This window comes from Meles meles, chromosome 3, assembly GCF_922984935.1.
Source record: "Meles meles chromosome 3, mMelMel3.1 paternal haplotype, whole genome shotgun sequence".
NCBI lineage: Eukaryota > Metazoa > Chordata > Mammalia > Carnivora > Mustelidae > Meles > Meles meles.
Window position 1 is genome coordinate 67,729,874 of NC_060068.1, and position 72,089 is coordinate 67,801,962.

The 72,089-nt window shown below is 36.7% G+C and overlaps 1 pseudogene; it reads left to right on the forward strand.

The window, feature by feature from the left end:
• The first annotated feature begins 20,563 nt into the window (after positions 1 to 20,563).
• Positions 20,564 to 28,739, forward strand: LOC123939235 (annotated as a pseudogene).
• Positions 28,740 to 72,089: the final 43,350 nt, after the last annotated feature.

Genomic DNA, 72,089 nt, shown 5'->3' on the forward strand with positions numbered 1-72,089 from the left:
CCCATTTTCTTACATTTGAAATATAGCCTCAGCTCCTGAGGCAAAATCTAAAAAGGCTGACAGTTCTTTACTTTGGATATGTACTAGTTGCTTATATAGTCCAAACAGAAGCAATTAAAAATAATATGCTTGAAAAAAATATATACCAAGCTTGGACTCCCAGTCAATGACTCTTTTGGACCCATCAAGGAAATCAAATTGTAGGGAAAACTGCCGTTCCAAAATCCAGAAAGAGAGGAGAATCCAGAGAGTTATAAAAGATCTGTGTCCTTGTGACAGAACTACTGGAGGATGAACTGGTGAGGACACTCAAATGATAATTTCAACTAAGGACTGGAGCCCAAGTGTGGACCAGCATAAAAGTGAGAAACTCCTAGGGGTCCTCAGGCTGAAGGGAGCCCCCAGAGTCTCGTGACTTTTGTGTACCCAATAGGTTCTTATGGTGAAAATCCAAGAAAAATCTTCCCATAGTCGTGGCAGAGAGAGACTATGGACTATGCCCAAAGCATTTTATATAACAAAGACCTCTTCCCAAGAGCAGAGACTTCGCTTGAACTTATCTCAGCAGAGTGGAAGGCTATTTGTCCCATTTCAGCCTCCTCTAGTGTTCCTGTCTCACCCATGAGGGTAACAAAAAGTTATTCACCTCATGATAAAAACCCTCAGCAAACTAGGAAGAAAGGGAACTTCTTCCAACTTAATAAAGAGTAACTCTAATTAACCTACAGCTAACATCATATTTAATGGTAACAAATGAGATGTTTCCTTTTTTTTTTTTTACCTTTGGAGTCTATGCTATTATTATTCTTATTTTTTTTTCATTTTATTTATTTTTTTCAGCGTAACAGTATTCATTGTTTTTGCACAACACCCAGTGCTCCATGCAAAACGTGCCCTCCCTATTACGCACCACCTGTTCCCCCAACCTCCCACCCCTGACCCTTCAAAACCCTCAGGTTGTTTTTCAGAGTCCATAGTCTCTTATGGTTCCTTTTAAGATCAGAAGCAAGGCAAGGATGCTACTAACACCACTTCCATTTAATATTGTATTGGAAATCCTAGCTAATGCAGTAAGACTGAGGGAAAAAAAAGGAAATAGAAGATATGTAGATTGGAAAGGAACAAAGATCTGTGTCTTTGTTCACAGATGATATGACTGTATACGTAGAAAATCCCAAAGAATCAACAGAAAAACCCCTGGAACTAATAAATCATTATAGAAAGGTTGCAGGATACAAAGTTAATATACAAAAGATAAGTGCTTTTTTATATACCAGCAATAAACAATTGGAACCTAAAATGTAAAACACAATGCCATTACACTAGCACCAAAACAAAGAAAGAAAGAAAACATTTATGTGTAAATCTAACAAAATATGACAAGATCTAAAGAAGGAAAACTACAAAGTGCTATGAATGGAACCAAATAAGATCTTAATAAATGCAGAGATAGTCCATGTCCATACATAGGAAAATTTATTATTAATATGTCAATTCTTTCCAACTGATATATAGGCTCAACACAATTCCATGCAAAGTCCAATAAAGGGATCCTTGAAAAAAATGACTATTTCTAGAACTGAGACAAGAAATACACAAGATAAACCTAGCATCCCCAATGGTCAAGCCAGAACAGTTAAGCACCATAAGTAAAATTGGATATAAGACAAAGAATTTTAAAATATCCATATAAATAAATGATTCAATTAATAAATAGGGGCGAATAGATGAAGTACCAATGCAGAAAATTCCAAATAATTTATGGAGATACTTCACTCTCAAAAAAGGTGGAGCACTACTTTCTGCTACTTAAGCACGGTTTGTGCATAGTAGCTTCTTTCTAAAGGAGAGGAAAAATAGTTGACAATGGAGAATTCTAACCGTCACACCTTAGCTGAGGGACTGGTTAACTTCAACCATAGTAACTCATTTTTAGTAGTATGTACTCTTTATAAGATGTGATGAAAACAGATCATCTTCCTTCCCAAAATTCATATTACCAGTCTGATCATGAGAGAAAAAGAAAACTTTCAGTTGTAGAGCACCTGGGGTGGCTCGGTCAGGTAAACCTCTGATTTGATTTCAGCTCAGGTCATGTTCTAAGTGTCCTGAGATGGAGCCCCAAGTCAGGCTCCATGCTGGATGTGGAGCCTACTCAAGATTCTCTTTCACTCTCTCCTTCTGCCTCTCCCCTCCCCACTCACTTGCTCTTTCTGTCTCTCAAGAAAAGAAAGAAAAAAGAAAACTATCAGTTGAGAGACATTTCACAAAAGTTTCTAACTAGCACTCCTCAAAGTTGTCAACGTCATAAAGACTAGGAAAGTCTGAGAAACTATCATAGTCAAGAGGGAAAGAGACTAGGAAACATGGGGATTAAGGAGAGTGGTGGTGTCCCAGATGAGATCCTCAAAACAAAGGAAATCTGAATGGAGTATGCACTTTAATTAATAATAATGTATCAATATTAGCTTATTAACTTTAACAAATATATCATGCTCAAGTAAGAAGTTAATAATAGGGAAACCTGGGTACTAGTTATAGGAGAATTCTCTGCACTGCTTTCATAATTTCTCAATGAATCTTAAAGTGTTCTAAAATAAAAGGATTGTTCAAAAGAATGGTAGGCTTGGAAATAGATAAGGTTATGTCATAAACTTTGTCAAGCAGTATATTTCCTTAAGAGAGTTCTGTGGAATAATGGAACCAAAGGCCTTGCCCCAGCATCCTATCATTCCAACTAGCTTTAAGGTTGCTGCCCTTAATAGGAGGAAAGTTCAGAACATGGAGGCCCGCTCCAAGAGTCAATATTATCAGGTTTAAGATTCCATCTAGGCAAGATCTTTAGAGGTGTATTTTCACAGGTAAAAACAGCCTGAATTTCTACTACAGTTTGTAGGGAACTGAACAATTAATCAAACAAGCAAGCAGAGAACTGCCCATCACCACGCACTCTGCAGTGGAACCCGTAGGCCTCCACATGTACGCCATAGACTGTGGGAGGAGAAGTGTACAGCTACCAATGAAGCACATTTTCCAGAGCCCAGATCAGATGTGGCCATCATGACATGGGGCATGAAGGCTCCTCACAGAGAAAAAAGCAACATCAGGAGTTCTTAGGACAGGAAGCCCCACTGTTCCATCCACTGGGACTCAGTCATTGCTATAAACCATGTGACAAGCAGTATGTGTCCCTTCTTCCCTTTCCAAATGAGACTTTTTCATTGTAGTTATTGTGAGCTGACCTAAACCAACATGGTTATCTGCAACTGTGAGATTCTTTTTCCTAAAGGTTGGCCTCCAAGAGTTATAGGTAAATATAACTTAAATGTTCACTTCCTACAAATTTGCAACACTGAAACCAAATTCTGCCACATGTGCCTTTTATTATGTGACTATACAACATTTTCTATAAATGCAACAAAGTTTAAGTTTCTGTTCCTTCTGGTCACTCTAACCACACCATGTATGGAAGAAGAGTCATTGGAGACTAGCCTCAGTATTTGGCTTATAGAGTTGGATTAACTCAAAGAGCCTCTCCATGCATGTCTCATTACACACCTAGACAAAATTCCAGGCGTAGAGTACCATTCCATAGAGAAACGGAAACAAATAGAAAGGAAAGGCTACAGAAGTCATTAGATTCTCAGACCCTGTTCATGCAAGGGCAGAGATGAGTGTGTAACATTTCTAGACAGTACACATATCTTGAACATCACTTATTCTACGGATGAGTAATCATTTCTAAAGTTGATTATCTTAATTAATAAATCCTTTGTTGGTGGTGAGATAAAGATAATTGAAGCTCTGCTTGTAGCCGCAAGGGTGGGCTGAGCTCTAGCAGATGTGGTACCAACTCAAGTGCTTCAAATATTAACCACTCAACAGGATATATACACTAAAGCTGACACACACACACATTTGGCACTCTTCTTTAAAGTATTTTCAATCAAATTTCAGATCTGCTTTTCCTCTGTCCTTGTGCACTGTATATACTGGGAGCAGATAAGTTTTGGCTTTTAGTAAGTAGTTCAATAATTGAAAACCTTATAGTGATCGATGAAGAGAACTGCTCATGAGCTGGAAATTTTAGACTTTTAGTTGCTTGCTGTAAGGAGATGATATTCAAGGATTGTCTCCCATGGAGAAAAGGGGGGTTCTCTACTCCTGGCATTTTGCATTTCTTTAATAGGAAAATAAAGCTACAGCACAGATTCTGTCTTTCACAGCAAAAATCTGCAGCCAGCCAGTTGAATGACATAGATACAACTTTTTAAAAAATAATAATAATAATAATAACCAATTACCTCTAAATTCTCTGGGCATTTCGCAGTGAAAGGACAAACAAGGGGGCACCTGGGTGGCTCAGTGGGTTAAAGCCTCTGCCTTCGGCTGAGGTCATGATCCCAGGGTCCTGGGATCGAGCCCCACATCGGGCTCTCTGCTCCACAGGGAGCCTGCTTCCTCCTCTCTCTCTGCCTGCCTCTCTGCCTAGTTGTGATTTCTCTCTGTCAAATAAATAAAAGAAAAAAAAAAAGAAAAAAAAAAAAAAGAAAGGACAAACAAGCCCAAAAGAACACACACACATATGAAAGTACAGTTAAAAATTATTAGAATTTGGGGTGGGAGGTTGGGGCAACCTGAGGGTTTTGAAGGGTCAGGGGTGGGAGGTTGGGGGAACAGGTGGTGGGTAATGGGGAGGGCACGTTTTGCATGGAGCACTGGGTGTTGTGCAAAAAGAATGAATACTGTTACGCTGAAAAAATAAATAAAATGGGGAAAAAAAAAAAAAAGAGTCTCACCCCCCACTTCTGAAAGACAGACCCAGAGCCAGATTTCAGGTTCACTGAGCTCCTCACCGCCACGGACACAACTTTTTACATTTACCCCAATGCTGGTCCTTGAGGGCTATCTGCTTGATTTCCAGTTTTTCCTCCCTTTGGACATGAGTGAAAGATTCTAAGCAGAAGAGCCCTAGGGGTACAAAACAAGGAAAAATGTAAAGGGTACTGATACACTTCAAGTCCTGAGTCAAATTTCTTCAAATTGCCCCCAGATTTTTCTTTCTCCTCATAAAGCAATTGGAATTGTTAAATGCTTTTAGAACTGCAGTTCAGAAGATGCCACGCTCCCGCTCACACAAATGGCCTGAGGTCTCTTCCAGGAAGACAGGAAATGCAGTGAATAGATACTCATTATTTCCTCCTGATCATTAGTTATATACATTCCAAAGCTATACACCTTTCTGGACCAAGGACATTGGGTAACTAACCCCTCTGAGGATACTCCTGTTAACAACTTTGCTAAATTTCTCTCTCTCGTTTCACTTCCTGGGATGGTTTCTGTGGAGCCAAAATTAAAAAGGGTTGTCTTCTGCAGAGAAAACCTTCCACTTCTCTGTCTCATATTCCCAGACCCTGAACACATGCTCAAGAGAAGGAAATTTTGCCAAAATCTGAGTAACCCTTCTGAAAAACGGAGAATCCATAAGTGGCCTGCACATGCCAGACATTATCCAGACACTCTAAGACACTCTACATTCTCATGAGTTGAATATTTTTTGTTGACAAGGAGAAGTGTTTCCTGGATGCGATCACTGCGTGAGACGACCTTGTGAGTGTTCACTCTACATGATCCTAAAACCACAATATCCCAGAAAAGATGAACATTTTGACAAAAATACGCTGCCCCATGGTTTTGTTGAGACTGAAATCAGTTCAAGAAATGTGTGTTGAGTGTGTGTCACATGACAGCACAACCGCCATGTGTTAATATCACCACAGGAGAGAGAAAGAAGATGGCGGAGGGACATCTTCCTGACCATGTGTTTTGTACCCACTAAGTACTTTAATTCGTATGGTCATCAAGTAAGTTTGAATGGTCAACTTTCATTTTCTGTTTTAAAGATGGGAAAACAAAAGATCCAGTGGATTAAGCAAATTTCCAAATATCTCACACCTACACCATGACAGAACAGGACTCAATGCCAGTTCTAATCCAACTGGAATATCTCATTCCCCTTTTTCTGGAAAACATTCCTGGAACCTCCAAATTCTGGGGAACATGTTTCTACTGTTTATTCCTATGGTACGTTGTATGTCTCCTGTCAGTATAATTATCATGTTGCATTTTAACTGCTTAGCTGTCTGTAACTGCCTGGTAAGTTTCTTATGGTGAACGACTTTGGGAGTCCTGTTTGCCTCCATGCTTAGCACAGTGATTGACACACTGTATGTCCCTAGTTAGTAATAGTGACTAAAAATATCATCTCATATTCCCTCAAAATAAAAGCTATGTGAGCCATAAAAAAAAAAAAATTATTAGAATTTGGCTGATAGCAAGACACTCAAACACTGATATCCGTATAACAGTTACACAATGCCAAGAAAACAACAAACCGCCTATGTTAACTTATAAAATACATTCTATAGAAATCATTTTAAAATTTTATTTTCTAGCTAACCTCTTTCCAGTCTTTACTCAAATGACACCATCTCACTGAGGCCTTCCCTGGTTACTATATCTAAAACTGACTATCCCAAATATTCCCCCACCCCCTTTCCTTCATGATTTCTTTAGCTCTCTTTCTGTATATCATACTATCTATTTTACTTATCAGCATTACTTTATGTCATATAAATTTTCTTTTTTTTTTTTTAAGATTTTATTTATTTATTTGACAGACAGAGATCACAAGTAGACAGAGAGGCAGGCAGAGAGAGAGAGAGAGGGAAGCAGACTCGCTGCTGAGCAGAGAGCCCGATGTGGGACTCGATCCCAGGACCCTGAGATCATGACCTGAGCCAAAGGCAGCGGCTTAACCCACTGAGCCACCCAGGCGCCCCTCATATAAATTTTCTTGAGAGCATGACTCTCTTTGGTTCACAGTTATATTCTCAGCACCGGATCCATACCTAAAACATAGTAGTAACTGCTCAGTTGTTGAATAATTAAAATTAACCATTTACTGTTGTGGGTGATATAACCAATCATTGTCGTGATATGTTGTTTGTTTCTTTAGGTGGTAAAATTAGAAAAAAAAAGCAATAATGTTTTTTAATTGAAAAAATCAATACTTTGAAAATCTATCTAAAGAACAAATGATAACAGACAATAAATGAGATCTAAGCACGTATACTCAGGTATAAAAGTACTAGTTTTCACTATAGATCCATTACTTTTCCTACCTTATCTTGAAAGTATATATCATTACTCAAATCAAATTAGTTCACTAGTAACCTTTTAGTAATCATTTTAATTTTTTTAAGAAAACCAAAATAAATGTCAAATGTATTGGCATTCTGTAATGCAATTTCTCCCATTATTTGGAAGTACACTATCAAAAAGCCACTAATGATTACGCATTTAGCTACTCTCTAATAAGATACAGACTGAAAGCTGAGAGTGACATAGAAAGAACATTTCTAATAAAATTAGAAAAGATAAACTGCAGTCATGACCAAAAACCTAAGTAAGCAAATAAGTTCCAAAGTGAGAAATGGATAAGTTCTTCAACCCTATTTCTCAGTAACCTTTTCACTGCTAGACAGAGAATTAGAAAACATAAAGGATAAACATAAATTCTTGGTATGAAATGAACATTCATCTGGATCATACAAAGTGAAGAGAAGTATTGTGTGCCTAAGACTGCAATTATTCTAAAATTCTATGCTGGGTTTTCCACTTATTAACTTTGGGTTCTTGGGAAAGTTGCTTAACATTTTTTTTAAAGATTGTATTTATTTATTTGACAGAGAGAGAGAGATCACAAGTAGGCAGGGAAGCAGGCAGAGAGAGGAGGAAGCAGGCTCTCCGCGGAGAAGAGAACCGGATGTGGGGCTCAATCCCAGGACCCTGGGATCGTGACCGAGCCAAAGGCAGAGGCTTCAACCCACTGAGCCACCCAGGTGCCCCGGTTAACATTTTTGAGCTAAAACCTTAGTCTGTCCTTCTGCAAATGGAGGTAATACTTTCCTCTCCAGGTTGTTGTAAAGATGAATGGTATCATTTGCATTGAGGCTCGATATACTGTCCGCATACATTAACAGCCTGTGGCTTAACTTAACCAATCTGCAACTGGATCACAAACCCCACATCAATGCATATCCTTTGCTGTCCTGAAGGCATGAGTTAATTAGGAAGCACTAGAGTTGCAATCAAAAGACTCCCCTATTTTTTTATGAAATTATTTATGAAAACTTGTTTTAAGATTTCTATAATGATTCGGGATAATCCATTAATAGCCTGTGGTACATTCTCAAGGGGAAAAAAAAAGTTCATTCTAAAGAAGATATAAACGAAAACACAGAATACAATAACATATAAATTGCATAGAAAACAGATGATAAAATGTTAATACCATCAAACAGAAACAGGCATATTAAACATGGGTCAAAGTACAAATACCAGGATGAAGTACTAGAGTAAATTCATTTTCTTAAAGGTAGATCTATATAAAGATGTCCTATAAGTTATCTGATCCTTCACATGCAATCTAGATTTCTACATCAAATTTTTTATTTGTATTTTTTCACTCTGTTTTTCAAAAATTAATACTAGACAGTGTGCTTGATATTAGAATTTCATCCTAGATTTAACCCCCAGCTAAATAATCTATTTTGCAGGTGGAACCCAAAGGCAAATGATGTAATGATGCTTGGTCATATAAGACTGAGGTAATTAGAATGAAGTTTTCCTTTGTTTTGAAAGCTTACAAATACAGAGCCCTGTCTACACTATTCTCTAAGTAGTAAACCTATAAAATAGGGGTGTTTCTGCCTCTTTTTGTTTTCCAGCCTTTACTTATCCAGCAAAATTTGCTGATTAGAGATTTACACCTCTCTAGCTCCAAATCCTTTATGTTCCTTCTTACAGAGAGAAAAGTGTTTCTTTTGCTAGTTATCACGGGCAAAAAGGAAAACAAGGGATTCTGAGATCAAAAGCTATTGATCACAATTCCAAAGTCACTGTCACATTTCTCATCCCATACACCAAAGAACACTGCAAGCAGACCAGACCTGGGGCCAAGTCATGATCACCACTGAAACAGGTTTTTATTTTTTTTTTAATTTTTTTTAAGATTTTTATTTATTTATTTGACAGAGATCACAAGTAGATAGAGAGGCAGGCAGAGAGAGAGAGGGAAGCAGGCTCCCCGCCGAGCAGAGAGCCCGATGCGGGACTCGATCCCAGGACCCTGAGATCATGACCTGAGCCGAAGGCAGCGGCTTAACCCACTAAGCCACCCAGGCGCCCCTGAAACAGGTTTTTAGCATCAACAATAATTCACCAAGGATCCATTACTACTGATGAACAATTAGCTCACCCCGGAAAACACCAAAACTATACTTATGACAATTTCCACTAGAGGCACCTTTATTTTTAACCTATGTTTTGTTTTTTGTTAGTAGTAAGCTATTATTCCTACCATGAGTATCTTTACAAAGAGACTTTACTTGACTGAGACTCTTAATACTGACTCTGGGATTCTTGATAAAACTAGCTCAGAATAATGAAGGTATTTTTAAAAGAAAAATCTCGGGGCACCTAGGTGGTTCAGTGGGTTAAAGCCTCTGCTTTCGGCTCAGGTCATGATCCCAGGGTCCTGCTCAGCAGGGAGCCTGCTTCCTCCTCTCTGCCCACTTGTGATCTCTGTCTGTCAAATAAATAAATAAAAATCTTTAAAAAAAAAAAAGAAAGAAAGAAAAATCTCAATGTCTTGCTGCACATTTAAAATAGGTTTAATGCTCTGGGGCTCCCTTTGCCTAATTTGTTTGAAGTTTCAGGGCCTCTTCAGAAATGCTGAGATATATACAAACATTCAGTTTCAGAGAATGGAATTCAAATATACTGATGGACATACTCCTCTTTCCTCTCATGGAGTGAGAGCCTAGTGGGAGAGATGGAAACCAGTTAGAATCAAGGGTAGGGTTCCTCTCAGTGGATACAATAGTACTCAAGTAGATGAAAATGCCATTTGAAAGTGAAGTTAAATTTCTATCCAACAAATGGACTGCCCAAACACATCTTGAAGGTGGTCTCTCACACAAAATCCCAAGACTTTTTTTTTCTACTTAAGGGTTTGTTTGTTTTTTTAACATGTTGTTAAGCATCAGATATTTCTTTGCATTGAGTATCTTGTAGTACTTTCTTTGCCAGGAACTGTTTCACATTGCTTATCACTTATACTCATCACAATAATATATCCCAGAAGTATTTTCTGGAATAGATACTATAAATTAGGAAGGACATTACACCACATTAATTCTAAATACATAATGTTACTGCCTAATTTAATAATATTTGGTAACTTGATTTGAGAATCATGACCATTCTAAAAAGCCATAAAAGAAATCTTTTTACTGAACCAGAAAATAAATGGAATCAAACAACATTAAATGGAGTAGTTTGAACACTGGAGGAATGGAATAGTTCTTTGCTATCATCAGTCACCAGTTCTTCCATCAGGAAAGACCTTAAAAGTTTTCTTTTCATTCTCCTCTAGCTATCAGAGATCATTCCTTACATTATGAGATAACACTTTTTCCCTTAACAAGATCTACAGTTAATTATTGTACAATCTGTTCTGTTCTTAAAAATCCTATTAGAACCACTGTTTTGATTCCTGTATGATCATGAACCTTGCTAAACTCACCTGGAGATAATGGTGAAGATACTCATCAGCCTTTAGTTGCAGCCAACTAGACCATTTTTATACCCAACCAGACAGTATTTTTTTATGACAACCCTTATAATAAAATTGGACGAAAAAAGAGACTAGAGAAAATATGAAATAAACCAAGATTTTTTACAAATATTTGCTTATTTAGCCACCCTTTTTCGTTATTGCTAATTTTAGATTAGGATAAAATGTGAAAGGAACCCACGATTGGAAACATTAATTCTTAAAACAGAGCTATACTGTTGAATTAAAGCTGTGTGTGTGTGTGTGTGTGTGTGTGTGTGTGTGTTCACATAAAAATGTGCAATGTGAAAAATGGAAGGTATTTCATAGTGTTGCTGCCTAGATGAATGTGCTAATAATCCAGGTCAGCACACATGCCCCTATTCAGCAGCCCTGGGCGCACTGTGATGATTAGGAACGCTATTTTGAAAGGTGGAGCAAGAGGTCTGCCCTTGCATACACCAAAGTACAGTCCTAAGCAACTAGATGATAATTACCCACTCCCATTACCATTCTTTATAAAAGAATAAGCATTAGTTGTAGAGAAATTACATGCATGCATGCATGGAATGTACTGGGAGAAATGACTGAAGACCATAAATATTACTAAATACTTAGACTACCCTAGTGTCATGAAATTACAAATGTACATAATGAAAACTTAGCATCTGAAATCAACTCTTCCCACATAAAAGACACTTAAAACGGCTTATATTTTTATGCCTTTTGGTATCTTACTACCTATTGTTGTGTGTAAATCTTAAGTTCATATACCAAGTCCATAGATCCTAAGCGACTTGGGAGGGATCGGAATGGAGAGCAGCACTGATGACATCCTATACCAGATCTCATGCCCATACCATCCTGGTGTTTTCCTTCTTTCTTCCAACCAGTTTTTCACCTCCTGTGGCCCCTTGTTTTCTATCCCTATGCTAGTTCTTCACCTACCACAGCTCTGTATCTCAGGCAGGGAGCGTCATCTGCCAGTTATCCAGGAAATGAATAAAGGGACTCTCAATTAATATGTGTGTAGCTTAAGTGAAAAACTACATCAATGAATTAAAATCTACCCTTGTGAAGTTTATTTTTTTAATAAATTTGGAATAAATCAATGTGAGGGGAGAAAAGAGAAAAGCCTTTTCGAGCTGTGAAGACATTCTAAAAAGTTTCCCTAAAGGTCATCATTGACAACATGGTGCACACCGTCATTATTTTCTTTTATCTCGCTCTATAGTGGTTGAGGGGACACATTTTTCTTTTCTTCTTTTAAAGACATTAAAAAGCAGTATTCCAGTTTCACAGCCAGCATCTTCCCACCATTCGAAAGACATACAGTCAATCATAAGCCCAAAGAGGAAGCAGAGGGTTAGTTTTCACTTAAGTAAAGTTTAGTGAAAAGCCAACAGATCAGTGTGATTATGGCTAGATCAATGATGCATAGTTCTGAAAGGTTTTACACAAGCAGCAGTCTTAGAATGCAGCTCTAAGGAGCAGGTAGGTCAGAAAAAACATAACGCAATGCCCAGCACATGTACCTCCCTTTGGGTCCATAAAGAATCTGACCAGATTGTCTAACAGGAAGCCATTCTCGCCACAGGGGCAGGGTTGAAGTGCTTCCATTTCCGATGACTGCATTTCAGCCTTGAGTATGTCAGCTAAGGTTTTCTGCTGGTCAAAGTCACAAAAATTCCGGTCGATATCTTTTATGAGGAATGACAAACGTAAAAAGATAAACTCGACTGTGTCAGATAAACTATATGGGCTTTTACTAGATCCCAAGCAAAGATTTAACAATGTGTAGTCAATTTCAAAGTCTTCTCCTAATTCAAGGAAACAAAAGACTCTCACTGAAAAGATTTCAACCGGGCTGGAGACTATTACGTTCAGGCTATGGAAACCTTGAGAGCTGTCCTTTTTGGATAGGAACTGTTACAGAGACCTTTTTTTTTTTTTTTTAAAGTTTCTTGTGACTGATCAGATAAATGGGAACCACGTCAAAGTTTTTCTTCAGAAGAGATCAATTTTGAATAATTTATGTGTGGCAGAATGCTTCTGGAGTTCTACTACCTCAACTTTTCAAAAGCCACAAAAAACAAGGGAGTTGTCTTTAACGTAAAAACAATACATTTCACGAGTAACCATCCTTGATCTTTCCTCTAAACAATAGATTCATTTTTCACTTTTACCTATGTGTGTTCTCAACTATCTCTAGATTATCTCTAAAAACAGGGATGGGGGATTTCATCTGGCAGAAATTTGAAGAGCCTACTTACTTTTTTGAGCTTTAAAATATTACAAACTCCCGGGGCGCCTGGGTGGCTCAGTGGGTTTAAGCCTCTGCTTTCGGCTCAGGTCATGATCCCAGGGTCCTGGAATCGAGCCCCACATCGGGCTTTCTGCTCTGCAGGGAGCCTGCTTCCTCCTCTCTCTCTGCCTGCCTCTCTGCCTAGTTGTGATTTCTCTCTGTCAAATAAATAAAATATTAAAAAAATATAAAAATAATATATATATAAATATAAAAAAAAATTACAAACTCCCTACCCCCATTAACATAAGCATGTGAGGTTCCTATCCCATCATGTTTTTTAATCTGTAGGGCTGTACTAGGAATGTTTTCCTCTTTTTCTTCTTCTCCTTCCTCTCCTTCTCTTTTTCTCTCCGTCTCCCTTCTTCTTCCAATTCTGAATATGGAATTCCAATATCTGTCATATTAAATTGTAACTATCATTTTATTCTGTTTCACAACCTCATTTTAAATAATCTCCATCGGGAAGTCGCACACAGACACCAAAGAGATCACGAAAGGGCCTGCAGTACGTGCTGCATGGATTCTAATCCCAGCTCTATCACCACCTGCCAGGGGACCCTGGCACAGCCACAGCTGATGGTGTCTAAAATGTCACAAAATTATCTCATTCACTAGCTGCACAGCAGAATAAAAAAATAAAATCTCTATTTGGTACTCCAAAGCAACAAATTCTAGTTCAATGTTTTCATTCACTATAACCTTAAAAATGTCAGTATTTATAAACAATTACCTTTATATGCTTTGGCATGCAAACGAGAAGTTGGTACTGCATTATTACAGTCAAATAAATTGTACCTAGGTACCCCCAAGTGTCAGAGTAAATGCCAAGGTCCTTGGATGTCAGTGTTCCAGATAATAGTGAAATAAGTGACTTCTATACAGATGTCCTTAGTAATGAAGAAAAAGGAATATATAATACATAACCAAAATAGTGTTTAAATTCAATGTTGTTCACATTTTTCTGAGCTTCAGTAGCTTTTAAAGAAATATTCTAGAGGCTGCCTATCCCATAGAAAGCATCAAATCAAAAGGATTGACCATTAAGTTTAGCAGCATGATTCATTTTATCAACTTCCCGCAGCCTTCTAATACTCCTTTTCAAAAATTGTGCAAACTGTGTGAGACTGTGCGTGTATTAAATTACACCATTATGTCCTTAGAGGAAGTATTTTCTATAATTCAGGCAAGGAAGGATCTTTGCTCAACTATGACAGGTTCACAGCTAGCTGATCTAGAATTTCTGGTTGGTGCTCCACACAAGCCACTCAAACCCTTAGCGATGAAAACAATTATTCTAAGGAGTTTTACTTGTCCAAAAATCCTTGGTCCAAAATAATGTGAAATTGTAGAGAAGAATGACCTTCTCTAAGGTAGCTGTTTATGTTGCTTCCTCCAGTAAGATAATTCCAGTTATAGAAGCTCACAAAAATGATTTACAATTAAAATAAAAATGTTTTTCTCATTTGTGGCTAAAATTTTTTAAATTTAATTCTAGTTCCATGAATTAAATTGACTTATCAGTCAATGATACATGTTCTCTTTCTGGGTAAAGTAGATCTACATGGGAGCTGTCCAACTATTGTCAATAGTATAGGCACATGCAATGGTTCAGAAGACAATTAGCTTAAGACTTCTTGCAAAAATATCTTGCATTATTTTCTTTATGCTCATACATATTGCTACACTCTCTTCCAAAGATTTTGCTTTCATGTGAGAAATTTATTTATATAGTATATCTCTTTCCCCAATAAACTGTAAATCCTAAGGATGTCCTTTTATCATGATTTCTTCAAATGCTGAGGTCCAGAAAATTCCACATCTGCAAAAACAGTGATAAATCCAAAGAATCTTAGAAAAATTGTGTATTGTACTAATGCAGACAAATCAATTGCCTAAACAATGATTCCTAAGGCCAGAAATAAAATAAAACAAATTGCTCTTTCAAACAGATACTGAAGTCAGGAAACAATTCATGCTTAGACCTGAAATATTAGTCACAGCACTGTGACCTCTCACCTTCAGTGATAAAATACACAGGTCAGAATTGACAATACATACTCATGGCTGATCATGGCTGCTAGTTATTGATCAAAGGAGAAAAAAAGTACTTTGTAGGAAAAACATTGCTCTGAATTACAAACATCCATTCTCTTGAGACTCAGCAACTCTCTGGGCTTCTCCCTTTGGAACTGGAAGCAAGAAGTGAGTTCAGCCAGTATTTAATATCAAGTGAATGTGGTGTTTAATCAATAGTCTTCTGCTTTGTTCCTCGATGTGGAAAGCAGTGTCTATTCATTCAGCAAAGGTTAATGCCAAGGGTCAAGTGATTTCACACTCTCGGTAGGATCCACAACATTGCAGTAGTTCAGATGCCCTAGACAATGATGACTCAGTTGGACTGATTTATTGCCACTCGAAGGCCCTGCTTAATACTAAAGTGCTCTCTTATGATAATACCTCAGAAAATAGCACTGATAAAAGAGGAGGCAATAATTACCTACATTTTGAGGTAATGTCTTCATTTCTAACGTCCTATAAAGATGTAAGGTCCATTTTAAATGATCTGCTTCTGGTATTAGCAAGCCATTTAAAAGGGATCTTATCAGCATCTTCTCTTTTATGAAATACACCACAGAAGAAATTCAGTAACCCTATGATACAAATGTAAATTATAAGTAATACATGATTTAACATATGTTTTAGGTAACCCTTTTAAAATATTAACTTATTGTTGTATTTTTTCATATTCGATAAGAAGAAAGAAAAAATATTTGCTGAGGGAAGGAAAAATATAACTGAATATAGTTAATTCCATTAAACAAGGGAGACACAGTTTGCAATTTGATTTCATTCTTTTTGACCAATTCTACCACATGACAGGCAGGCTAAAAAGACCTGTCTGTATATGCTTTCTAAATGTGGTTCACTTAAAACAGCATTAGTTGAGGTCACTGTTTTAAACCAGAACACATTTGACTATGTCAGGGGTCCAATCTTTAACATGTTAGCATCCATGATTATTATTCAGCAATGTCTCATTCCAGATGTGTTTTATATAATGAAAGAAGTTCAAATGTCACCAGGAAAACAGTGTGAGAAGAATTAATTGGAAAGCTTATCATAGGAAAGTGATTTAGAACCCAGCTTTCACTAATATATCTCTGGATGATGAATATACCAATCAATTAGTAAAATAAAATAAATTCTGTAAAATTATCTAAAGACATCCTATCATTACAAGTGGAAGAACATTTGAAATAGTTTATTATATCCCATTCCAGATGATTAGTATGTAAAGCACTCTAATATAAATGTTCTGCCTTCTACTCCTTTTTTTTTCACAGGAAATCTGGGATTTAAAACTCTAATCCAAACTACTTAAAACAATGATTAATTCAGAAATCCTACTTCAAACTATTTTAAACTATTTAAAAATATATGTGAAGTGTTATAGATGAGTTAAAAATACATGTTTTATTCGTTTAATTCAAGAACACATTTTTAATTCTCAATGACAGTTTGCCTTAAAAACACACAAAATGGGTAACAATCAGTACTTCTGATGTGAACAACAATTTCATTGTGTAGTGATTACTTGTATGAGGTCCAGAGGGCTAAATTTACCTTTTAATTGAACTTATCCTCAAAGGATGATGACTTGTCTCTAATTCTTTCCCAATGAGAATGATTTTATAGGTTGTATATTCCAAGACCTGAGTAGGGAAAGAGGGAAGAATAATTTAATAAAGCTTTTGAAAATAAGAAGAACAATGAAAGAAACTAAATCATTGGGTTTTTCTTGTCAAAAATAGCATTAGTGACCTAAATACCCTATAGAAAAGATTGTGAGTCAACAAGATTGAATATTTTAAGGATATTCCAAAAGTGTTTTTCCACAATAACTTTCCCATACTCTAGGCTTCAGGCTAAAGATATTTACTGGGAAATATATTTCAGTTAATTTGGATGGGAATAAAATAAGTAGCCTACACAGAATGTGCATGTCTAATTTGTACTTCAAATACTACTAAATAAATAATATCATCATTTTTGAATGGCCAATAAAAATATTTGCATTCTTTGAGTTTTGCACTTGTATCTAACCTAAATATAATGGCCAGAATAAAATGTGTTATGTTACTATTTTGCCTATAGTCATAATAAGTATGAAATATAAATAGTTGCTCATGTTTCTGTCAGAGAAAATACATTTCCCAGAGTGTACTTTTTATTTCAACAGTAATTATTTCTTCAGATCCTGCCAAAGTATTTTTTAAAAAGTACTTGTAGCCATTCTTTTGTATTCTTCTTTTATATGTATATATGTGTAAAAAAAAAAGAGAGAGAGAGATGAATCTCTGTTAAAGCAGCTCTTCTCTTAGAAATTTAAACACTATTTAGAACTTTAAAAAGTACTGATGCACATTCATCAGTAATATGAAAACCCTTTAATGCTGATTTTGGTGCCTTATGTGGGAATTATCTTGAGGACCATACTTCTCTCAATTAAAAACATCGCTTAGGTCAGGACAGCAAGCTTAATAGACTGATGTTTTCATGATTATTGTGCAACATATCTGTAGCTAACTCCCTTCAAAATATCAATTTCAAAATACCTAAGTAGGAAAAAGGGAAAAAACATCATTTCCTTCATGTTTGCAAAATCATTACTTAAAAGTTTTAATGATAGCTTTATTCAAAGGTTTATAATATTATTGTAATAAAGTTGTCAGATAGTCTAATGAAATAAATTTTCTTTAACAGTCTTCTCTGATAGGTCACAAAATCACAAAACATATTTCCTTTTACCCAATACAAAGACAACACACTGTTCATCTTACAAAATTAAGAAAATTCAATACAGCATGATGACTCTGGTAAACAAGACTGTATTACATACTTGGATGTTATGAGGAGAATAGGCCTTACATGTTCTCACCACAAAGAAGTGGTAATTATGTAAGGTTGTAAAGGTATTAACTAACACTACTGTGATAATCATTTAGCAATATATGTGTATCAAATCATATTGTACATCTTAAACTTACACAATATGTCTATTATAGCTCAGTAAAGCTGGAAAAATATTTTTAAATTCAAAAAAGGAAATTCAAATAACCAAGAAATAAAATGAAAATATCTTTAGTCTCATCTCCTATTTATTCATGCATCCAGTCTTTTGTACATGCATGTACCTAGATATAGACATGCACATACCATATGTATGCATATGTTAAAAAACTAACATAAAAGGATCAGAGTCATCCATACTATTTTAAACTTAATTTTTACTAGCAATATACTGTGAATACCTTTGCATATCCTTATGTATACTATTGTATCATGTTAATGATTACATCAAATTTCACTTACCACAATAATCTAATTAGCCATTTTTCCTGTTAGCATTAAAATTATTTTCCTCTTATTACTATTATAGATGAGGATTACCAAATCTATTTTTAACAAAATTCATTTAGTAAAAATATCTTAAAATTATTTCAAGAAAAAGGAAAAAAGAAAACATCTCTTAGAAAAAATCAGAGACTCAAAGCATATAAAAATTCATAAAACTTTGAACAGGTTAGAAGAATAATCACCCAAAATATGGAAATTTCACTGTTAGCTTTATGGAGCAAATAGAGAATGGAAACATTTTTGACCATTTTAACCACATAACTCCCCAGATACTGTAATACAGTTCATAGTAGGCTTCATATGTTCTAACACTTTTAAGTTCATAACTGTTAAGTTTCCACTCAGTTTTTGCTCAAAAAGTTATTTTTAATGGACAATACTGTCTATATAAATCCACAACCACATAATGGGAATTTATGAGAGCTTCGTTAGTTTTAAGAGGTTGAATATATAGTGTAACAAACATAACCTTATAGAATGTTCTAGATTCTTATTTTGGTAGCCATTTTAAAGATAGTTTGACTTTATTATTGAGATCATGTTTTGTTCAGTTGTACAATATAGGGTAATAAAATGAATAAGCACCAAACCACAAATCTGATTAAGATGTATCAAAGTTAGCCTGGTTAAATATTTCAACACAAAAAAAACTCATTATTCTCAAATCCCAATATAAACCAAACCCCAATTAAAGGTTTTTTGCTATAATTTACTTTCCAAACGATTGTCCACTATGACATTTAATGAACAAATTTAAATATCTATATATTGCCCTTTGCTTGGTCTTATTCATTAATTAAAAATTTTTATTGTTTTATATGTGCAGATTAAAGTCCTTTATTCCAAAGATATTTAAAAAAAAATAAGAACTCAAATATTCTCACATGGACCCATCAGTTGTTAGCTAACATTTATTATTCATTTTCTACATTTTTACAGATGACAGGTTTAAAAATAATTGTGTTAAACTAATATTTAAAAATCAGTGACAAAACTAAGAGGCTAGTCATTTTTAGATATCACTACTCCTGAGAAATTTTATTTAGAATTGTTAATATCAATAAATACTATATAGCGAAAGTATGAAATGGTTAAAGTTGACAGAATTTACTGTGAAGTAAACTTTATTTTTATCTCAACAAAGTGTTGTTCATGAGTTGTATTTTTAGGTCAATAGTTGTTTTTAGATCAGTAATTACTTAAATTATCAAGTATATCAACAATTCTATTAAATAGACCAATGGAAAAAAACGAGATTTGTCATTCTGTTCTTTGACCCAGTGTTACAAATGAGACATGTCATTCACACAATTAGACAAATTACAGTCTTAGTGAGGCTTAGGAAGAGTTATAAGCTTTTAAGGTACCCTTTTGTTGGTTAGTTAAAAATAAAAAATTGTCACAGCAGAACAAAAACTTTAGTCCATAGGCTACTATTTTTATATATAAACTTAAAAATCGTGAAAAATTAGGATTCTTTACCAAATTTTGTTCTATAAAGCCAAAATGGTTTTGAATATATCTTTTAAAAATGTTTTTTTCTTTTAGTTTACTTTTCAGGTATTGCATCCAAGAAGAAAACATATTTATAATAATTTACAGAGTAGGATAGGCAAGATTATATGGTGGAAGTGAACAATACCCAAATATTAGTACCCAAATTTCCTTTCTAACTTACCACCTGGTCAACAGGTGGATAAGAGGTTCTACTTACTGTAGAAACCCAGGAACTCAAGCTGATGATTATCTCAACACAGGTTCCATGGCCGGAGTGCCAGACGGAAGACAATGTAACATATCACACACTTCTCAAAAGCCATTTGCCAAATCTATACTTTATATACCTAACTTTAAGGAGGCAGAACTGGAAGTACTGGTGACCGGCTCTAATTCTAACACAAAAGCTTAACAAGTTTAGCAGGTAATGAAAATACATTTTAATTGATAAATACAGTAACTAAAAAAAGAAGTGTATACTATTAAAAGGGAAATGATAAAAAAAAAATCTTCCAATATATTTGTGTGTTATTGAGTTATTGGCATAAAATAACCCTGATTAAATGTTGGAGAACTAATGAATGAGTGAATCAATAAATGAGTTTGTTAGTGAATAAATAATCACAAAACTTTCTCACTGAGAAAAGGACAACGACGTCATGAAGGTAGTTCTGCTACTATTTGAGAAATTGGCCAGGCAAGAAATTTTAATGAAGATCCAAAGTTATATATTTACTAGCACAATAAATTAATTTTTGGGGCATTATGTGGATTGAGTGTGAGGAAATAAAATATTTTGCTTACTTTCCTTTTAAGATAATTACCCATTAATTAAAAAAGTTTTCCCCATTTGAGTACCACCCAAATGCACTATACATTTTTTATTGTGCCAAAATAATAAAAAATTAAAAGTATGATGCCATATTTAGACATGCCCCAGCACTGGAGGACTTTTCAGTCAAGACAGGAGACAAACATGGAAACATCTGACTATAATATAAGCCTGAATAAGGTAAATGCAATAACACAGATCTGAACTGGTCCCAAAACATTAGTATTAAAATGCCACAGAAATTTTAATTCATCATTCTTCAGTACAAAATATTCACAACTCAAATATTTCTGCTAATTACAGAAGAAAAAATAATCCCAAGTGGTATCCTTTAACAATAATACAGCCTTAATATTCCCTATGTAAACCTGTAGAAAGTTTTCTCAGTTTATAAGAAAAAAAATCAGAGATATTACCATAGTTTTGTGATTATGTTTGGTGGTCTTTTTTAAGAGTCCTCAAGGTACCTTTCATATATGTGTGTGTACACACAAACACACATATACACATAATTAACTTCTTTGATAGTTAATAATTCACATAGGGACTAACTTCACTCATTTAAATGTGATGGACATTGGCAAATGCAGTAATTTTTCCACAGGGCAAATGGCTCTCATCAACAGTTCAAACAAATTACTCCCCTTCTTGAAGTCATTTCACATTCAGATTTTTAGTTTTCCTGTCTGCATTAACAAAAAAAAAAGGGTGGGGGGATGCATTTAATGTTGTCATTTGTGCACATAAGATGTGATGATATTTACTCTAAAGAATGCATCAGTTAATCGCCTCTCAACTATGAACAACCAGTTCACAAAACTGTGAATAATCCTTAATCTTTTTTAGAAAAGAGATGAGGTTGGTGCTGTTTTAAATATCCAACGCTTTGCGTGATACTCAGGCCAAGACAAGACTTTGTGCCCTTCCAGCCATCTTGGCAGGATAGCTGAAATCTCATTCTGTGGGATTTCGTAAGGCTCATTCCTACTACAGTTCCCTGATACAATGCTGAATACCACTGCGAAGAAAAAGTTATTCTCCGCCTTAGGCAATGGCAGGCACAAGGATTATATCAAAAAGAAAGGAAGCAGAGAATGCTGCAAACACAATGCAATATTTAATTCTAGGGGAGGGGACTGGCTGAACTTTAAGACATATATACGGAAACTCATTTCTGAGACCACGCTGAAACATCCCGTTTAAATCCATATGCATGTTTGAATCAGGCTCAAATTCAGTAATGAAGCTATTATTGATTCTGTGGAACATGACTTCAAATCTGAGCAAATACTGAACAAACTATGAGGAGCTCTTAAACTCTGGACGTATGTACCTAGACATTTCAATTTAACAACCAGACATACATTAAACAGCATTAATAGCCAGGCACTTAATGGATCAATTCCCACTGTTTGTGTAATGTGGAAATAAAAAAGGCTTATTAAATGACAAGCTTTCCCTGGTTTGTGCTAATTAATTATACACCGCATCTGACTGCTAATTTAGTGGGAAAATGCAGCCCCAAACCACGGTTTCAGCTTGAACTTTGCCTCAGCATCACCCAGTTCAGCACAGAGTGCTGCTGCAGCCCGCCTCTGAACGACACCAGTATTAAATTAGAGCACAAGGCCATCAATTTAATAAGTGCTGTAGCAGGTAATTTGAATAAGGACATATTAGTATTCTACCAGTGCACAACTAAAAGCAGCTGACCTTTCAGACCAAAGAAGATCCTTGAACACATTCAGCTGAATCTGAGAACACAGTAATAATCTGACAGTAGTAAGAGTGCCAAGAGAGACGTTTATGATCGTGGACCCATTACTATACATCAGGCTCTCTGTGGTATTACACGAACAGTTTATATACCTCTGCCTCTCATTTTGCTCTCACTCCCTGCCACAAAAGAAAAGAATGGGACTAGAACTTAGAAGAAAAAAAAAAATCTTATTTTCAATGGCATGTTTGAAACTCTTATTTTTTGGATATGTGGTACAAAAAACACAAAACTAATCACTGTACATGTAAATCAGAGCTGAGAAGACACATAAGAAATCATCAGTCTCCTAAAATATGAGGCAAACCTAACATTAACAAAAATCAACCTTCATCTATTAGAGAAACAACTGCTGTGAACGCCCGAGGAACCACAGTACCCCTGGGCGGGGATAAGAGCGCGGATCCGGGAGTCACAGTAGAGCTGGATTTGAATCCCTGCTCTGTCACATGCTCCCCATCAAACCTGCAGGAACTGAATTCAATGAATTTGGTTCAACAGATGTTTATCGAATCCATCACATCCAGTGTTGTAAGCCCTAAGGTTATAAAGTTGAAAAGATCTGATCCCTGCTTTCAAGGAGATCAAAATCTAGCAATGGTGACGGAAACATGCACTATTAATCACAATACAGAGTGAGAGGCACCTTGAAGCACAGAGAACAGTGATGAATTTTGCCTGGTGGTTTCCAGGAAAGGTTCTCCGATATGGCAGTAGCGGTACTACACATTGTGAGCATGTCCCCAGCACAGAGAATGGAATGCTCTCTGAGGGGAAGTACTCATCAAACAGGAAAACTATTGTTCTGGAATAGGAAGAGACACTGGGTGAGGCTGAAGGTGTAATTACAATCAGATGATCCTGTGTGCTTGAAAATGGCTTCTGTGTATGTATAAATATGATGGGTTAGTGTTTTAAGAGCAAGACTTGGAGGGAGACACTAGAATACTTTCTTTGTTTGCCTCACAAGAAAGCTATAGGCCAAAAACTTAACTGGAGTTCTACCCAAAGGAGGGGATATAAAACTCAGCCGTCACTCCGGTAATGGGATTGCCCTCCCAAGGCTCTCTTTCTCTGCTACTTAGATAGTTTATTGAAGGGGAAGAGAATAGAAAAGATGTTATTACAGATCTTAAACCTCTTTTATTTTTTTTACCTGTAAACTTTGACACTAGGTACCTACTGTTACTTACAAAACACTTCTCTCACATTCTGTGACCAACATGCATACTTACACACAGCACGTACTGGTGCTGCCTTGTTGCTGGTTTACAGCTGCATCTGTTTTAATTAGTTGTTGCCCTCGCCTTGTAAGTTATTGAATATTTTGAGTATCACCTACATTAGCCACAGTCCCAACAGAAAACAAATGACACACTCAAATGAGGTAACTGAAGGGAAGAACTATTTAGAAAGCGCAGGTGGGAGTAAAAGAAACCACTGAGGTATGGCCCAGTGCCTTGGGGCTACTAATTGTGGGGCTGCCACCACCCTGTGACCAAAGAGGCACGACAGGACCCATAGGAGAGAAACAGCCAATACTCTGGCAATGTCGCAGGGCCAAACCTGATGAGTAAAACCCCTGACCTCACTGAGCTGGCACTTTTTGATCTTCTGCAGTATCTCTCATTGGCCATGACCAACCAGAAGCTAAAGTTTAAGAAAATCCACTGATGCAGAACTAAAGGTGCTTTGTACGTACAGGCCACAAAGCAGAGAAGAGAGTGGTGGAGAGTGACTCTGGAAGGGTGAAGGAAAGACATCTGACACCTATCTGGCTCCTGCTCCTATTAACTGAGTTATACGCCAGCATATTGAAACTCACAAAGGACAACATCCTCCTAAGTCCAAGTCAGTCTTCTAGGTTTCTAGGGTCCCAGAGAGTTTATGCTCCAGCAATCCCATTTCTATCTTGTCTTTGTCTGGAAATAGTCTATTGTCAACAGCTTTCTGAAAATCTGAGTTGCCTATTAAAACATGCTATTCCTCTAGACTACTTTCTTTGTAAATGATAGCTAAAGCTAAAAGTGGTTTTGTACCAAGAGCTGCTGATATTCATGTGTGCTCTTTTCAGTTAACTTTTGAAAATTGCCTTCTTTGTGATGATGCAAAGCTGAACCAAAAGAAATATCAGTAACGAGAGTCTTCGAAACCTACAAAATCACATAGCAGCATTCCATCACAGCCAATAAAAGTAAAATGAGAAGCCATGCAGGCTTGGACTAGGATAGTGACATGGAGAGGTGATGGAGAGGAGATGACATATTCACAGATGAACTTCATGACAACTGAATTTGGAGGATGAGCTAAGAGTCATAAATAAGTGGCTTGAGTGACTGATTCATTGCATAAAAATTCAATTAGTCAAGATGAAGAATAAAGGGAAATATGTAGGCTTTATAAACTTCATAAAGAAAGCTTATTTTTTCCTTGTTAACTAAAATGCAACATTAATAATAAATAATAACAATAATTTGATTAAATAATTAATAATTAAATTTTCAATGATGTTTCAGTAGTACATTTCAGCAGAATTGCAGTAGGGAAATAAGTATAATTTGGGAGTCTCTCAAGAAAGCTTTACATTTTTTGAGTGATGTAAGACTGGAATATATTTACCCCAGAATAGGTGACCTAAAGCCTCTTTACAACAATCTGAATATGAGGTTATCATAATATAAACACCGAGAAATCTTAAATAACTGCCATCGCCATCCCTAGTTGTAAGCTACAAGGTGAGGGAGACAAAAACCCTCTCTCAAGTATTAACTTTTAGTAATACACAAGACAATGAAGGACAAAACATAAACACAGCTGAAGTAGCATAAATAAATATATTCAATATCACACTCACATATTTTTAAACCAATCTTAGTAACACTCATGTCATCAAGGTACTTAATTATAGATGGGAAAAAACTCAAGGCAGAAAATAAAATTATTAAATCTGAAACTAATGATGTACTGTAAGTTGGCTAACTGGATTTAAATTAAAAAATAGCAGGTTATACCAGGTGATGGGTATTAGGGAGGGCACGTGTTGGGAGGAGCACTGCGTGTTATACCCAACTAATGAATCGTTGAACACTACAACAAAACCTTATGATGTACCATATGTTGGCTAACTGAACATAATGAAAAATTGAAAAAATAATAAATTTTTAAAAAGTAGCAGGTTATAGGGCATAGGATGGAGAGCTCTGCAAAAGCCTCAAGATACAACAACACATAGCCATTTGAAACAGGGAGTGAGAACTTGAGTCAGTGCTGTAGCCAGCAGCGAGAAGTAGCCCCTAGAGCAGAAGCATTCCAATCATCCCTGCTCTTTTTCTTCAGTGCCAGCATTGGTCTCTATGAGCAGCAACCTTCAGCACGGACATTAAAAGAAAATGTAGAAACTTGAGAAGAACACCACTTACATTCTAACAATAGCAAGGCAGATTACCTATAAAATTACAGATGTTTTTATGTCCATTAGTGCCCTAAGAATGCAATGAGTCCAATGAGCTATAATACAGAACATGCTGACCCTCTTCAGCTGCTTGCATTTTTGGCAGAGACATGGGAGTAGGACAAAGACACCTTAGATACAGGTGATAAGAAAACACCTGAAATTTTAACTAAAATTTAAACACCAATTAGGGGATAGTATGAGACTTTGGAATCCCTGGGAGAACTACACAAAAGAATCTGCACCTTTTCCACAGATCTTCATCAAATGTCCATGAGCCCCATCTGGGAATAAATCCAAAGGAAACAGAAACACAAACTTGAAAAGATACTGGCACACCCATGTTCACTGCAGCATTATTTATAACAGCTAAGACATGAAAAAAATCTAAGTGTCCGCCAATAGGTCAATGGATAAAGAAAATATGGTGTGTATATATACAATGTAATAATACCTATAAAAAAGAAAGAAATCCTACTATTTGCAACAACATGGATGGACCTGGAAGGTATTATGCTAAGTGAAATAAGTCAGAGAAAGACAAACACTGGGCACCTGGGTGGCTCAGATGGTTAAGTGCCTGTCTTCAGCTCAGAGCATGATCTCCAGGTCCTAGGATCAAACCCCATGTCAGTTTGCCAGCAGGGGGGAGTCTGCTTCTCACCCTACTTGTGCTCTCTCTCTCTCTCTCTCTCTCTCTCTCTCTCTCAAATGAATAAATAAAGAATTAAAAAAATAAAGAAAGACAAACATTATATGACCTCACTTACAAATGGAATCTTTTAAAAAATCATAGAAAAAGAGATCACATTTGTGCAAGAAGTCAGGACAGCGGGGATTGGAGAAGGGTAATCAGAAGGTAAACTTCCAATTATAAGATAAGTAATTACTAGGGATGTAATATACAACATATACAATATACAATGATAACTATAGCTAACAACTGCTGTATGACACACTGGAAAGTTGCTGAGAGTAAATACTAAGAGTTCTCATCACAAGGAAAAAATTTGTTCTTCCTTTTCTTCTTTGTTTTCTTTTTATTTTATCTATATGAGATGATGAATACCTGGTGGGGTATTTTACAATACATGTAAATCAAACCATCATATTTTATGCCTTGAACTTATACAGTGATGTATATTAATTATTTATTTTTTATAGTTTAATCTTTAATGAAGTCTGTGTTTAAAAACTGTCTTGCAAAATTCCTGAAAAATTCAGCAATTAGCTTGCAAAAGCTCATACAGCCATATATCATATCAGTTATTTACTCCAACTATCAATTATTTCTTAATAATAATTTGTTGATGAGGGGTATTAGGAGAAAAACAGAAGAGATGAGAGAGACAAACCACACTCTGAGGCACAGGTGTACAGGACCTGCATAAGTCTGGGAGCATGGCAGAGAAGGAGAACTGAGAGAAATGCTCTGGGGCACTCTGGGTTCCACAATCACCAATACTGGGAATTAAAGATGAGATATTAACATCCTTTCTGCCCATGGACACCACCAAATAAGCATCGTTAAAGTCTCCCCTCCCTCCACCATCACGTCTAAGTCAGTCTCCCAAAGAACCTGAACAGCTGCAGAAGCTCTTCATCAGAGGTCTGAGCTTTGAAACAACTGATGAGAGTCTGAGGAGCCATTTTGAGCAACGGGGAACACTTACAGACTGTGTGTTAAGGAGAGACCCAAACACTTGGTGCTCCAGAGGCTTTGGTTTTGTCATGTGTGCCACTGTGGAGGAGGTGGATGCAGCCATGAACGCAAGGCCACACAAGGTGGATGGAAGAGCTGTGGAACCAGAGAAGGCTGTCTCAAAAGAAGATTCTCAAAGACCTGGTGCCCACTTAAGTGTCCACTTTCACTTTTTGTGAAAAAGATTTTTGTTGGTGGCATTAAAGAAGACACTGAAGAATATCATCTAAGAGATTATTTTGAACAGTATGGGAAAATCGAAGCAACTGAGATCATGACTGACTGAGGCAATGGCAAAAAGAGGGGTTTTGCTTTTGTCATATTTGATGACAGTGACTCTGTAGACAGATTGTTATTCAAAATATTATACTGTGAATGGCCACAATTGTGAAGTAAGGAAAGCCCTATGTAAGCAAGAGATGGCTAGTGCTTCATCCAGCCAAAGAGGTCAAAGTGGTTTTGGAAAGTTTGGTGGTGGCGGTGGAGGTGGTCTTGGTGGGAATGACAACTTTGGTTATGGAGGGAACTTCAGTATTTGGGGTGGCTTTGGCGGCCATTGAGGTGGTGGTGGATATGGTGGCAGTGGGGATGGCTATAAAGGATTTGGTAATGATGGTGGTTATGAGGAGGCGGCCCTGGTTACTCTGGAAGAAACAGGGGCTATGAAAGTGGTGGACAAGGTTGTGGAAACCAGGACAGTGGATATGGTGGGAGTGGCAGCTAGGACAGCTGTAACAGCAGAGGAGGTAGAGGCAGCTATGGTGGTGGTACTGGAGGCAACTTAGGAGGTGGCAGAAGCTATAATGATTTTGGCAATTACAACAATCAATCCTCAAATTCTGGACCCATGAAAGGAGGAAATTTTGGAGGCAGAAGCTCTGGCCCCTATGGTGGTAGAGGCCAATACTTTGCCAAACCACGAAACCAAGGTGGCTATGGTGGTTCCAGCAGCAGCAGTAGCTACGGCAGTGGCAGAAGGTTTTAATTACTGCCAGGAAACAAAGCTTAGCAGGAGAGGAGAGCCAGAGAAGTGACAGGGAAGCTACAGGTTACAACAGATTTGTGAACTCAGCCAAGCACAATGGTGGCAGGGCCTACCTGCTACAAAGAAGACATGTTTTAGACAATACTCATGTGTATGGGCAAAAACTCGAGGACTGTATTTGTGACTAATTGTATAACAGGTTATTTTAGTTTCTGTTTTGTGGAAAGTGTAAAGCATTCAAACAAAGTGTTTTAATGTAGATTTTTTTTTGCACCCATGATGTTGATTGCGAAATGTAATAGTCTTTTCATGACACTGAATAAATGTGTCCTTTTTTTCAAATGTGCTGTGTTAAGTTAGTTTACTCTGAAGTCATCTTGGTATACTACCCCAACAGTGTGAAATTAGAATTCCTTCAGGGTGATGTCAGGTTCCTTTTGAAATTTGTTTGCAACCTGCTTGGGCACAGAAGCCATTGTCTCCACAAACCTTGGTGTAGTGGAACTGACAGTTAATGTGTTGTGACCTGGAGTTCACCATTAAAAGGTCACCCAAGAAAAGTCCTGGAATTTATTTGGTTATTAATATGATTTTTGGTATATCCTATGCAATATATCTAAATTGAATTATAGTATCAGATAAAATTATAGATGGGATTAAAGCTTGTGTTTCATCGACTATCATGTGTAATCAATAAATGATTTAATATTCTCTTAAGGGGCACCTGGGTGGCGCAGTGTGTTAAAGCCTCTGCCTTTGGCACAGGTCATGACCCCAGGGTCCTGGAATCAAGCCCCGCATTGGGATCTCTGCTCAGCAAGGAGCCTGCTTCCCTTCCTCTCTCTCTGCCTACTTGTGATCTCTGTCAAATAAATGAATTTTTAAAAATCTTAAAAAAAAATATTCTCTTAAAAAAAATGATGAGATGGGGCACCTGGGTGGCTCAGTGGGTTGAGCATCTGCCTTCAGCTCAGGTCATGATCTCGGGGTCCTGGGATTGAGTCCCGCGTTGGGCTCTCTGCTCAGCAGGGAGTCTGCTTCCCCCTCTCTCTCTGCCTGCTTGTGATCTCTCTCTCTCTCTGTCAAATAAATAGATAAAATCTTTAAAAAAAAAAAGAAAAAAAAACCTAGTGACATTAAAGAATAATAACGATACCATAAACAATCTTATACAAATCTCATGACTTGTATGAAATGAACAAATTCTTTGAAAAAATTTACATAAACTGACACAACAAATAAAAAATTGTAATAACATATACCCATTGAAGAATATGAGTTCATAATTCAAAAATACCCTATAGGACGTCATTCCTGACTGTGATAGAGTAACAGAGACAAATCCCTACCCCTCTCTACCTCCAAAAGAGTAGATAATTCTCCAAGATTGCACAGGGTTGGGAAATGTTTGTGTTCCCATCAGTAAGAGTAGAAAAGACATCATAATTCTAGTAAGATAAATTAAAATCTTCAGAAAGGTATCTCTCAGAAATGAAATTAACTTAGCCCTGGACTAAAAGATGCCCTCGACCTCACTAACAAAGCATAAAAGAAGCTTCAAATGAATCAAACAAACCCCCCTCCCCAAAATTTAACTGGATGACATTTTTAAAATCTAATACTAAAAGAATATAACAAATTCTATGCCCTACAACAAAAAATTCACAAGAAGTGAGGGAGGGATTGTCTGGCACCAAGTCAAAATTATTAATTATATACAGCAGCTGGAAAAATATGACTCATAACCGGAGAAAAATCAATATAAACAGATCCAGAAATGACAAACATAATAAAATTAACAAAGATCTTAAAATAGCTATAATAAATATTCTCAACTGCTCAAGAATATAGGGAAATAAACAAATGAGACTACATCAAACCAAGAAGCTTTTGCACAGTGAAAGTCACCATCAATGAAACAAAAAGACAACCTATTAATGGGAGAAGATACTTGCAAATGATAAAATTGATGGGGTTAATATCCAAAATACATAAAGAACTCATCCAACTCAATATCAAAAAAAGAAACCCACCCACACAATCTACTTCCAAAATATGCAGAGCACCTGAATAGACATTTCTCCAAAGAGACATATAAAAAGATGCTCAACATGACTAATCAACAGGGAAATGCAAATCAAAACCACAATTAGATGTCATCTCAAACCTGCCAGAATGGGTAGTATCAAAAAGATGAGAAATAACAAGATGAGAAATAACAATATTTAAAGAAAAAGGAACACTTGTAGTGGGAATGTAAATTTGTTCAACCACTAGGGAACAGTATAGACATTCCTTAAAAAATTAAAAATAGAACTACTATGTGATCCAGCAATTTCACTTCTGAGTATTTATCCAAAGAAAATAAAACCATTAGTTCAAAAAGATATAAACACCTCTATGCTTATTGCAGCATTATTTATAACAGCCAAAATAAAGAAGCAACTTAAATGTCTACTGAGAGATAAATGGATAAAAAGATATATAAAATGGAATATTACTCAGCCATTAAAAAAGAATGAAATCTTGCCATTTGCGACAATATAGATAGACCTAGAGTATATTATTCTAGGTCACACAGAAAAAGACCAATACCAAAGGATTCACTGTATTTGGAACCTAAAAACAAAACAAAGGAACAAATGGAACAAAGCAGAAATAGATGCATAGATACAGAGAACAATTTGGCAGTTGCCAGAGGGAGGGCAGAGGGAAAATGGGTAAAATAAGATAGAAGATTAAAAGTATTAACTTCCAGTTATAAATAGGAGATACAATATACAGTATTGAGCATATATTGGGTTAATAAGATGTAACAACTTTGTGTGGTGACAGAAGCTAGATTTATGGTAGTGATCACTTCATAATGCATATAAATGTTGCATCACTATGCTGTACACCTGAAACTAATATAATATTTTATGTTAAACACATTTCAACTTTAAAAAAAGAAAAAAAAAAGAATATAGGGCACCTGGGTGCCTCAGTCATTAAGTGTCTGCTTTCGGCTACGGTTATGATCCTGGAGTCCTTGTATGGAGCCCCAAATCCAGCTCCTTGTACAACAGGAAACCTGCTTCTCCCTTTCCCACTCATCCTGCTTGTGTTCCTTCTCTTCCTGTGTCTCTGTCCAATAAATAAATAAAATATTTTTAAATGAAAAATAAAAAATAAAAATAGAGAAAAACATGAGCATAATGAGGGAAAACAGATACTACCAAATTAAAACAAACAAAAATAGATGAAACTCCTAGAGATGAAAAGTACAATGTCCTAGATGAGATTAAAAATACACTTGATGAAATTAACAGATGATACAGAAAAGAAAATATCTGTGAACTTGAAGACACAGCATGAGAAACTATTACATATGAAGCAAAGAAAGGAAAAGATAATGAAGAAACACAGAGATCAGTAACTTATGGGACAATAGCAAGTGGTCAAATAACTTGCAATCACATGTTCATAAAGAAAAGATAAAAAGAGAGAGCATAGATTTAAAGAAAGAGTGAACATTTCCAAATTTGATAAAAATTATAAAAGCAGGCCAAAGAGCATCATTGTAGCCCCAAATAATAAACAGAAAGAAAAATACAGCAAGGCACATCATAATTTAATTGCTAATAACCTGTGATAAAGAGATGATCTTAAAAACACTTAGGGGTGGGGGAAGAACATGACCTAAAGAGTACCAAAAACATATTAAGCATATTTCTCATTGGAAACTCTCCAAGCTAGAAGTAAAGAGAGTAACATGTTTAAAATACTGAAAGAAAACTAGAATTCTATACCTAGTGAGACTGTCTTCCAAAATGAAGGTAAATTAATGAAAACTTGCAAAGAAACAAAAGTTGAGAGACTCAGCTGCCATTAGATCTGGACTACTAGAATTCTTGAAGGAAGTTTCTTCAGAAAAGTACCTTGATTTTATACTCTGATGCTTTATTGAAACAATGCATGGAAATCAGTTGCATTTCTATATACCAACAACAAGATAGAAGAAAGAGAAATTAAGGAGATGATCCCATTTACAATGACACTCAAAACCATAAGATACCCAGAAATAAATCTAACCAAAGAGGCAAAGGATCTGTATTCAGAAAATATACAGTACTCGTGAAAGAAATTGAGGAAGACACAAAGAAATGGAAAAACATACCATGCTCATGGGTTGGAAGAACAAATATTGTGAAAATGTCTATGCTACCTAGAGCAATCTACACATTTAAGGCAATCCCTACCAAAATACCATCAAGTTTTTTCAAAGAAATGGAACAAATAATCCTAAAATTTATATGGAACCAGAAAAGACCTCAAATAGCCAGAAGAATTTTGAAAAAGAAAGCCAAAGTTGGTGGCATCACAATTCCAGACTTCAAGCTCCATTACAAAGGTGTCATCATCAAAACAGTATGGTACTGGCACAAAAACAGACACATAGATCAATGAAACAGAATAGAGAGCCCAGAAATAGACCCTCAACTCTATGGTCAACTAATCTTCAACAAAGCAGGAAAGAATATCCAATGGAAAAAAGACAGTCTCTTCAACAAATGGTGAGGGGAAAAATGGACAGCCACATGCAGAAAAATGAAACTGGACCATTTCCTTACACCACACACAAAAATAGACTCCAAATGGATGAAAGACCTCAATGTAGACAGGAATTCATCCAAATCCTTGAGAAGAACACAGGCAGAAACCTCTTTGACCTCAGCTGCAGCAACTTCTTCCTTGAAATATCGCCAAAAGCAAGGGAAGCAAGGGCAAAAATGAATTGTTCGGACTTCATCAATATCAAAAGCTTTTGCTGGGCAAGGGAAACAGTCAACAAAACTAAAAGACAACATAAAAGAATGGGAGAAGATATTTGCAAATGACATATCAGATAAAGGGCGAGTATCCAAAATCTATAAAGAACTTATCAAACACAGCACCCAAAGTTCATATAATCCAATCAAGAAATGGGTAGAAGAGATGACAGACATTTCTGCAAAGAAGATATCCAGATGGCCAACAGACACATGAAAAAGTGCTCAACATCACTCATCATCAGGGAAAAACAAATCAAAACCACAGTGAGATACCATCTCACACCAGTCAGAATGGGTAAAATTAACCAGTCGGGAAATGACAAGTGTTGACAAGGATGCAGAGAAAGGGGAACCTGCCTACAATGTTGGAGGGAATCAAGCTGGTGCAGCCACTCTGGAAAACAGTATGGAGGTTCCCCAGAAAGTTGAAAATAGAACTACCCTACAACCCAGCAGTTTCATTACTGGGTGTTTACCCTAAAGATACAAATGTAGTGATCTGAAGGGGCATGCGCACCCAAATGTTTATAGCAGCAATGTCCACAGTAACCAAACTATGGAAAGAACCTAGATGTCCATCAACAGAAAAATGGATAAAGAAGATGTGGTTTATATATACAATGGACTACTACACAGCCATCAGAAATGAAATCTTGCCATTTGCAAGGAAGTGGATGGACCTAGAGTCTATTATGTTAAACAAAATAAGTCAATCAGAGAAAGACAATTATCATATGATCTCTCTAACTTGAGGAAGTTGAGAGGGATGGCAGGGGGTTCATGCTGGGGAAGGAGGGAAAAATGAAACAAAATGGGGCCGGGAAGGGAGACAAACCATAAGAGACTCTTAATCTCAGGAAACAAACTGAGGATTGCTGGGGGAGAGGGGGAAGGATAGGGTGGCTGCATGAGAACACTGGGGAAGGTATGTGCTATGGTCAGCACTATGAATTGTGGAAGACAGATGACTCACAGACCTATACCCCTGGGGCAAATAATACATTATATGTTAATAAAAAAAGAAGGAAGGAAGGAAAGTGATACTAGATGAAAATATGGAAACAACATGGGGTGCCTGGGTGGCTCAGTGGGTTAAGCCTCTGCCTCGGCTCAGGTCATGATCCCAGGGTCCTGGGATCGAGCCCTGCATCAGGCTCTCTGCTCAGTGGGGAGCCTGCTTCCCCTCCCCCTCTGCCTGCCTCTCTGCCTACTTGTGATCTCTGTCTGTCAAATAAATAAATAAAATCTTAAAAATATATATGTGGAAACACAAAGGAATAAAGAGCACCAGATCTGTAACTATATGTACAAATACAAAAGCTATTTTTTTTGCTTTTTCAATCTCTTTAAAAAAATAATTTACCTTTTGGAGAAGAAAATAGCACATCATATAGAGTTCATAAAATGCCAAAATAAAATATATGACAAAAATTGTACAAAGGATAGGAGAGCAAATGAAAACATCATATTATAAGGTTCTTTCACTATACATAAAGAGGTATAATATTATTTGAAGGTACTCCATGATACATTAAAGATTAATATTTTAAACCCTAGAGCAACCACTAAGATAAAATAGAGACATATAGCTTACAATCCAGTAACATAGATGAAATGAGTGTTAACTTTTGAGTTAACTCAAAAGAATGTAGAAAAAGGAAAACATGGAACAAAGAATAAATAAATAAATAAATAAAACCCTTACACCTTCCACAAAAAATAACTTAAAGTAATTAATAGGCCTAAATGCAAAACAAAAAAAAACCCTATAAAACTACGAGGAAAACAGGAGAAAATCAGATGACTTTTTAAATATATGGCAATGACATTAAATACAACCCTGGAAGAAATAATCATCTGGACTTCATTAAATTTTAAAACTTCTGCTCTGCAAAAGACACTGTCAAGAGAACAAGAAGACAAGTTACAAACTGGGAGAAAATATTTGCAAAAGACCTATCTGATAAAGGATTATTACTCAAAATATATACAAACTATTAAAACTCAACAGCAAACAAAAAATAGGTTCAAGACCTGAACAGACACCTCACCAAGGAAGATACACAGATAATAAACATATGAAAAGATGCTCCACATTATATGTCATGAGAGAAATACAAATTAAAACAACAGTGAGATATCACTGCACATCCATTAGAATGGCCAAAATCCAGAACACTGACAACACCAAATGCTAGCAATGCTGTGGAGCAACAAGAATTCTCATTCACTGATGGTGAAAATGCAAAATTGCACAGTCCCTCTGGAAGACAGTTTGGCAGCTTCTTAGAAAACTAAACATACTCTTACCATATGATCTAATCATCATGCATATTGGTATTTAGCCAAAAGAGCTGAAAACATGTCCACATAAAAACCTGCACACTGATGTTTATAGTAGCTTTATTCATAATTGCCAAAACTTGGAAGCAATCAAGATGTCCTTCAGTAGGTGAACAGATAAGTAAACTGTGGTACATCCAGACAAAGGAATCTTATTCAGCACTAAAAAGAAATGAGCCAACAAGTCATGAAATGACATGGGGGAACCTTAAATACATTTTACTAAGTGAAAAAGCTACATACGATATGATTACAACTATTTGACATTCTGAAAAACAAGCATAACCAAAGAAAGAAATGATGAGAGAATCAGTGGTTACCAGAGATTGGGAGAGAGGAAAAGAGGAGTATGCAGAGAAAAGAGAACTTTTAGGGCAGTAAAACTATTCTATAGTATGCTATGGTAGTGGGTACTTGTCATTGTACATTTGTCCAAACCCATAGACCGTATAGCACCAGGAGTGACCCCCGTGTAAACAATGGACTTTGGGGGCACCTGGGTGGCTCAGTGGGTTAAGCCTCTGCCTTCGCCTCAGGTCATGATCTCAGGGTCCTGGGATCGAGCCCCCGCATCGGGCTCTCTGCTCAGCGGGGAGCCTGCTTCCCCCTCTCTCTCTACCTGCCTCTCTGCATACTTGTGATCTCTCTCTCTGTCAAATAAATAAATAAAACCTTTAAAATTTTAAAAAAAAATGGACTTTGGGTAATAATGGTGCCTCAGGATAAGTTCATCAATTATAATAAACACAGCACTCTGGTGTGGGATATTGATAGTGGGGAGGCTGGGGATGCCAAGGGTTTGTGGTTCTGTAGTTCCTGCTCCATTTTGTTGCAGATAGAAAACTACTCTTAAGGAGTGCCTGGGTGGCTCAGTTGTTAAGAGTCTGCCTTTGGCTCAGGTCATGATCCCAGGATCTTGGAATGGAGTCCCACACTGGGCTCCTTGTTGGTGGGGGGGCCTGAAGCCTGCTTTCCCTCTCCCACTCCCCCGCTCATGTTCCTGCACCTGCTGTCTCTCTCTCTCTCTCTCTGTGAAATAGATAAATAAAATCTAAAAAAAAAAAAAAATTCTCTTAAAAAAGTAAGTCTACTTTTAAATTAAACAATAAATTTCAATGTGATCATATAGAAAATGCTATTAAATACAAATGGACTAAAAGCCTAAATTAAAAGGCAGAGTTGTCAAATTATACATACTTTTAAAATATTTATTTATTTATTTATTTGAGAGAAAGAGAGAGCATGTGGGGAGGGGCAGTGGGAGAGAATCTTCAGATTTCCCATGAGTGCAGAGCCCAGTGGGGGGCTCAATCTCACGACCATGAGATCATGACCTGAGCAGAAACCAAGAGTTAGACTCTTAACCAAATGAATCACCCAGGCACCGATCAAATTGTATGTTTTAAAAAGATGAACTAACTATATACACCATACAAGAAATCCACTTTAAATATAGTGACACAAATAAGATAACATGATGGAAACCAATCATAAAAAAGCTAGAGCAGCTATGTTATTTTCACACAAAGTAGTTTTCAAAACAAGATACACTACCAGATATTATAAAAGTATTTTTCATTATGGCAAAATGGTTAATTCACCAAGAGACCATGGTAATAATCCTAAATACACATGTACCTAAAAATGGAACTTCAAAGTATATGAAGCAAAACCTGATAGAACTAAAAATGGAAATAGAGAATTCTCAATTTCAGTTGTAAACTTATACAATCCTCTCTCGGTAATTAACAAATAGGAAAGTCAGTAAGGATATATTCTACTTGATCTAATTGATACTCCATCTCGATACAGCAGAAAACACATTCTTTTCAAGTACACCTGGAGAACTCAACAAGATCCACTGTATTTCTGGCCATAAAAAAGTTCTCAAAAATTTTTAAGGACTGAAATCACACAAAGTATGTTTTCTTGGTGTGACAGGCAGAACTATGGACCCAGAAAGATGTGTACTAATTCTTAAAGCCTGTAAATACATTAGGTTATGTGGAAGATGGGAATTGGGGTCACCAATGAAATTAAGACTATTAATTTGGTGACCTTAAAATACAGACAGTAACCTGGATTTTTCAGGTGAACCTGATGTCATCTACAAGGTCATTAAAAGTCAAAGAAGGTAGAAGAGGGAGAATGAGAAGGATAGTAACATGAGAAATCCACACAACATTGCTGATTCTGAAGATGGAGGAAGAGGTTTATGAGCCAAGGATTATGGAGTCTCTAAAAGCTAAAGAGCAAGGAAATGGATTCTCCTCTAGACACTCAAAAAAAAAAAAATTTGCTTTACTGTCATTTTGATTTTTTTTAAACAACAGTATGTATAATGCTATATAAGTATTGGTAAATTTATGTGTAGAAGCATATTGGACAAGCCATGAGCTTAACCACTTGAAACTACACTGTGTATAAACCATCCTTCAAGTAACATCTTTTTTTTTAATTAACATATAATGTATTATTAGCCTCAGGGGTACAGGTCTGTGAATTGCCAGGTTTACACACTTCACGCACTCACCGTAGCACATACCCTCTCCAATGTCCACAACATCTTCTTTCATTAAGATATGTGTTTGTTGGGGCATCTGGGTGGCTCAGTCGTTAAGCATCTGCCTTCAGCTCAGGTCAGGATCTCAGGGTACTGGGATTGAGCCTGCATCAGGCTTCCTGCTCAGTGGGGAGCCTGTTTCTCCTCCTCCCAATCCCCCTGCTTGTGTTCCCTCTCTTGCTGTGTCCTCTCTCAAATAAATAAAATCTTAGAAAGAAAAAAAAGATATCTGTAAACTTATACATAGAAACCTATGAAAAAAGTCATGTGCCTCCCTTCCCGCCAGCAGCCTTCTAGTATGATGCTCTTTTTCATCCACATTTGTGTTTCAAGTGTAAAGAGTGTGAAGAGGGAGTGGAGCTTTTGTCTGCTGGTCTCCCTGGACTTAAGAGAGGGAGGATGCAAGGCAAAGACTGTTACTATTCGCAAAATGCTTTATTACCCAGAGCTCTCTGTCTCAGTCAATCAAGATCCATTTCGAAATATGTGTTCCCTTAAGAAGACTTCCTGTCCTGTCCCCAAGGAAATGAACCTCAAGACGATGAGACTGAGGTTGCCTCTGACTCCAGATGATAGGAATGAACTCCACTCCCTAGGCACCAGTCACCTCTACTCTTTTTAATTGTAACACCACCATTTGTATTATATATGGTGTATGGGTATTGATGAGGTCATGGTATCATATATGGAATTCTTTTCTGTGTAAATCAAGTATAAGAAGACACTATGGGACTCTGAGCCTTGCTTTAGAGAATTTACAGTGGACAAATAGATTTCATCAAACCAGTTTTTAATCTTTCTGACCCAGGTGAAAATGTTCCGAATTTCATGCTATGAATTCACATTTATAACCCTTATAAGTGGGCCTTCAGGCCTGGTTCTTGACAACGATGTGTTCCACAACTCAAACTTCCACTACTCTTGCACAAGGGGTCCACTCCTGCCTTTTCTCTCACAGAGCTCCCGAAGGCTTCTTGCAGAAGCTGAGAGTTCCCATTCTTTTTTTTTTTTTTTTAGATGTGACCAGCCTAGTAGTTTATTCATCAATTGTCTGTATCTCTGTATTTTATCCCTATACTGTTTTGATGTATAGAAGTAGTTTGAAACTAGTTTCTTTTTTTTTTTTTTTTTTTTAAAGATTTATTTATTTGACAGATAGAGATTACAAGTAGGCAGAGAGGCAGGCAGAGAGAGAGAGGAGGAAGCAGGCTCCCAGCCAAGCAGAGAGCCCGATGCGGGGCTCGATCCCAGGACCCTGGGATCATGACCTGAGCTGAAGGCAGAGGCTTTAACCCGCTGAGCCACCCAGGCGCCCCTGAAACTAGTTTCTTTGTGGTAACTGACCAGCATATTCCCACAGGACCTGAGACACTGATGAATGTGCTGTTTTGGACTTTTAGCATGCTCCTTGGCATGGTAGCTCTGATGGACTTATTCTTTATTTCTATATTCTAAGAAGGTGTTGGTAACTCTGTTTCCCTGAATGTTGTTCCAGAAAATGGATTAACTTGTTTTTCTTGTGTTTTTGGTGTAGCTCTCTTCTTCAGTGTTGTAGGATGAGTGAATGCTACCAGCGAGTTAGAAACTCATGTCTCATCAGCTTGCTCTCATGGACATGCAGGCGCTGTAGCAGGAGCAAATCTCTCTTTTTTTTTTCAGTAGCCTCGTGTGCCTAGCTTAGAGAAAGATAAGCATAATTTGGCAGGCATTTTTAGGTGTCTCTTTTGGGTTTTTTGTTCATTTGTTTGTTTGTTTGTTTGAAAGGATATTTAGGGGAAAAAGGGCAAACATTTAAAATGCCCTCCGAAAAAAATCCAAAAAACTAACATATGAGTAGGAATACAAAAGTTATCTTTCCCAAAAATTAATTTGGAAAAAATGTCTTTATAATTTTTCTAGGCAGAGCACTCTTTTTCAGCAGTTTTGATAAGCGAAATACAGATTTTACATTTTTGTCCTTGCTCCCAATGAGATGGATAAACAAAAATAAAAACAGACAATACCATCTGCTCATGGATTGTTGTTGTATTAGCCAGTCTGAAAGCTCACACCAATTTTTATGTAACTGTCTTGCAGCTCTTCCTTTGACAGAACAGGCTTTGTTCTGCCCTGTTCTGACTGCTTCTTGTGCATTTTCCTCCTCCTCCCTCCTTTGTTAGAATAGGTATATCAGGTGTATATATAAAGGAAGAAAACAGTACTTCACATCTTTGGCACTTATGTAGACCTGCAGTCGAACACTGCTGAAAATGCAGGCTTTTGTAAGAGTGTGATTTTTACCAATGCACTTAAAAGTACCCAAAGTATTTTTGCTACTTTAGTAGTATTTGCTCAATAAATATGCAAGCCATAAAGAAAAGTCATATGCGGGGCGCCTGGGTGGCTCAGTGGATTAAGCCGCTGCCTTCGGCTCAGGTCATGATCTCAGGGTCCTGGGATCGAGCCCCGCATCGGGCTCTCTGCTCCGCAGGGAGCCTGCTTCCTCCTCTCTCTCTGTCTGCCTCTGTGCCTACTTGTAATCTCTCTCTCTGTCAAATAAATAAATAAAATCTTTAAAAAAAAAAGAAAAGAAAAGAAAAGTCATATGCACATATACACTTCCTTCAAGTAACATCTTATATCACAATATAAGTAGTTTGGGGTTTTTTAATTTTTTATTTAATTTTTTATTAATTAATTTATATAAATTTTATATGCATATAAATTTTATATAAATAAAAATCAATTTTTATATCAATTCCAGTGTAGTTAACATAAGTGTGATATTAGTTTCAGGTATACAATACAGTGATTCAACACTTCCATACATCACTCAGTGCTCATCACAAGTGCATTCCTTAATCCCCATCACCTCTTTAAGCCATTCCCCCACCCACCCACCTCCTCTCCAGTAGCCATCAGTTTGTTCTCTATTGCTAAGAGTCTGTTTCTTGGTTTGTTCCTTTTCTTTCCCTCTTTGCTCATTTGTTTTGCTTCCTAAACTCCACATACGAGTGAAATCATATGGTATTTGTCTTTCTCTGACTGATTTATTTCACTTAGCATTATGCTCTCTAGCTATAACCAGGTCATTGTAAATGCCAAGATTTCACTCTTTTTTTGGCTGAATAAATCCTATTTTATACACACACACATACACACACATATATATCTCACATCTTCATGCATTCTTCTATTTTCACCCTATGAGATCCATTTTATACTTCTCAACTACCGACTAAAAGATAATAAACTTATGTTTTCAGCCATTAAGTTCATTTTAATTTATTACATAGTAGCCATAGGAAACTAATATAACCATAGTATAATTAAACCAAAAATTAGGAACAGAAATTTATCAGAAATAATCCCTTCTAAAGAAATAACACTTCTGGGGCGCCTGGGTGGCTCAGCGGGTTAAAGCCTCTGCCTTCAGCTCAGGTCATGATCCCAGGGTCCTGGGATCGAGCCCCGCATCGGGCTCTCTGCTTGGCTGGGAGCCTGCTTCCTCCTCTCTCTCTCTGCCTGCCTCTCTGCCTACTTGTAATCTCTATCTGTCAAATAAATAAATCTTAAAAAAAAAAAAAAAAGAAAAGAAATAACACTTCTAACTAACCCACAGGTCAAAGAAGAAAATTCCAGGAAAATTTGAAAATATCCAGGTTCAAATATACAGGTGAATTTCAGCTTTCTGTAATATGCACATTGAACTCTAGAAAAATGCTGTATATGTTGATTTTTTTTAAAGTTGAGAGTGAATACTAACATAAACTATAGTTTTTAGGCAATTATAACATGTCAACACAGGTTCAGCAAAGGTAACTACTCCCCTCTGGTGGGGGATGTTGATAAAGGGGGAAGCTATACATATGTAGAAGCAGGGGATATTAGGGAGGGCACTATTGCATGGAGCACTGGGTGTGGTGCAAAAATAATGAATACTGTTACGCTGAAAAGAAATAAAAAATTTAAAAAATTTTAAAAAAAAGAAGCAGCAGGGGATAAATGGAAAATCTCTGCACCCTCCCTTCAATTTTTCTGCGAAACTAAACATTCTCTAAATAATAAAGCTTATTTAGACTTAAAATTTAAAAATTAATTTTTATTAGATTTTATTTATTTATTTACAGACAGAGATCACAAGTAGGAAGAGAGGCAGGCAGAGAGAGGGAGAGAGAGGGGGAAGCAGACTCTCCGCTGAGCAGAAAGTCCGATGCAGGGCTCGATCCCAGGACCCTGGGATCATGACCTGAGCAGAAGGCAGAGGCTTTAACCCACTGAGCTCCCAGGCACCCTTAATTTTTATTTTAAAATAAATAAAGCTATTGTATTAAAACATAAAGCTGAATAAAGTTATTATATTAAAACAAACTGAGTGTTACTTTCCCAGCATGTGAAAGAGCTTGAAAATTTTGCTATACAGATATAGACACCACCTAATATTGGAGCCTGCCCTTTTCGTGTTGTAGGTTCTTAAAAGATGCACATTACTTGATTCTTCTATAAAACTTTCATGCACTTCATGAAAAAGAAACATGAATAGGGGCATGACTTATTCATGAATGGCACCCTTAGCCTGATATACAGCAGCAAGCATGCTGTCTTTGGCATAACGTATTGCTACAAATGGATAAAATTTCCTTTGCTGCAATTATTCAAATTTGTTATTTTCTACCATCCAAGTTAACATAATTCTAAGAATTAGAATTTTCCCAAATTTCAGGAAATATTTCATAATTAAAACATAAACTACATTTGCTAAAAGGACAAGTGAAATTATAGTTTATTTTATTTTTAAAAGGCAGACAATTTCAGGAAGTACTATTACTTAGAATATAAGCTCTTAGTCTATATATAGTATAGTACTGTATGATGCTCTTTCTGCTGGTCCTGGATGAATAGCGACAGAGGCAGTAGGGACAGAATGCGTGGTATCACTGAAGGCAAAAACACATACACATCAAACTCAAATATGTGAAATATCAATCTACAGTCACAGTATAAGAAAGATTTTTATAAAATATGATGCCTATTTATAATGGAATAAGTTTTTCTTAATAAAAAGAAGCTTCCTGACATATACTTGTGTTAAGTCAGTAATATTCTAAGACCTTCTCCTTTTGCTATATCCTTTCTCCTTGCCACTTAAATCTTTCAACAACAATGACTTGCTCTTGGTAAGTTGATTAAAAAAATATTATTGAAGGCAAGTTGATTCAACTTTATTGTAAAAATGTGTATATAAGATGTATATACACATGTGTGTATTTGTCATCATTTGCTTTATATTAAGAAGCAGATTTGAAATTTCCTTGTCAGAATTTCATTGCTTTTTAAATACGAGATACTATGGTAATTCAACATTTATCTTGTACCCTAGAGAGCACAAAATGGGCCTGACAAGATCTAATGTGATCTCAAGGACTCAAAGCTAAGTATCTCCAAACTTCAAAAACCAGTAATAAAAACAGAAAGGTAATAATATACTTTGAACTAGAGTTCTAGGATATCTGATGGATCCTACAGCAAAGTACAAACAAGAGAATTTTTTCCTGCAGAACATCTGGATAGAAAGCTCAAGAAGAGAAAAGGTTTTAAGTTTCCTATTTCTTTTTACGTTCAATCCATTAAGTCACTATTTGTTAATGGTTTTTATATACGGCCCTGCACAAACTATTACTTTTGCTACAGAAGTTCCTCAAGAAAGAAACTTATTGTACCACTATGTACAACAATATGAAGCAACTGGCGCTAAGAAATTAAGTTAATCGACGGAGCTATTCCAGAGAATTGAGACCACTTCCATAGTGCTACAAGCTGAGACACACTGCCCTGTATTTATTTTAAAATCTCTAAAAAATATATAAGCTGATATGGAAAATCATTTCTAGTTCCATTATTAACTTTGTTACTTGTATGAGAATACATCAATGCATTACAGTGAAATTTAACATGTAACATTTGAAGGAAACTGAAGGGAAAAGAAGGAGAGGAGACAAAGAAAAGAAAGATGAGGAGCGGGGGTGGTAAGTGAGCATTCTACAGACATTACCTCCACTGACTCTCCTAAGACATGAGGGAGAAATATATGAAAAAACCTAGCATGGAACTATTACCTTTTCCAAAGTAAATATATAGCAAAACTTGTATTTAAACACAGGTCTTTGCTAAATCCAAAGGCGTGTCTTTTCCTTCCCAGGATACCTTCCCCTGCCACCTAATTTTTGGTTTAGAAATAATATCAATGAATGCTTAAAACCAAGTTCTGTCCAGTGGGGAAGATAAACTCCTTCCGATAAATCGTGCATTAGCGGGCAGTCAGTTCACTACTGGATGTGTGCCTAACCAGTCAACAAATATCTTTTCCTTCTCTGACCACAGGAAATGACAAGGAGATTTCTCACCTTCTAGTTAGTATCCATTAGCAAGCAACACTCTGGGAGCCTAGTCCTCAAAAAACCACAATGCAACAAAATGTGTTGAAGATAATGCACAGCAAGACTGTAGAATACCTCACCTCCTGCTTTTTTCTCCCTCTAGGTTTGTCACCCACTGTTATTTATTATTTATATAGTATCATAAATGTATAATTCTGTTGATGGGAGGAAAGCCTGTGCCAGAAAGGTCATAGATTTAGTTCACTTCCGGTTCTTTAAACAGTTCTTTGATTTATTAGTTTTTTTTTAATTAATCAGTAAGTTTTTTTGAGCGCAGGAAAACCCATCAACCTTAATGAATTGCTAGAACATTTTCAAATGTGTAAGAAATATATAAACATAATTAATATTTTGCTAAAGTAATAAAATTTAACCTTTTTTAAAGATTTATTTATTTATTTGAGAGAGAGAGAGAGGAAGGGACCGAGGGAGAGGGAGAGAGAGAATCTTAAGCGACTCCCCACTGAGCACAGAGCCAATGTGGGGCTTGATCTCACAACCCCAAGATCATGACCTGAGCTAAAATCAAGAATCAGATGCTTAACCATGTGAGCCACCCAGGTGCCCCTAAACTTTAACATTTTTAATGAACTTTTTTGCCTAAAAAGAAGGTTAAGTCTTTTGAAAGATGAGTTACAAAGTGTCACTGAGTGTCACAGACCTCAACAGCAAACGCAAAATTACTTGTTCAACATTTCGAGTCTGATCTAGGTAAAACAACACATATTACTAAAAAACAAGCAAACAAATAAACAAAACACTTTTACCAATGCCTAATTTGGGCCCATAGTCCAGAATGGAACTCTCCTCCTCACACTAAAACATGGAGTAAAGTGGTTGTTGTAATATCCAGAGGTAGAAAAGTGGGAATGGAAGCAGGATGCTATGTGCATTTAGTCTCAGGGGGGCCTCAGGGGTGGTGGGGGAGTGCACAATGATAGCCATCTTGCAATATGTAGAACATTCTTTACAAGGAAGAATTGCCCACCAAAATTGTCAATAGCACCCTGTTTAAAAACACCACACGGGCCTATTAAAACAAAAAAGAGAATAATCTTAGCCCAGACTATAATGCCTTATTCAGCTTTCAGTGCTTTAAAATAAATTTCAATGGAGTATGTGTGCTCCAAGATGACCACCATTGCCATTCTATCTTCCTTAACCTATCTTTATGACTCAGTTGCCTGCCAGTCCCCCAGAGGCACATAAAGAAAGTAGACAACTTCTAAATCCTGAGCACTCTACAGCCACATAAATGGGTGGCTTCATCCAGGTCAGTTAAATGGTACATTCTCTAAAGTTCTTTTAGTTCTGGATGTGTATTTCAATCACAGATCCTGAAATCTTGAACAGGACTTTTCCCTCGTTAGTACTCAGGATGAGTAACAGATAGGTAATAAATTCTTAAATAATATGCATATTTACTCATTTTTTAAAAAATTGGTCTTTCTATAGATACTTTTGTGGTAACTCCATCTTCAAAGTCCATAGGCAAGAGATCTACAACTATACTAGAATTGTTGGTATTGGTGGCTTTCTCTTTGTGATGTCTCAAGATGTAGTGATCCTCCCCTAAGATTCCCTCATGGGAGAGGGAGAACATGTATTCATTTTCTTCTGTGTCAACTCAGATTTAGTATTTACACATATGAAACTATTTGTTTTCTTATTTAAACTTCTACTTTAAGAATCATTTTGTTAGTGTCCAGTTTTATTACAAATTCTCAATTACATGCCGTAATTCTTTGATCAGGATTATAAAATAAGTTCTCAAATCTATGATAATTGCTAAACTTTTGGCTTAACCTTATTTTATCCCTTTAAATGGACTTCAAATTTTAATTCTAACTCACACTCTATGAAGCAAAATGATAAATTCAAAAATGTTCAAAGACAAAGTTAAACAACATCCCATTCCAACAATGCCCATGTCCACATCAATTCCTTCATTCCCCCTTATCATTAACAAGTGACTGGCACTAACAGAGTGGCAACTTTCATACACTTCTTCCTGTTCACAGACATACATAAATAGATAAGTACATATTTCGGCATATACATGATGCTAGGAGTTTTGATTCTTTTTCAGTTTCAATATTCATACTAAAATAAAAATCATTAAATACCCCAAACATGCACATTTTAATTCATAATATACCCTAAATACCTCCAAAAGTCAATAAATATAAATCTCTTAATATATTTAATTGAAATGAATGGGAAGGAATGAAAAATATCAGACTTCTTGGATATTATAGGACAGAACCACAGAGCTGTTCATCTGCAAATAAGCACAACTCTTTAAAACAAAGGAATAACCTTGAAGGAGATTCAGAGGTCAGGGCTGCCTCCTTAGTTAGAAAAGCAAGAACCATCACCTCACTTTCATTAGGCCAGATGACCTTTGCCCAAAGCCATGCAACAGGGCCTGACCCAAAGTAGTGCAGCCGAGCAGCTCAGCAGAGGCTCAGGGACCCCACCTGGTAGAATGCTAGGGCAGGATCTTCACTGCAGCAGGTGGAAAAAAGCAGGACCTCTACCCTAGTGGGTCTGGAAGGCAAAGCATCAAGCCAAAGGGAATTATTCTCAAGCCTTAAAATCTCCTGGAGCTTGTCTTGTCATTTTTGGAACTGGCTTGGGATCTATCATTCCTTCCTTCTTTCTGACTCATTTTTGGAATGGAATTGTCTATCCTATGCCTGGCCCACCACTGTGTTTTGGAAACATGTAACATGTTTGATTTCTCAGGTTCACTGCTGGAAAGCAATTTGCTTCAAGATGAATCATACCTCAAATTTCATTCATACCTGATTTAGATATTTAAATGACTTTAGATGTTACACTTCAGAGTTGATGCTGGCCTGAGTTAAGATTTTGGAGCTGTTGGGATGGAATATGTATATTTGGCACTGAGGACATGAATGAAGGAGGCACACAGGAGCAAAATGCAATGAGTTGAATACTAACATTCCTCCAAAATTCACATATTGAAACCCTAATCCCAATGCAATGGTACTTGAAGGTGGAATCTTTATGATGTAATTATAACATGAGGGTGGAGTCCTTGGGGATTAGCACCCTTATAATTAGAGGCCAGAGAACTAGTTAGATCTATTTCTGTCATGTGAGGATACAGCAGCCTCATCTAAATCCCTAACCTACTGGCACCCTGATCCCAGACTTCCAGCCTCCAGAACCATGAGAAAGAAATATTTGTTGTTAAAGTCACCCAGTTTGTAGTATTTTGTTAGAGCAGCCCAAGCTAACTAAGACAGATTCATTCTCATTAGACTTTGGCCCCCATTATCTCCTCTAAAATTGTTCTCATCTAGTTCACCAAGGACCTCCACATCATTACCTCTATAATCAACTCTCAGTCCCCAACCTACTTAACCTGTCAGTGGCATTTAATCCTACTTATCAATTCCTTCTCCTTGTTATATTTTCTTCAATTTTTTCCCCAAGTTTTCCTCCTTCTTCACTTGGTTTGGTTTTCCTTTCTACCTCACTGGTCGCTCTTATTCAGTCTCCTTTGATGATTCCTACACTTCTCCCCAGAGTTTCATTATCTGAGTACTCTAAGATGCAACCCCAATAAGCAGGTGTCCAGATTTTCTCACCCCGCTAGCACCACCACCCAGTCTCGTGGCTCATGTCATCTTCTACTGTGATGCTTAATGTATCTCCTAGTCATCTCCTCCTTGTTCACAACAGTTCCTGACACAAAACCCATCAAAGATGTTTCATCCTCAGAGTATTTGCTCTACTTGATCCCTCTCTGAAACATTTTTTGATTGATCCCTTTCAATTCTTTGCTAACAGGCCATCAGAAGATGCTAAATTGTTAACCTGCATCACTACCGTCTCATTAATCATACTATATACCTATTTACTTCACACTATAAGATTTCTTGGGTTTTTCTCCCCCATCCATCAATGTAAGCTCCACTCTCAACTGTTCGTACACTAATATATTCCAAGTATCTAAAGTAGCTCTGGGCACATAGTGCTTAAGATTTGTCAGATTATTTAAATTATTTTCCCATCAAAGGCATTCAACTTTTCTCGATATTTTTGCCACTATAAATAACACTATGATAAATAGCTAATAGGTCCTTAAAACTGAAGCTTTCATTTCTGTGGGCTAGATCATTTTAAGTGGGGACTACTCTTCAAAGTTTATACATAGCTTTTCTTTTAATAGATTTCAGATTGCTTTCAAGACATCTGTAACAATATCAATTTCCATCAGTATGGGAAATGACTATATACAACCTCATATTTCAGTCAGCAATAGATTTTGTTTTACTTTTAAATAATACTCTCAATTGTGAATGTACAGTATCATCTTATAGTCAAAAGGGTTTGCGTGGTTGACTACTAACTGATTTGAGGATCAAGAGGCAATGTCCTGAAAGAAAATCAGAAAGATTGTTTAGGTTGACTTATTTAAGTTCCCTGTCCTCAAGTTCCTCATTTATGAAATTAGTATTTGAAATAAGATGAGCCCTTCTGCAAATCTAAAAATACATGAATCAATGCAAGAAGATCTATTTTAGAATTTTATCACAAAACCAGAAATGGTACCTTAGTATCTTCGCATGAGCTAATTTATCACCTCAGGTTCAGAGAGTAGGTTTCTGAGGAAGTAAAACCACAGGTAATTGGGGGAATGGGTTCAAAACATGGGTCACAAGTCTGGCTTATCTACACATTAGGTAGCAAGGATATTGGGTTCTTAACTTCTAGAACTTCTAGTGCAGAGGGAGGAGGGTGGAACTGAACCAATTATGACCTGTTTCTCAATATTTCTAGGATTAGCCCCAGTTCCAGGTATTTATTTTAATAACTCAAATACTATCATGTGGGAAAAGGAATAAGGGCAAGATCATCTTAATAATAAGTCTACTTGATTTCTGCAAGCTCTATTTACAAATACTTATTCCTTGTCAAATCAAATCAAAGGAATTGCTTGGAAATTTATACATCCTCACTCTATCTGGCTTCACTGGTCCCTCTTAATGGGACCTCTTAATTTTTTCCACAATTTACCACTGACTGTCTTTACCATTATAGATCTTTTATGCCTTCCTCTTGGTGAAGGTTCAGCTTAACACAAAATGAGGACTAAAATTCCCACTAGCATCATAAGTATCTACACCAAATACAATATCCTAAACACAAAAGAAAATGAATACATGCTTTGTGATCAGAACAACATAAAAATAACCATTTCCAGTAAATTCTTATGGAAAAACTTTGTCTCAACCAATCTGAAGCTTAATCTATATAACATATCTTTTAATACCACTGAGTCATTTGTGCTGATAATTTTGATAAATTGAAATAATACAATTATTGAAGCCCTCATAAGTACACGGTGTGTTTGAGGGAAGATTTGCATTTATAATTAAATGTTTAAAAACCATTCGTGATTACAGTAGAATATATTATCCTCTATTTGTGACATCTCAAAAATATTTATCTTGTCATTACTTATCATCCCTTTATCTTTTATAGTCTACCGTGAATAGTATTATTCATATCACATTAAATTATAGAGATTAACCAGAATCCTCTTGTAAGCAGTGTAGTCAGATTAAGTTTTTGTGCGGAGAGTCAGAGAGGGTGGAAATGGTGATTATGATTGTTTTTCATTAACTAATTACTATTTCTCTACTGTTCTGTTCCTTATGGAATCACAGAATCTAAGAATTCTAAAAGACACCAAATGTCATATAGTCTAGGCTCTAATTAAGTAGTAACTCCCTCCATGACCTGCTCACTGCTAGTAATCTAAATAATGTCTTACTACTTCCAGCAGGGACACTTAACCAGCACACTGAGATTACTCCTCACAGTTTGATGCTTCTAATTTCAAGAAAAACTTTCTCATACTGAATCAAAATTATTCTACCTTAAACTTTCACCCAATGTTTTTAATTATTTTTTCTTAGCAGCAGAAAAAATTAATCTCTCTTCTACATAACATTCACAAAATATTTGAAAGTAGCTGTTAGGTACCCATTCATTCTCTCTTCTTCAGGCTGAATATTTTTACTTTCTCCAGTTCTACCCTTAAGACATGCTTTCCTTTCTAATTAACCTTGTCTGGCTTCCACTTCCTTGTGCCTAACCTCTTATACCCTTTCCCCCTCAAGTTTCCTGATAGTTTACATGGCTTTTTAAGCACAGGATTGCAGTTTGTTCCTGGGCTTTACATTTCCAGACTTTTCTGGCATGTGGCCCTAAAGACAGGATCCACATGACATCTCCATAATCCCTACCTACACATCACCACAAGGAAACAAGTGTGTGGAAAAAGTTCAACAAAATCTGCAGGAATGGGTTTCAGGGTGTCCCCCTGAAGATATAAAATATTCAAACTGTGCCTGCTGTCTCTAGGTAAACAAAAAACTAAAGAGTTGAGAATCCTTGGCAGATTTCTTTTTTTTTTTTTTTCTCATTTTATTTATTTTTTCAGCGTAACAGTATTCATTCTTTTTGCACAACACCCAGTGCTCCATGCAAAACGTGCCCTCCCCATTACCCACCACCTGTTCCCCCAACCTCCCACCCCTGACCCTTCAAAACCCTCAGGTTGCCCCAACCTCCCACCCCTGACCCTTCAAAACCCTCAGGTTGTTTTTCAGAGTCCATAGTCTCTTATGGTTCGCTTCCCCTCCCCAATGTCCATAGCCCGCTCCCCCTCCCCCAATCCCACCTCCCCGCAGCAACCCCCAGTTTGTTTTGTGAGATTAAGAGTCATTTATGGTTTGTCTCCCTCCCAATCCCATCTTGTTTCATTTATTCTTCTCCTATCTCCTACCCCCCCATGTTGCTTCTCCATGTCCTCATATCAGGGAGATCATATGATAGTTGTCTTTCTCCGATTGACTTATTTCACTAAGCATGATACGCTCTAGTTCCATCCACGTCGTCGCAAATGGCAAGATTTCATTTCTTTTGATGGCTGCATAGTATTCCATTGTGTATATATACCACATCTTCTTTATCCATTCATCTGTTGATGGACATCTAGGTTCTTTCCATAGTCTGGCTATTGTAGACATTGCTGCTATAAACATTCGGGTACACGTGCCCCTTCGGATCACTATGTTTGTATCTTTAGGGTAAATACCCAGTAGTGCAATTGCTGGGTCATAGGGTAGTTCTATTTTCAACATTTTGAGGAACCTCCATGCTGTTTTCCAGAGTGGTTGCACCAGCTTGCATTCCCACCAACAGTGGAGGAGGGTTCCCCTTTCTCCACATCCTCTCCAGCATCTGTCATTTCCTGACTTGTTCATTTTAGCCATTCTGACTGGTGTGAGGTGATATCTCATTGTGGTTTTGATTTGTATTTCCCTGATGGCGAGTGACGTGGAGCATTTTTTCATGTGTCTGTTGGCCATCTGGATGTCTTCTTTGCAGAAATGTCTGTTAACAAAACCAAAAGACAACTGACAGAATGGGAGAAGATATTTGCAAACGACATATCAGATAAAGGGCTAGTATCCAAAATCTATAAGGAACTTAGCAAACTCAACACCCAAAGAACAAACAATCCAATCAAGAAATGGGCAGAGGACATGAACAGACATTTCTGCAAAGAAGACATCCTTGGCAGATTTCTGATGAGGAAGACAATTCTCATGTTAAGGTGCAAACGAATATAGGAGGAACAAATAAAAGGATTAGAAAATGTATGTAACTTTATAAAAACTTCATAATTCCTTTTCTAATTAAAAAAACTAGAAAATTCAAAGAAATTCATAACAGCATGTATAGCTAAGTAAAATGACCACAACATCACAAGTGATGCAAAAAAATAGACTCAAAAAAACAACAAAATCATGACCCTACAAGAGCATCACTTTCAATATTTGTGGAATCACTGGGTGTTACACACAACTAATGAATCGTTGAACACTACATCAAAAATTAATGAAATAAGTCAAGCAGAGAGAGTCAAGTATCATATGGTTTCACTTATTTGTGGAGCATAACAAATAACATGGAGGGCATGGGGAGATGGAGAGGAGAGGGGAGTTGAGGGAAATTGGAAGGGGAGATGAACCATGAGAGACTATGGACTCTGAAAAACAACCTGAGGGTTTTGAAGGGGCCGGGGGTGGGAGGTTGGGGAACCAGGTGGTGGGTAATAGGGAGGGCACATATTGCATGGAGCACTGGGTGTGGTGCAAAAACAATGAATACTGTTACCCTGAAAAGAAATTTTAAAAAAGTGAAAAAAAAATTAACGATGTGCTATATGTTGGCTAACTGAACATAATTAAAAAAACACTTGTGAGGGGCACCTGGGTGGCTCAGTGGATTAAGCCGCTGCCTTCGGCTCAGGTCATGATCTCAGGGTCCTGGGATCGAGCCCCATATCGGGCTCTCTGCTCCGCAGGGAGCCTGCTTCCTCCTCTCTCTCTGCCTGCCTCTCTGCCTACGTGTGATCTCTCTGTCAAATAAATAAATAAAATCTAAAAAAAAAAAAAAAAAACACTTGTGAAATCTTTAAACCAGTTTTTTTTAAATATGCTCAACTTTATTTTTTAAGATTTTATTTATTTATTTTTGCAAGAGAGAGAGAAAGGAAGCATGAGTGGGAGGGAGGGGGCAGAGGGAAAAGCAGACTCCCAGCTGATCAGGGAACCCCACGTGGGACGCAATCCCAGGACCCTGGGATCATGACCTCAGCCAAAGGCAGACATTTAACCAACTGAGCTACCCAGGTGCCCCAAATATAACCAACTTTAAGTAAAAAAAAATACCAGACCTATAAAGCAGTGGCTATAACACTGGATTGTTTTAACTGAAGTTTAGTTTTACTAGTCACCACTTGGATAAGTTCCAAATTTGTTGTTTGCATTATTATTTAACCTAATTGATCACAGACTGTGGTTGGTAGCCCAGCTATTCAGAAATACTGACTTGTTTTTCAGAGGAAAGTGTATGTTCTGAGATACTTATAAGATTACAGTCACGCAGGAGTTTAACAGAAGTGTCACACACATATAGAAGATACATTACTTACAAATAAAAACACATGTTACCAGCACATATCAAGAAATAAAATATTAACAATACCCAGAAAGTCCCCTCATGCCCTTTATATCCACAGTCCCCCAGGAAAGATAATCACTACTCTGCCTTCTAACAGAGTACAAGTCAACTCTGCTTGTTTTCAACTTATAAAAAGGTATAACATAGCACATACTAATTTCAACCTAGATTCTTTAATCAATACTCTAATATTGAGATTTATCCACATTGCCAGGAAATTGGCTCTTAATCAATACTAAAGCAGTCCCATGTCCACTTGCATTATGATTATGCAAGGATGCTTAATTTTTTTAAAAAGACTCTGTCCCAGACCCCACCCTAAATATAGCCAATCTGAAGCTCTGGAAGGAGGGAGGAAATGAAGCCAAAATCTTAAATTTTTATAAACTCATCTAATAATTATTTTGCCTACCAAAGCTTCAGACTGTACACTAAAAATTTAATGCCTCTATTCACTTGCTTAATTCTTACCAAAAGAACATTTTAGAAATGTATGCTTTTTCTGGCATCATACCAATTTTAGCAGTATCTCAGACCCTGAAACTGAGTAGTTGCATTTTTAATAGTTTTAATAACCTCAAAAAATCTATTAACAATTCTTTCCTATTTCAGTATTTTAGCATCATGTATTTCATAAAAGTATCATTCTTCAGGCTTAGAAATTACAATATCAGTTTCTGCTATGTTTTTAATTTTTTCTAAAATCCCTTGCTTTTCATTATACAGTAACTAAGTGCTTGAAATCTAACAGAGCCAAGTTAATTTTGATGGTTTTCCTAAACCCACATATAACATAGTGACAGTTCTACTGCTTAAGGACCATCATTTCTATTAAAATTAGGATCAAAAAACAGTGGAGAGGGGCACCTGGTTGGCTCAGTGGGTTAAAGCTTCTGCCTTCAGCTCAGGTCATGATCTCAGGGTCCTGGGATCAAGCTCCGCATTGGGCTCTCTGCTCGGTGGGGAGCCCACTTCCTCCTCTCTCTGTCTCTGCCAGCCTCTCTGCCTACTTGTGGTCTCTGTCTGTCAAATACATAAATAAATAATAAAAAATAATAAAAAAAAAAAACAGTGGAGATACTGGGTGGTGACTAACATAACATAATAAAATTTTAAAAACAGTGGAGAAATATGCAATGAACCAGTGAGAACCCAAACTGGGACTAATTGATATGGAATGTATTTTCTTCTTCCTGAAAAGAGGAGTGGCAAGAGAAACTTTATGTCAAATGTCCCTTAATGATTCAAAAGATGTAAGAACTTGCTGATACATCATGGTCACTCACTTGTGATTAAGATTAGAATTGTTAAATCACTATTAGACTTAACACATATAATAAGGCTAGAGAAGTCCCTAAAAGCTTCCACTAAAGATGCTTTCTCAGTAAGATCTTGTACAAATCTCTCTCTGATGACACCATAGTCACTCTGAGTATGAATGAATTTCAGAAGCTTATAGCTGTTTCCTCAAGTTAACTGTACCTGCTGAATGACATGAGCTTTTCAGAGAAATCTGTTTCTTTTTTTTTCTCACCATAGCACATATCCTCTCGAATGTCCATCACCCAGCCATTCCATCTCTCCCACCCCATACCCTCTAGCAACCCTCAGTTTGTTTCCTGAGATTAAGAGTCTCTTATGGTTCGACTCCCTTTCTGGTTTCATGTTTCATTTTTCCCTCCCTTCCCATATGATCCTCTGTCTTGTTTCTCAAATTCCTCATATCAGTGAGATCACATGATAATTATCTTTCTCTAATTGACTTAAATGTTTCTTTGTATAAGGTCTTCCATTTTTTTTTCCTTTTCTTCTTCCACATATCTGAACCAAAATGTGGTTCTTTAAGAATATAAATATCAGCACTAGTATTGGGTAAAATGGATTCTAGTATACATTCAAAGGCCGGTGTTTCTTGATTGGATGAATTCAAGAGTTTTAAATTTAAATACTGAAATAGGGCTGCTAACATTCAAAGAAAATGAAACAATTTTAGAAATTCCAGATTATTCAGACAGAACAAAATTTTTTTCACTTGAGGTGAACCATAAGAGACTATGGACTCTGAAAAACAACCTGAGGGTTTTGAAGGGTCAGGGGTGGGAGGTTGGGGGAACAGGTGGTGGGTAATAGGGAGGGCACGTATTGCATGGAGCACTGGATGTTGTGCAAAAACAATGAATACTGTTACACTGAAAAAATAAATAAATTTAAAAAAATTTAAAAAAAATTAACAAATTTTGTGCAAAAGTAATCAAACGTTGAGTGTTTTTTTCCATTTTGTCTCATTCAAAATTGTGTTAAAATTGTAATAAAATTATATATAAAAGCAAAAAAAAAATTTTTCACTCGGAGGCCACTTAAAATAGCAAAGATAATAAGCAATTACAGTGTTTATATTACACTTGTAAATCTCAACACAATATTGTACAATCTTAGCATCACTGGGCAGAAACAATTCTCAAAGGATTCCCCTACTCATTCCTCCCAACTCCTCCCTTTGCCTTGAGGTAGTATGTAGACTTTCCTATTTTTAAGGCCACATAAAGCCCACAGTTCATGATTATAATAATTTTACAGACTAATTCCTTTCCTTTTAAGATTTATGTTTAAAGACATGTCATTCTGTATCCCATCTTCTAGATATAGAAGTTAAGTACTTGATTTTGTAATTTAGAGACATTGTTATAGTGAAGAACCATTCTCTCCCTTCTTGTCTTCACCCTGAATCACAGAGAAGAGAATGCTAGCTGGGTCTTCTACCCTTGAGGGGAGAAGCTTCTGTACTTATCTCTGTCTTGCTATAGATTGAATGTTTGTAGTTCCCCTACTCTACTTGTCCCAAAATTCATATGTTAAATCTTAACACCCAGTGTGATAGTATTTGAAGGTGAAACCTTTGGAAAGTGATTAGTTCTTGAAGGTGGAGCCTTATTAATGGGATTAGTGCCCTTACAAAAGAGACTTTCCAGAGAATATCATTGCACTCTCCAAAATGTAAAGACAGAGAATATGAAAGAGAGAATATGAGACAGAGAACATGGCATCTATGAACCAGGAAGCAGATCTTCGTAAGACACCAAGCAGGCCAGCATCTTGATCTTGGACTTCCCCAGCCTCTAGTACTGGAAAGAAATTTCTATTGTTTGTAAGCCAGGTAGTTTATGTTATCATGTCAAACTGCTGAAGAGATTAAAACAGACCTCTGAACTCTTTTTACCAAGGAGAAAGTAGCTATGAAGGCTGGATCTCCTATTAGACATGTCCCATGAATTAGAGGTGAGATTACTTTGTCTCAAGAGCAGGTTAACAAGTTCCATTATTTTGCCCTTGCTCCACTCACCAATTTTACTAAGACTTTAAGATAAAAAGGCCAGGAAGCAAATGACCTTGCAAGACCAGTCAAATCTCTGTCCTCACTCTTGCAATATCTTTACCTGCCACTATGTTTGTAAGTCGTTTGAATCCTCTGCAGAAGTGTTTGTTGTCTTCAAAGTAGTAGGATGCCTTAAAAATGTTGACCTCAAGTCTTAGACTTCTCAATTACAAATATGGAGATAATAGCTCCTCAAATAAGTTGTAAAGAATAAATGAGATAATATAAAGTGCTTTGTAAACAATAAAGCACATGTCACCAAGATTAATTTCCTTCATCTATAAAATAATGGGGTTGCTCAGTGCCGCAAAATGTGATCTTATTTGGACACAGGGTAATTGCAGAGGTGATTAGGCAAGATAAGGTCATGCTAGAGTAGGGTGGGTCCTTAATCCAATATGACTGGTATCTTTATAAGAGGAGAAAGATGCAGACAGGGTTGTACCACAAGAAAATATAAAACACAAAGGGAGAAAACAGCCATGTAAAGATAGTGGCAGGGATTGGAGTTTGCTTCTATAAGCCAAGGAATTCCTTGGGACACCAGAAGGTGGTAAAGGCCAAAAAGCATACTTGTCTCCAGGTTTTAGAGGGAGCATGGCCCTGGTGACACCCTGATTTTAGACTTGTAGCCTACACAACTGTGAAATAATAAATGTCTTTTGATTTAAGCCAAAATACATAAATAAATAAATAAATATTAAAATGGGGATGGACAAAAGTATTTCTAAGGACCCATTAAATTCTAACATTATTTCCAGGCCAGATCTATCTTCCGAATTTCAGACCCTTAATCCAACTGCCTCATTATGAACACACATTAGGTAAGTATATAAATATTTTAAACAGTCACTTAGTTATTTCATAGGTTCAAATTCAATATATCCAAAAATAAACTCATTATCTTTCCTTTTTTTTGCCAGTTTTCCCTATTTTGATGAATTATCATAAGTAATCTACCCAATGACAAAACACAGAAACCAGGAAATTATCCTTGACTCTCATCTCATGCTCAAAAATCGAATTAATTGCAAGATTTTGATAATTCTTTCTCCTAAAGGTCTTTGAAACTGATCCTTAGATCTCCCACATACACTGCCATCAGCCAGTACAAGTCCCTATCATCTCTCAGCTTGACCTCACTTCTCAATTAGACTCCATTGTTTCCCTTCTCTAGATCCTTCACCTCACTGAAGACAGAGTGAGCACTTCAAATTATGAATCTCTTTCTGTCAATCTGCTTAAAGCACACAGTATCCTGTTACTGCTAATACACAGTTCAATTCTTCAACACACCTCAGGAAGCCTCTGCTTCATCCAATGCTTCTCTCCTTCTGCAGCCTCTCCTCCTACCCTCCCAATGCATGATTTCTGTTCTCCCATCCTTCTGTCATCCTGATTCCTTGCATGTCCCATGTCCACTTCCCTTACTTAATTACCTTGATAGGTCATACTCAATCTTTCATTCTCAACTGCCAAGTTACTTTCTTATAGGAGACTTCTTTTATTATCTCAACACTCTTTTTTATGTGGAATCCCTCATGCTATGTTCACTTAGTACTATGTAATCCTGTACAGTATGTATCACATGTAATTAGTCAATTACTGGGTTATTTTCTTAATGATAAACTCAGTCTTTGCAGGCAGAAAATGGGTTTGCCTCAAAATGGCTGTATCCCAATCATCCTCTGCTTGCCTGGCATGCTTAAATGGAAGGAAGGAAATTTTGCACCTACTGCTGAATATGAACAAATATATACAATCCAGACACAACAACAAGAGAGAAGATACCAGCATACTTCTCATGGTGTTTGAGGTTTTTTTCTCTTTAGGAGTCAATGTGCATAATAAAAATAAAGACTTATGACCTTTTTTTCTATATAATTTAAAAGTCCCATTACATGTCAAGGATTTCCTGATTTTTATGGTCACCTACTAATAAAAGCCCTACTAACAGTAACTGTTTTTGTCATTGCTATAAAGCCCTTCATAAATTTGTTTAGAGAGGAGGGAGTGTCAGTGGGAGAGGGAGAGAGTTTAGTGGGCCTCAGCCTCACAATCCTGAGCTCATGAACTGAGCCAAAGTCAGGAGCTGGATGCTTGGCTGGCTGAACCACCCAGACATCTTTTTTTTTTTTTTAAGTATAATGATATCTTTTCCAGGCTATGTATAGTTTTGATGGATTAGAAATAGCATTATAGGGGCACCTGGGTGGCTCAGTGGGTTAAGCCTCTGCCTTCGGCTCAGGTCATGATCTCAGGGTACTGGGATTGAGCCCCACATCAGGCTCAATGCTCAGCAGGGAGCCTGCTTCCCCCTCTCTCTTTGCCTGCCTGTCTACTTGTGATCTCTCTCTCTCTCTCTCTCTCTTTCTCTCTGTAAAATAAATAAATAATAAATAAATAAAATCTTTTAAAAAATAGAAATAGCTTTATAGGAACAATTTTTTTTTTTCTGAGCAGCAAGGACTTTCACATAAACAACAATGTAGAGGTCAGAAACCCTCCTTTCTGTGACTCCATATATCCAAAATGTGGCTTATAAGGCCACTGGGCTGAGCTGTGCCAAGATTATATAAGAAGAGGTTGGAGGATTGTGTCAGAGTTCCACAAGCAAAACCTGGAAATGGAAATTGTCACTTCTACTCTCATGACAATGGGTAGATCTCCAATGCTCAGGCTATACCTGAGTGCGAGGGAAACTGGGAAATGGGGATTAACTGTGCAGTAAAGAAAAGGAAGTACGGTTTGGTTAATAGATCATCAGTCTCCAGCATATTACTACCTCTCCAGTAAGAGTCCTCATTGGTCTGCTCTCTACCCATTTCCTTTAACTCATTTTTCTTCAAAGGTTACTCTTATAAACTGACAATTCCGACCAATAATACAAGATTTAAAGTATAATAACATAATTATTATGTACTGCATGCTATCTCAACATTACAATACTTGTATAGTAATTTTTCCCTTAACAATAATTTCATGCAAATGAACGCACATCCTTCCCATTGTTAACTCTCTACTTATAATTCTTCCTTTCTAAAAAATAGGAAAGGGAAATAATCTTCATAGGTATATTTATAAAGAAGTGTAAAAACAAAGTTAGTAAGAGAATGACTTTAGCTTAAGAACTATTCATTTTATAACAATTGTATAAAGAAACTTGAACAACATGACTTAATTTATGCACATGCTAAATCTGAATAATGAAATTAGCATTCAGTGACTGTCAGCTACACTTATCTGTATAGTAATACTCATTTGCATGAATTGAGAATCATTCTTCATTATTGATAGGAGAAAAAAGTGAAACAAAAAAGGAAGATAAAGAGATTAATAAGTCTGTCAGAGTGACTATAATGGAGGAAACACAGATATTCAAGAAAGGCTTGATGCATCCACCTTACTTTTAAGCCAGTTCTGATTGTACATGAACACTGAAACTTGCTTCAAGAAAACTACCAAAACCATTGTTTGTGACCCTCATCCATCTCCCTTTTTCACATAGCCTAAACAAAACCCAGAAACACTTCCAAAGTCCTGAAATATTTGGAAGCACCTTGAAATGTGATATCCATGATAGTTCATTAACAATTTGGTCCTAAGTCCTTGGTTAACATAACTCTGATCCTAAGGAATGGATGTACTCTCTATGTCTAACAATAGCACATTTCTAATGCTAAAGAGCAAGTTTAAAATAAAAAAAAAAAAAGCCCAGATTGTGATTAACAAAAACACAGTAAATTTCATCTTAACATCATCAGGACAGCCTGTCAGTCATGTGATCAATATCATTTCTCAATTACTGGCTTTCATGTAAATTACAACAGTGTTTGGGACTTGTGAGGCAACACATCACTATAACCAATGAGCTGCATTTCCAAACACATAAACTCAACAATAATAGAAGTATAAAATTTCTGATCTATACCTCCATTTTGACAGAGTGAGTCCAGATTAAATTTGTAATAAGGTTTATTTTCCATGTTCTCCTTGCTGCCTGTTGATTAGTCTTTCTCTCTGGTCCCATATATATGCCTATTTTTGGTGGGAAAAAAGTCTTTCTTTACAAAATGACTTGTACAAATTTCAAAAATGGTTGTTTTGTTTGTTTATTTTATTTTTTTAAGATTTTATTTATTTATTTGACAGAGAGAGATCACAATTAGGCAGAGAGGCAGGAAGCAGGCTCCCCGCTGAGCAGAGAGCCCGATGTGGGGCTCAATCCCAGGACTCTGGGATCATGACCTGAGCGGAAGGCAGAGGCTTTAACCCACTGAGCCACCCAGGCAACCCTTGTTTGTTTATTTTAAAGAAAGAAAGAGAGAATCCTAAGCAGACTCCACATCCAGCAGAAGCTCAATGCAAGGCTAGATCCCAGGACTCTGAGATGGTGACCTAAGCTGACGTCAGAAACAAGGTCAAGAACACATCAGGGATGTCTACTACCACTGCTGTTGTACAACATGGTCCTGGAAGTCCCAGCCACAGCAATCAGACAACAAAAAGAAATAAAAGTCATCTGAATCGGCAAAGAAGAATTCAAACTCTCACTCTTTGCAGATAATGTATTTTATGTGGAAAATCCAAAAGACTCTACTCTGAAACTGCTAGAACTCATACATGAATTCATTAAAGTGTCAGGATAAAAATCAATGCACAGAAATCAGTTGCATTTCTATACACCAACAGCAAGACAGAACAAAGAGAAATTAAGGAGATGATCCCATTTACAATTATACCCAAAACAAGATACCTAGGAAAAAATCTAACCAGAGGCAGAGTATCTGTACACAGAAAACTATAGAATATGCATGAAGGAAATTGAGGAAGACACAAAGAAATGGAAAAACATTCTACTCCATGCTAATGGATTGAAAGAACAAATATTGTGGAAATGTCTATGCTACCTAGAGCAATCTACGCATTCAATGCAATCCCTATCAAAATACCATCAACTTTTTTCACAGAAATGGAAAAAATTATCCTAAAATTTGTATGGAAACAGGAAAGACCCTTAAGAGCCAGAGCTATGTTGAAGAGAGAACCAAAGCTAGTGGCATCACAATTCCAGACTTCATGTTCTATTACAACATTGTAATCATCAAGACAGTATGGTATTGGCACAAAAACAGACACATAGACTAATGGAACAGAATAGAGAGCCCAGAAATGGACCGTCAACTCTATGGTCAATTAATCTTCAACAAAGCAGAAAAGAATATCCAATGGAAAAAACAGTTTCTTCAACAAATGGTGTTTGGGAAATTGGACAGCCACATGCAGAAGAATGAAATTGAACCATTTCCTTACATCACACATAAAAATAGACTCCAAATGGATGAAAGACCTCAGTGTGAGACAGGACTCAATCAAAATCCTTGAGGAGAACACAGGCAGCAAACTCTTTGATCTCAGGAGAAACAACTTCTTCCTAGACACATTGCCAAAGGCAAGGGAAACAAAGGCAAAAATGAACTACTGAGACTTCATCAGGATAAAAAGCTTTTGTACAGCAAAGGAAACAGTCAACAAAACCAAAGACAGTGGACAGAATGGGAGAAGAAATTTTCAAAAGACAGTGGACAGAATGGGAGAAGATACTTCCAAGATATTTGATGTATCAGATAAAGAGCTAGTATCCAAAATCTATAAAGAACTTACCAAACTCAACACCAAAAAAACAAATAATCCAGTCAAGAAATGGGCAGAAGACATGACCAGACATTTCTCCAAAGAAGAGACCCAAATGGCCAACAGACACATGAAAAAATGCTCAACCACACTTGGCATCTGGGGAATCCAAATCAAAACCACAATGAGATAATGACCTAACACCAATCAGAATGGCTAAAACCAACAAGTCAGAAAACAACAGATGTTGGTGAGGATATGGAGAAAGGGGAATCCTCCTACACTGCTGATGGGAACGCAAGCTGGTACAGCCACTCTAGAAAACAGTATGAAGTTTCCTCAAAAAGTTGAAAATAGAACTGTGATATGGCCCAGCAATTGCACTACTGGGTATTTACTTGAAAGCTGTTTTCAAAGATAAAGAATATTCAGTCCTGGGGAAAAAAAAAAAAACACCACCCAGCCAGTCCAGTGAATTTTCTTAGGGACTGATAATCAAATAGAGAAGACAATCACATAAACATATGATTACACTACAAAAAGGGATCTGAAAAAGCACTAGGGAGCTAGCCACTAGCTGTGGGACAAACATCTAGACTTGGTGTTCAAAGATAGCATCCTGTAAGAAACAATGCCTCTGATGAGTCCTGAAGTGAGATGACAATTATCTCAAAACACTCAAGCAGCAAAAAGGAAGAAGGGGCTCCTCACTACTTAACTTTTATTGGTTAGTTAGTTTCATAGTATTATTAAAAGAAATTTTTAAAAAGATTTTATTTTGAGTTCATGAGTGGTTCAATTGGTTGCTTCTCTGCCTTTGGCAAGACCATGATCCTAGGGTCCCATTCTAAAAGAAATGTTTAAACATATCTGCTCCACAATAGTTTCTGCTAATAAGAAATGTTCAAATACATCTGTCCTTTTCATATATATACTTATTTCCTTTATTCTTTTCACATTTCAATTGTAAGTGTTTTTGCTTTATAGCCATGATAATGCACAGGCTATATGAAAATATAACAGAAAAGCATTAGTATCTATTGAACTTAGCAGCAGCAAATCAATGATACATTTAAGCATACTGAGGGGAGACATCTGAAGCCATCTTTAGGGGTTACCTAATGAAAATATCTTTGATAGAGATCCTTGGGGAAATTCTTTCTGAATTTCTGAAAGGACCAGGAGCTTCAGCTTCTGTTTACCTGGTCATTTCTGACATATCTGAGCACAAAATCCATTAGTTCCCAAGGGCTGCCATGATAAAGTACCACAAACTGGGTGGCTTAAAATAAGAAAACAATTACTATTTCTAGGTTATGGAGTCTAGAAATCTAAAAGTATCAGCAAGGCCAGTCTCCCTCTGAAGACACTAGGGAAGAATCCTTCTTTGCCTCTTCCTGCTTCTGGCAGTTTCCAGGAATCCTTGGCATTCCCTTGCTTATAGATACTTCCCTCCAATCTCTACCACCATCTTCACAGGACCTTCTTCTCTATGTGTATATGTGTCTATGTCTTCACATGGTCATTTTATGAGAATACCAGTCACGGGACTTTGGGTCCATCCTAATTCAGTATGACCCCATCTTAGCTACTTACATCTGCAAAGACCAGACTCTATTTCCAAGCAAGATCACATTCTGAGATTCTTGGTGGACATGAATTTGGAAGAATACCATTCACCCCAACACAGGTCACCCCTGGCCCCCCAAATTTATGTCTGTCCTATAAGCAAAATGCACAACCCATCTTGACATCCTCTAAAGTCTTAAACCATAAATCAAAAAATCTCATCTAAATATCAAAACAAAGAACTCCACATCTGTTCATCTGTATCATCTGAGTTAGTTATGGGTGAGACTCTGGTAATTGACCATTCTGAAGCAAAATTTCTCTCCATTTATTAACCTGTGAAATGTAAAAACCAAGCTATCCTCTCCCAAAATACAGTGGTGAAACAAGCCTAGGATAGATATTCCTATTCCAAAAGGGAGAAACTGGAAGACACAAAGGGGTCACAGCTCCCAAAGAAGTCCTAAATTCAGCAGAGAAATTTGATTCAGCTTTAAGGCCTGAGAGTAATTCTCTGTTTTGATGCTATGTCCTCTGGGCACTCCCAGAAAACCCTGCCTTTTTGATCATTAATTTGGAAGTCATTTTTCAATCACAGATAAAGATGACCAAATAGATAATAATTTAAAAATGTAAAAAAAGGGACTTCATTTGCATAAAATAAATATCTGATTTACCTGACCAAATTCAGATCAATGCAATGTAACCTTTATCTCTATAAAATTTTTATTATTGAAAAAAAGAAGAAAATTATAAAAACACTTGGGAAGTTGAATTTCTACCCTAATACACAGATTTCTCCTTTTTTTCACTAAGACTACAAAGAACTTGGGAAAGCCCAAATCTTAATCAAAGCATCTGGTATCTCTTTTCTAAACACACTTAATAAACTGCAAAAATGCAAGAAAACTTTGCTGTCACCTTTGAATACCCTGGGGTTAGAAATCTAATTCAGGAGAACCTCAGATTGTTAAGGACACATTTAATGAATTGCAGCACCTAAAATCATGGCATCAAATGAAATGGAAAATAACTTATTTATAGCGCTGCTTGGAGAAACTAAAGTCATAAATAAATAAACATTGATATACTATATATATCCCCCCAGCATACCTTAATAATAATATTAGTGCACATACTTAAGATGGAAACATTAAATATAGTATTTGACTCATTGTTTAAAAGTTTTATACTGCAAAGAAATCAACCTAAGGACTGATAGCATGGCACAACTAGAGGGCTAGAAGAGGTCACATTGTTGGAACACAACCCAGATCCTTGCCAATGTGACTCGGGTCCTGTAGGATCCTGTAAGAAAACTCCCGGAGATGAAGGGCAAGACTCTTCCTGGGCAGAGCCTGGAATAAACATGGGAGGATCCCCAGAGTGCTTTCGGGTCCTCCTTTAGATGGATCTCATAAGTGTGGAGAATCCTTAACTTGTTCTTGTCATTTAAAGCTAAGAGATAATCATTGTTGTTCATTTGCCCACTTGATTATCTGCATGTAGCCCATGTCCTGCACATAGTTCATATTTCATATCCAGTTCACATCCTGCATGTAAATCTGTATCCTGTTTGAAGCTGGATCTTGTGTAAAGTATAAAAGAAGTGATTGTAAGAAACAAAGTGGTCTACTGATCATCAGTTGGTAGTCCCCCCATCATTTTGTCTCCAATCACCAGGATCCCCATCTCGCAAGAGTGACACCACATGAAAATAGGTAGGAAGTAAAGAGATGTGGTTTGGGGAACAAATGGACCAAGAATGCTGCAGAGGATTTTTCAAAGTGCTGGAACAATCCTAAAATTTGTATGGAACCAGAAAAGACCCTGAATTGCTAAGGAAATTTGAAAAAAAAAAAACTGGGGGCACCACGTTGCCTGATTTCAAACTTTACCACAAAGTTGTGATCACCAAGATAACATGGTACTAGCACAAAACAGACATAAGGACCAGTGGAACAGAGTAGAGAGCCCAGATATGGACCCACAACTCCACGGTAAAACAATCTTCGACAAAGCAGGAAAAAATATCCAGTGGAAAAAAGACAGTCTCTTCAATAAATGGTGCTGGGAAAATTGGACAGATAGGTATGCAAGAATGAAACTTGACCATTCTCTTACATGGTACACAAAGGTAAACTCAAAATGGATAAAAGCCCTCAATGTGAGGCAGGAAGCTATCAAAATCCTAGAGAAGAACTCAGGCAGTAACCTCTTCAACATCAACCACAACAAATTCTTTCAAGACATGTCTCCAAAGGCAAAGGAAACAAAAGCAAAAATGAACTTTTGGGACTCCATCAAGATCAAAAGCTTCTGCACAGCAAAGGAAACCGTCAACAAAACAAAGAGGTAACCCACAGAATGGGAGAAGATATTCACAAATGACACTACAGACAAAGGGCTGATATCCAAGATCTATAAGGAACTCCTCAAACTCAACATTCAAAAAAAAAACAAAAACAAAAAACCAGAAAATCACATCAAAAAAATGGGCAGAAAACATGAACAGACACTTTTCCAAAGAAAACTTACATAGGGCTAACAGACACATGAAGAAATGTTCATCATCATTAGCCATCAGGGAAGTTCAAATCAAAACCATATTGAGATACCACCTTACACCAGTTAGAATGGCAAAAATTAACAAGATAGTAAGCAACCAGTGTTGGAAAGGATGTAGAGAAAGGAGAACCCTCTTACACTGTTGGTGGGAATGCAAGTTGGTATAGCCACTTTGGAAAACAGTGTGGAGATTCCTTATGAAAATAAAAATAAAACTACCCTATGACTCTGCAATTGCATTACTGTATATTTACCCCAAAAATACAGAGGCAGTGAAAAGAAGGGCCATATGTACCCCAATGTTCCTAGCAGTAATGGCCACATTTGCCAAACTGTGGAAAAAGCCAAGATGCCCTTCAACAGATGAATGGATAAAGAAGATATGGTTCATATATACATTGGAATATTATGCCTCCATCAGAAAGGATGAATACCCATATTTGTATCAACATGGAGGGGACTGGAGGAGATTATGCTGAGTGAAGTAAGTCAGGCACAGAAAGTCAATTATCATATGGTTTCAATTACTTGTGGAGCATAAGCAATATCACAGAGGACATTGGGAGAAGGAGAGGAGAAGGGTGTTGGGGGAAATCAGAGGGGGAGATGAACCATGAGAGACTGTGGATGCTGAGAAACAAACTGTGGGTTTTAGAGAGGAGGTGGGAGGGGGTTGGGTGAGCCTGGTGGTTGGTATTAAGGAAGGCACGTATTGCATGGAGTACTGGATGTGATACATAAACAATGAATCTTGGAACACTGAAAAATAAAATAAAGTTTAAAAAATTCTCAGTAAAATACTAATTAATCAAATCTAATAGTACATTAAAAAAATCATTCACCACAATCAAGTGGAATTTAATCCTGGGTTGTAAGGGTGGCTCAATATTTGCAAGTCAAACAACATGATACACCACATTAATAAAAGAAAGGATAAGAACCATCTGATCCTTTCAATAGATGCAGAAAAAGCATTTGACAAAGTATAACATCCATTCTTGATTTAAAAACATAAAAATTTTTTTTAAAAAAACCTTAACAAAGTGGGAAGAGAGGGAACATACCTCAAACTAATGAAGGCAATAGATGAAAATCCCACAGATAATATCCTCCTTAATGTGGAAAAACTGAGAGCTTTCCTCTATAGTCAGGAACAAGATGGGGATATCCATTGTCACCACTTTTATCCAACACAGTACTGTAAGTCCTAGCCTCAGCAATCAGACAACAAAGAGGAATAAGAGACATCTGAATCAGCAAGGAAGAAGTCAAACTTTGACTATTTTCTGAGAACATGAACTCTATATAGAAAATCCAAAACACTCAACCAAAAAATTTCTAGAACTGATACACAAATTCAGGAAAGTTGCAGGATACAAAATCAACATACAGAAATCTGTTGCATTTCACCAAATTTCACCAAAAACAGTAAAATACCTAAGAATAAACTAACCAAAGATAAAATATCTGTGCTGTGAAAACTATAAGACAATGATGAAAGAAATTGAAGAGGACACAAAGAAATGGAAAAACATTCCATGCTCATGGATAAGAATATTGTTAAAATGTCTATACTACCCAAAGCACTCTACACATTCAATGGAATCCTTATCAAAACAGCACCAGCATTTTTTACAGAGCTAGAACAATCAATCTTAAAATTTTTATGGAAACACAAAAGACCCCAAAATAGCCAAAGCAATCTTGAAAAAAAAGCAAAGTTGGAGGTACCACATTTCCAGACTTCAAGTTACATTACAAAGCTGTAGTTATCAAGACAGTATGGTTCTGGCACAAAAACGGCCATACTGATCAATGGAACAAAACAGAAAACCCAAAAACAGACCCACAACTATATGACCAATTGGTCTTCAATGAAGCAAGAAAGAGTATCCAATGGACAAAAGGCAGTGTCTTCAACAAATGGTGTTAGGAAAACTGGACAGCGACATAGAGAAGAATGAAACTGGATGACTTTTTTACACCATGTACAAAAATAAATACAAAATGGATGAAACGCCTAAATGTGAGACAGGAAACCATCAAAATCCTAGAGGAAAACATAGACAGCAACCTCTTTGACAACAATTATAGGCAACTTCCTACTAGGTATGCCTCCTGAGGCAAGGGAAACAAAGCAAAAACAAACTATTGGGACTTCATCAACATCAAAGCCTCTTCACAGCAAAGGAAACAATCAACAAAACTACCAGATAATCTATGGACTAGGAGAAAATATTTGCAAATGACATATCCAAAAAAGGGTTAGTATCCAAAATATATAAGGAACCTACAAAACTTCACACCCAAGAAAACCACAAATGATCCAATTAAGAAATGGGCAGAAAGACATGAATAGACATTTTCCAAAGAAGACATCCAGATGACTAACAGACACATGAAAACATGTTCAACATCATTCATCACCAGGGAACTATAAATCAAAACTACAATCAGATATCCCCTCACTGTCAGAGTGGCTAAAATTAACAACACAGGGAACAAGAGTTTTGAGGTAGGCAAGGATGCAGAGGAAGGGGAAACCTCTTACACTGCTGGTGGGAATAAAACTGGTGCAGCCACTCTGGAAAGCTCTGGAAAAAGTATGGAGGTTCCTCAAAAAATTAAAAATAGAATTACCCTATGACCCAACAATTGTACTACTAGGTATTTTCCCAAAGGATAGAAAATTACTGATTCAAAGGGACACATGCACCCTGATGTTTATAACAGCATTATCAACAATAGCCAAATTATGAAAAGAGTCCAAATGTCTATTAACTGAGGAATGGATAAAGAAAAGGTGGTCCTTGTTGGGATGAACACTGGGTGTTGTATTTAAGTGGTGAATCACTGAATTCTACTCCAGAAACCAATATCACATTGTATGTTAACTAAGTAAAATTTAAATTAAAAAAAAGAAATATATATATACACATATGTATATATGTATAACATATGTATTTTATATATATATATATATATATATATATATTTCTTTGGTGGTATATGCATGTGCACACAGACACAGAGTGGAATATTGCTCAGCCACAAGAAGATGAAATCTTGACTTTTGCAACGACATCGATGGAGCTAGAAGGTATTATACTAAGTGAAATAAGTCAGTCAGAGAAAGACAAATACCACTTGATTTCATTCATATGTGGAATTTAAGAAACAACACATATGAATATAGGGGGAAAACAAGAGAGGCAAACCATAAAACAGACTTTTAACCCTCGAGAATACCCTGAGGGTTGCCGGAGGGGAGGTAAGTAGGGGCATGAGTCAGCTGGGTGATGGGTATTAAGGAAGGCACTCAGTAATGAGCACTGGGTGGTGTATGTAAGTGATGAATCACTAAATTCTATACCTGAAACTAATTATACTGTATGTTAACTAACTGGAATTAAATAGACACTTGAAAAGTTTTATATTGCTTTTATAAGAATTGATTTATTTCATAAATTAACTTTACAACTACAAAGGAATCATTGTAACTGAGATAAAATATTTTAATGCTTATTTTTTTCTCCAAAGCCTTGTTTTACTTCAGTAATACAATATCTGTAGCTCAGTACTTGAGATCTATTCCTATCTATGAAAGTTGACTAGCAGAAGCTTGGAATTTCCTAACATGATGCTATACAACATTACCATGTAGAGCAATCATTAACTAGTTAGTTCTAGTTATTCCTACCTAACTAGTACACTGTCTTAATAAATGTCATAACATAATGGTTAATTTTACATGTCAATCTGAGCAGGCCACAAGGTGCCCAGATATTTGGTCAAACATTATTCTGGGTGTTTCTATGAGGGTATTTTTGATGATATTAGCTAAAATAGACTTAGTAAACTAGATTGCTCTCCCTAAAGTACAGGGCCTCATCTGATCAGCTGAAGGCCTGAATATAAAAAGGGATTGAAAGTAAGACAGAGTTTTTCTTGCTTGGCTGCCTTCAAACTGTGACATGGGTTTCTTCCATCTGAAATATCAGTTCTTTCTGGGTTGCAAGCCTGCTGGACTTCAGACATCATCAGCTCTCTTGGTTATTGTGCCTTTGAATTCAAAATAGAACTACACCATCAGCTCCTCTGCATCTCCATTTTGCAGACTAATCTTGCAAATCTTGGGACTTGCCAAACCCCATAATTGTGTGAGCCAATAAACATCATATACCATTATCATATATCATAATGGTGCACAAATATATATGAAATTGGTTCATACAATACACTACACACACATCCCATTAGTTCTGTTTTTCTATTTCTGATTCTGTTTCTCTGGAGAACCCTGACTAATACACATAGACTCCAGCTCACGTTCTTTTCACCTAACTTCTGCAGTCTGAGCTAAAGAATAGGAGACTACTGAGAGCTTTATTCATTTTGTGCTGCCAGTGACTACAATAGGTACTATGCTTTTCCCCCAGTGTCTGGATGATAGAGGAACTTTCTATAGTCACGGCAACTTGAGACATGGAAGTATGGAGAAGTTAAGAACCTTGTGAGTAATCTACACCAATGGAGGACATGAGCTAATGGATAAATAAATTCACCTCTGGTTTGGGAAACATTCTGTGTACTTTTGTGGAGGTCCTGGTACAGCCAAGCCTCCACTGCTCATAGCAGTGACATGATTAACACACCCTGATATTGGCTTGGCCTCATTCTCATTCCTTAGGCTCCTTCACTTCTGTTCCCCAGAATTACCTTCCAAAGAGACTATCTGTATACAAGTCTTCATCTCATGCTTTTTCCAGTGAAACCCAAGCTAAAACAGTTTTAATATAGAACACTATAACAAAATAAACAAAAGGTGAGATGTTAAAATGATCCACCCTAAGTGTTATAGTGACATTGGTAAAAAGAACAAGTATAGATCTCTGAAAATTCCTCCATAAAAGCAATAAAAATACTGGCAAAGATAGTCAGATTTAACTTTTTGGGGACTCTGAAATAACCAAAGACTTGTAGCAATCTGGGGAGTATTTCTTAACAAATGAAAAGACAAAGAAAAACAGCTGAATTAGTAAAAGCAGTGACCTTTGTGACATCTTAACTTGCTTTGTTCTCA